Here is a 72,089-nt window from a genome sequence, read left to right as displayed (position 1 = left end):
ATCATTGGTTTTGACTAAATTAGTTATGATGCATCTTTGTGTGGTTTTCCTTATTTTTCTTGTTCTTGGAGTTTATTGAGCTTCTTGAAATGAATTAAGTTTAGGAAATTTTCACTCATTATTTCTTCAAATATTTTCCCTCCCTCACTCCTCTTCTCCTTTGGAGACTGCAATGACATGCAAGTTAGGTCACTTGAAGTTGTTCCATAGCTTCCTGATGTTATTTTCATTTTTATAAGTAGTTTTTTCTCTGTGTGTTTCATTTTTGACAGTTTCTTTTAACGTATTTACAAGTTTGCCAACGTTATCTTCAGCAATATCTAATTTACTGTTAATCCCATTCAGTGTATTTTTCATCTCAGTCATTATAGTTTTCATCTCCAGAAGTTTGATATGGGTGTTTTCGGATTCTCCATGTCTCAACGTTTTTAACATCTTGGATACTGTTATGATAACTATTTTAATGTCCTTATCTGCTAATTTCAATAACTGAGTCACTTCCAGGTTGATTTTGATTAATTATTCTACTTTTTATGGATCATAATTTCCTACTTCTTTGAACTCCTGTTAATCTTTTATTTGATGCCAGACATTGCAAACTGTACCAGATATCCCTGTATTTCTGTAAGTATTCTTGAACTTTGTTCTAGGATGCAGTTAAATCACTTGGGAAAAGCTTGATCATTTTAAGTTTTGTTTTTAAAGTGAGACCAATGCAGCATTTAGTCTAGGGACAATTATTTCCCCCAAACTGAGGCAAGACCTTCTGAATACTGCACCCAATATCCCATGATTGGGTGGTAGGAATAGGCAATAATCCCAGCCCTGAGTTAGTGCCAACCACTGTTCTCTCTGTTCCACTTAGATGGTCATTTCCCCACATGTATGTGCCAATCAGTTTTCTGCTGCCTACATGAGGGGTTCTATCCACAGATATCCAGGGACACTCTCTCCTCTCCAGTATTTTGTCATGTGAGTTATAACCACCATATTCTCCCAGGACTTAAAACTGCATTTCACCTCATAATGTCCACTAGATTCCATCTTGATCCCACCTCCCTGAACCATGGCCTGGAAATTCTCTTAAGATAATAAGCTGTGGCAATCACAGGACCATTTCATTTGTTTCCCATCTCCTAGGGATCACTCTCTTTCATTGCTTGATGTCCAAGGCCTTGAAAACCATTGCTTTATATGTTTTGTCTGATTCTTTATTTGTTTCCAGAAAGAAGGTAAACCCCATCCCTGAGACTTATTATTGGCCTAAAATCCATTATCAGGCACGACTACTCCAAACGGTCATCCCAGCCTCAGAGTCCCCCATAGACTTGGCTGAAGCATTTATTGCAATTGCATAAGAGTTCAAATGCTCATTCTGCCTGCTCCTACTTCCCTCTCCCCTCTCCTGTTATACTCAAGAGTACTCCCCAATAAACCATCTGTATACAGACTTCCAAGTCTTAAAGTTTGTTTCCCAGGAACCAGACCTATGACAGACATTCAGATAGTAAATTGGGAGACCAGGGTCCATCAGCTCCAGACCTCTTGTTTTATTTATTATACAACACTAGATTCATAGTTTTTGAGCTGGCAAGGAGTTCAGCAATAACCTAATTCAACTCCCTTCTTTTACACTGAGTAATTTGAGAGCTTAGAGACTAAATGACTATTGCAAGGGCAGGTAATTCTATTCTCTTGAGAAATTCACTTGTCCTGACCTCATAAAATCTAATTCCCTAAGCCAATTTTTTAAAGGGTTATTTATAAATGATCCGTATATGTGTAATAATCTCCTACTTCCCCATCTGATGAAGCTATTTTTAATGTAGTTTCTGCCTCAGTCAGAATTTTATCTACCTTCTCAGTCCTATCTTTTTTGAAATATTCTGTTTGTCTAGAGCTAAGACACATGAAGTGATAGGTCACAGGTCTTATTTTTTTTTCCCCATTAATGATCTTGGTAAGGCCTTTCATGGAGTAGTATGTCCTGGGAACCAAAGAGTGTTTAAACACAGCCAGGATGCTCTGCTCCTTTCCCATAGAAGCAATTTAGGATTTTGGCATAGCATTTGAGAATAAGGACTTTGACAGTAGGCCTCCCAGCTCTACCACTTTGAACTGTGAAATTCTTGGTTAAGTTAATTAACCTTGCTGGGCTTCAGTTTCCTTATCTGTAAAAAAGATAATTCTAGTTCCTACCTTAGAGTTGTAAACATTAAATAAATGATTATATATAAAGTGCACAGAACACTGTCTAGCATATGGTAAGTGCTTAATAAGTGTTAGCTATTTCTACTGTTATTTTCTATGGTACTATTACTATTATTGTAATGCACTATACTCTGGATATTAAGAAATAACAAGACAGTCCCTCTTGAAGGCAGCCAGCAGGACTTATAACCAAAAACTACTGATAGCACTGGGCTGTTTGTACTCACTCCATTCTTCCTCTCTTCTACCTATGCTGACAGAGCATGCAGTTTCAGAAGATTAGGCCAGGGGAGTTCATTCTGATTTAAGGAAAATCATGATCTTAGCTTTCATGCTCAACTGGGTTTGGAATTCTTACACCAATACTTTTATGTAATAATAAAATATCCACATTAGAATGCAGTTAGAGTCATATGCTTATATAGCAGTAGTTGTAGTATGTTCAAGCACTATTTTCATCTATACATCTACCTTTTTAATAATAGAAATCTGCAAGTAATCTGATGTTCTACACCCAAGTTCTTGAGTATCTTGATTATCCATCATTAGTAGACTTTCCTTCAGTTTCTCAATCCTACTTCTTCTGGCCTCGTTCCTTGTCATAATGCAGAACTCTAATGAGAGTAAATTCTATCCTAAACTCATTTTGATTTGGAACCCTGAAACTTTGCCTAGATTGCCTCTGGTTTTTTATTTGTGAATTAGGGTTCTATTTCATCCTAGATGGTCCTTCTCTGGAACCCAGACATTGTTACCTCTCTATCACCAGATAAACCTGCTTCCATGACCCCTCCCCCAGTAAGAATCCCTGGCAACTGAAGTTAATTCAGACCAGAACATATTAATCTACTCTGCTTTCCCTAAAAGAATGGGGCACCTTTATGCAGGATGTGTTATACACCTTAAACTACCAAGCATTATATAGTGGTATGTTTCCAACAGGAAGAATACATGGGTCTGAGAACTAAGGTATGAAAGCAGGAGTGGCTCTATGTATCATATTTTGTAACTCACATGAGGAATTTATATTTTCTATCCTTAAAATTCTAATATCTGTGGGCCTGGAAATCCTGGTTCATACAGAGAGAACAGTTTCACCAGGGACATTGGAAGAGTCCCATTTAAGTTCTAGCTGCTCCCTGGTCACTTCAGGCTTTTCATGATAAAAGACCAGTTAGCAAGTAAAGGAGTCATCTTTCCTAAAGTGGATGGTTGAGCATATTCTTCAGGAGAAGACAGGGCTTCTGAATCTAAGAAGGGAAAAACACATTTGCTATCCAGGTAAGCCATTGTAATATATCTTGATATTCCTCTGCCCATTCGTAACAGTAAATGGACAAGTATATCAGCCATGGTCTGAGAAGGGCATGGTGATCACCTCACACTCTCAGGAATGAGGGTCTATTTCACTTACCAACTTAGACACCTAGACCACCAGATGTGCTAACTAAGAGTGAGGGAATCTAGAATGGGTCGTTAAAGAGGAATACAACGAGTATTAGTAGTGGTCTTGTGACCAACTGCAGGAGCAGGGGCTGTAGCCTTCACGACACTAACCTTCACAAGTATACTAACTTGCTCCAGGAGCGAATTATACTTCAAACATGTGAATATACCAGAGGAGAAATTACAAAGCTAGGAAAGAGGAGATAGCTGTTACACTAAAACTGGGGAAACACATTTCTATAGAACAGCCATAGTATCCAGGAAAGTGTGACTAGAATCTATCTATTGTAAGTTTTTCCTGGAAAAGGGACCAACCAAAATCCTGGAGAAGCTGTTCCTAGAACATATTGCATGAAGCAAGTGGATGTAACAGTGCAAGTGTGGACCGTAACTGTTGCTGCAGTGCTTCCCCCAGATCCCTTCTTCAGGGCTGAGGCACTCATTCTCTCAGATGCTGGCAGCTGACGGCTTGCAGGTAGCTGAGTCTCTGTCCTAAAATTGCCCTGAGCTGAAAAGAGCAGCTGGCCCCAGTCCACATTCAAAACTGGTCAATGCAAGGGCATAAAGGCCTTAGCCCCTCTCCCCTGACGCTGACATTTTTCAGTCTTGTGACTACTTTCTTATCTTCCCTTCTCCTGCTACCTCACTGTTAAAGTCAGAATGTGTCATGGCTCAATTGCTCAGTCTATGAATATGCACGCACACACACACACACACACACACACACACACATAAAGCAGAGGGAGGATATGGAAACCTCTTGGCGGGCTTTAAATTCATCCTAGGATTGAAATTGGCCCCAATTTTTCTGATTTTAAAATGTAGCTCCCCACTGCCCACCCCTTATGTGACTGCATTATGAGATTTATCTGTTAATTTCTTTAGAGAAATGAACTGGGTGACCTGTGGGGAGGTTTTCCCTCTCTCATTTCTGTGAATTCAAACATGGAAAGCTAACCAACAAACAAGAAAGCCAGAAACATAAGTCATCTGGGGTTGTTAAAACATGAGGTTAAGCTTTGAAAATACTGTTAAAGAAATGTTCCTTTTTCTCAGTTCGTACAGGAGATTTTTATGGTGTTTACCTAGAAACACTCTGATTCCTATACTTTGGAGAAAGCAGTATACAAGATTTGTCTCTACCTCTTTCACCTAGTGATGATAACCACTCTTTTGACAACAAACCTGTAATAAAGTAGGAAAGTAATCTGCACGTATTTGGGTGCATGTGTTTAAACATCCCAAGAGAGAATTTTCCTTCTTATAAGGAGTCTTGGAAAGGTTTCTAAAGAGTAATCATTTTGTATTACAAAAGTACTCAGAGAAAATCTCAAGTGCTGTGACTTACTCATATGAGTGAATTAGTCCTCAAACATGAGATTATACCAAAGAAGACATTTTAGAGCTGAGAAAGAGGAGATAAATTTTTCACTAAACTGATAAGTACACTTAATCTAAAATGGAATTAAGAGTTGGAAGAAAAATGAAGCAAATTTAGACCAGTTTCCCAAACGTGTGTTCTAAAGAACAATGTTCCCGTCCGCATCCTGCCAAAAGTTGTTTTATGCTCAAATAAGTTCTATAGACTTTATATATCCCATTTTGGGGATATATATATATCTGGAGAGTGAAAGAGAGAGAGATGATTTAATATATGAAGCCCTCACATATGATGCGTGGTCCATCAATAAAGGAATCTGAGTCTATTTAACACAGGGGTTCACGAGATAATTTGACAACAGAATATTATTTTCAGAAGGCATTGATCAACATCTTGCACAACCTAGTTTAGAATTTAGTCAAGCCCAACCTCTCACTCTTTCCTTCTGTAGCATGGCTAGTATGAATTTAACATTTAACAAACAGTTAACATGTACCTGCTCTATGTCATACAATATGGCCATACAGTAACATGATGATGCAGTTTGCACTTAAAACCCTAGTGTTACAAAATTCTCTAGGTCACATGATGTACTCGTTCATTTTTGGATAACTAAATGTTAGGATAGAAACTTTTCTTATATTGAATCACTTTAAACATTTTGGCCTTAATTCTTCTCTTTATTTCACTTACCAAGCAAAATGTTACCAATGACCCAATGCTACACATTCCATTTGCCCTAATTCTAAGACAGCAAAGCTATACAATTTCTTTTATATTACTTTATTATTGCGGTAAGCAATTTAATATCAGATGCACCATCTCAACTATTTTAAGTGTTTAATACATTATTATTGTTGACTAAGGTACAATGTTGTACAGCAGATCTGTAGAGCTTATTTATCTTGCTTAACTGAAACTTTATGTCCCTTGATGTGTAACTCTTCATCCCTCCACCCATCTCCTGACAATCACCATCACTCTTCAATTCTACAAATTCGACTATCTCAGGTACTGCATATAAGTGGAATAATGCAGTATTTTTCTTTCTGTGACTGGCCTATTTCACCAAGCATAATGTTGATTCATTCATGCTGCTGCACATTGTAGAATTCCTTCTTTTTTAAAGTTGAATACTATTCCATTGTGTACCACATTTTCTTTATCCATTCATCTGTCAGTGGACGTTTTGCTTGTTTCCACATCTTGGCTATTGTGAGTAGCACTGCAATGAACATGAGAGTACAATTATCTCTTTGATATCCTGATTTCATTCTTTTGGATCTAGAGGCAGGGTTGCTAGATCATATGACAGTTCTGTATGTAATTTTTTGAGGAGCTGCCATACTGTTTTTTATAACAGCTGCACTATTTTGCATTCCACCAACAGTGTGCAAGAATTTCAATTTCTGCACAATTTCACCAACACTTATTTCTTGTCTTTCTGATAATTACCATCCTGACAGTTATGAGGTGATAGCTCTGTGTGCTTTTGATTTGTATTTCCCTGATGATTAGTATCAGTATCTTTTCCTTTATCTGTTGGCCATTTCTATGTCTTATTTTGAGAAATATCTATTCAAGACCTTTGCCCATTTTTAAAAAATCAGGTATTTATTTATTTATTTGCCACTGAGTTCTAGGTGTTCCTTATATATTTTGGAGACTGACCTCTTATCAGAAATATGATTTGTGAGCAGTTTCTCCCATTCCCTAGGTAGCCTTTTCACTCTGTTGAGTTTTCCTTTATTGTACAGAAACTTTTTAGTTTCATGTAGTCACAATTGCCTATATTTGTTTTGGGTACCTCTGTTTTAGTGTCATATCCACGAAATCATTACCAAGAGCAATGTCATAAAGACTTTTCTCTATGTTTTCTTCTAGGAGTTTTATAATTTTAAGTCATAAATTTAAGTCTTTAACCCATTTTGAGTTGATTTTTGTGTATAGTGTAATATAAGGGTCCAATTTCATTCTTTTGTGTGTGGATATCTAGTTTCCCAAACATCACTTTTTGAAGAGACAATCCTTTTCCCATTGTGCATTCCCATTGAGATTTTGATAAGGATTGCATTGATCTGTAGATTGCTTTGGGTACTACGGACTTTTTAACAATATTAATCTTTCCTCACGAACACGAGATGACTTTCCATTTGTGTCTTCTTAATTTCTCTCATCAATGTTTTATAGTTTTCAGTGTATGAGTCTTTTACTTCAGGTTTATTCCTAAATATTTTATTCTTTTTGGTGCTATTGTAAGTAGAAATGCTTTCCTATTTTCCTTTTCAGATAGTTTGTTGTTAGTGTGTAGAAACAACTGATTTTCATATGTTGACTTCGTATCCTGCAAACTTACTGAAATTGTTTATTAGCGGTAACAGGTGTTTTAAGGAGTCTTTGTTTCCTAATATAAGACCATGTTCTCTACAAACTAGAAGCATTTTACTTCTTCCTTCCTGATTCGTATGCCTTTTATTTCTTTGTTCAACATAATTGCTCTGGTTAGGACTTCCAGTATTATGTTGAATAGAAGCGGTGAGAGTGGGCATTCTTGCCTTGTTTCTGATCTCAGAGGAAAATATTTCAGGTTTTCACCATTGAGTATAATATTCGTTTGGGGATTGTCATATATGGTCTTTATTATGTTGAGGTATATTCCTTCTATTCCTAGTTTGTTCAAAGTTTTTATCATGAAAAGGTGCTGAATTTTGCAAAATGCTTTTTCTACATCTACTGAGATGATTATGTGATTTTTTGAAGTATAGTTGATTTACAATATTATGTTAGTTTCAGGTGTACAGCATAGTGATTCAATATTTTTATAAATTATACTCCATTAAAAATTATTACAGGGCTTCCCTGGTGGCGCAGTGGTTGAGAGTCCGCCTGCCGATGCAGGGGACACGGGTTCGTGCCCCGGTCTGGGAAGATCCCACATGCCGCGGAGCGGCTGGGCTCGTGAGCCATGGCCGCTGAGCCTGCGCGTCCAGAGCCTGTGCTCCGCAGCGGGAGAGGCCACAATAGTGAGAGGCCCACATACCGCAAAAAAAAAAAAAAAAGTTAAAAGAAAAAAATGTCATCTTGTTGGATTCAATAGCAGAGGTAATTTTGTCATTTATTTTGTTAGCTCTTTCTTCGAGATTTGACATGCCTGAATATTTAATGAGTATGTCTTCATCTATGCCTTTGAATAAAATGTGTTCACCAATGGGAATTAGCAACAGATTGGTCAGGAAGAAAGAGCCAAAGTGGGAAGGGTGAGGGAACGTCTGGGAAGGCAACACAAGGAAAGAGTGCTGGGCATTAAAATTCACTTCAAAGTTAATTGTATCACCCACTGTGACACATGTATCCCCATTGGTTTAGCCTGCAGTATTGGAGGCCCCAATGCAGATTTAGGGAGCCAATACGTTAATTACATGTGCTCATTTGGTCCAGTCTGCTTTATTCCCTTATCATTCAAAATGCCTAACTGAGTCATCAGGTGCTACATAATGATTAGCTAATATATAACCCAGTCTAAACCCAGCTAACTGGGCCAAGAGGACAGAAGACAAAGAAATTTCATTAAAAGTTTACAATGAGTCAGATGAAGTCTCCTGGATGAAGGGCAATTTCGAGGATTTCCCAGGCTAGGCCTTACTCACTCCTCCCACCCCAGAGTTTTAAGTCCATATTAGGTATTTACTAACGTGCTTTGCATTGGATGACCTGAGACCAGGTCAGTCTGAGATAGAACTGTGACAAAGAAGGAAAATATTGTCTCAAGCATCCATACCTTTCCTTTCCAGTTTTTCTTTTTCTGTCTACTCCCTCCCACTACTGGCCCAAACAAGTTTACCTTTGTCTTTCCAAAGAGATGTCTGCATGTTAAAAATAGAATTTGGAGAGGACTATGTTGAGTCCCAAAACAGTTAGTCTCAAATAGTGTCCTTAAAGGCAGCAAGACAAGCTCCTGAACAAGGTGCTTTGGGTTATTACCCCCAGAGTACCTCTTAAATCATATTATCGAGTAATAACCTGGTCTATTGACAAGTAAAAGCCCTTCTTTGCCAGCTGAAGGGCTAAGCAGGTTTCTCAAGCTATAAACTAAGAGTATAAGGAAAAAGAGGGCCAGACCAACTTGGTCCCTGAGGGATTCTCTATATAAAGGGGAACCTGAAGATTATCTGGACGCCTAGGAATTACTAGTTTCTGGAGCCCCTGCCTTTTCCCAGTATCTATAAATTAGTCAGGATTGGTTTGAAGGAGAAGCATGCAAGTCCTAACCTCTAGAATGTCAGCTATGAATGCAGACTTATAATAGAAACTGTATTTGCACACATGTCCCTCTGTGTGTGTGTGTGTGTGTGTGTGTGTGTGTGTGTGTGTGTGTGTGTAATGAAAGAAAAAGGAGAAGCAATCTCAGTGCAAACCCAGTTGAAGGTCTTCTCCATACAGGCTCTGCCCTTACTTCTGCCCTAGGAGCCCTGGATGTGTGGTACTAATTTCCCATTTTTATAAACGGATTTATCTTAAATGCTTTCACATACATACATTATCTCTACTGGTACTAACAGCATCTGTGGGTTGTAGGCAAAACAGGAATTATAACCCATAATCAAGAGGTGTTAAAACTAAAAATTTGATAGGTTAAAGTCATCTTTGGGATAAAAGCAAAACCAGCACTGGAACTCAATTTTCAGTGCTGGATACCCCCTTATTCATTACAGGCAAGAAACTTTGGGAGTCTTTTTGCAAAGGCAAAACTAGGGTTGGACAATGTTTGCAAACTGACTAAACTTTCAACAGCATAAAGAGAAGGCCCAGCCCTAATGCTAGAAAAAGTGTTGAGAAGGAAAAGCTCCTTTGCTTCTGATAAGCTCCTTGATAATCACAGTCACATGTTTGAAATCAGTCTAGAAAGCATTTTCCACGATCGTCAGTCTCCTGTCATAGAACAAACTAGGTCCCTTGGACAAAATCAAATAATTCGATTTCAGCTTTGCAAGAGGAGAAAATGAACCTGTGCTTCAAAAATACGTACAGTGTTGGGTTTTTTTTCCTTTGCACTCAGTGACCTGGAAGATGTAAAGAAGGCTTCAAGCCAAACCAAAATATTTCCATGGTTTTCCACAAGCTGAACTGTGGTTCTAAATGCTGCCACTTGCAGGTTTCAAAGTCACAATTCAGGTTTGTGCACGCCTGGTATACACATACCTTAGAATTTTGAGCAATGACATGATTTATCACTTTCATATTAAAGACAAACAGATAGTTCTTGCAGAGGCTAAGTAAGATCCTAATGGATAAACTAGGGATTTAGATACTCAAGCTCTAGAATTAGCCCTGCATGTAGTACAGTTTTTCCAGTAAGCATATTTTTAAGCCTCTAGGTTTCCAAGAACTTCGTACTTCTCTGTACCTCTCTAAGCTTAATTGGGATTTCTTTTCAGTATACCTCTTCACGTCCTCTTCCATCCCAGTCACTAGAACCAAAGAATGCCTAAATTAGAAGAGTAGACTCCCTCCTTTGCTTGACTTTTCCTCCCACCATAATCTCAAGGGACCCGCCCCTCCCCTTTAGAAAACTCAGATATATATGTCCCTTAAATCCAAATGGCTGTCTTTATCCTGGCTCTTTTTTTTTTTTTTGCGGTACGCGGTCCTCTCACTGTTGTGGCCTCTCCCGCTGCAGAGCCCAGGCTCCGGACGCGCAGGCTCAGCGGCCATGGCTCACGGGCCCAGCCGCTCTACGGCATGTGGGATCTTCCCGGACCGGGGCACGAACCCGTGTCCTCTGCATCGGCAGCCGGACTCTCAACCACTGCGCCACCAGGGAAGCCCATATCCTGGCTCATTTTATAGCTCTATTTTACAGCCCAGAGATGAGCTCTGGAAATCAAGAGCACTATGTCTAGAGGAGAATAAACAAACAAACAAACAAAAGAGACTTTAAGCTATATGACCAACGCTTGAAGAAGTGACTGCTGTTTGGTTTGGAGCAGAGAAGGTATGTATTACATCTAAGTACAAAGGTGAAGATACAGCATGTGGGAACAGAAAAGACTTATACGTTATCCTAAGGATAGGACTATGAACAAAGGGGAAAAGAAGACAGGGAGAAAATTTTTGTTCAAAGAATGCAAAATCTAAGGGAAAAGTTCAAATTTGAAAACGGCTGTGGAGTGAGCTTCTCATCATGGGACATATTTAAACATGGAAATAATATCACTTGACAGGGACAACGATAAGGAGACTCCTGAAGTGGATTGTCACTTAGACCAGATGAACCTTCAAACCTTAATATTTTATGATTTTTACCTGTTCTCAAAAAGGAGAGATACATGAAGTCAATACTTATCTCCATAAAACCAGCTGTTAGTCTTCATTTTGTTCAGAAAAGGGAGAGGATTATACAGTAGAAGATACAAAAAAAAACAGGCCGAAGGAAAGAAAGTACTCTAGGACAGATATTGAGCACATGAAGTTGGTCAAATAAGGAAATGATTATAGTTGACCTATTAGATTGGTGAATAATCAGAGAAATAAAATTAAGTAACTATTTGCCATTGTATCTTGATTTCTATCAGGACTCTTCGTTAATATGCACAGATAACATGTCTGTGAGGTAGGCATATTTGGAGCTTGTATTTTATTTTTCAGATGACTGATTTAATTCTTTAGGTCTCCTTATAACCTCACCATGGGTTGTGAATTAAATGTAGTCAGGGGCTTCCCCGGTGGCGCAGTGGTTGAGAGTCTGCCTGCCGATGCAGGGGACACGGGTTCGTGCCCCGGTCCAGGAGGATCCCACGTGCCGCGGAGCGGCTGAGCCCGTGAGCCATGGCCGCTGAACCTGCGCGTCGGGAGCCTGTGCTCCGCAACGGGAGAGGCCACAACAGTGAGAGGCCTGCGTACGGAAAAAAAAAAAAAATGTGGTCAAATGCAGGAGGTGACAGTTAAGAGTTTGACAAGGAAGGAAAGAATGTCTATTATTCTCTAAGCATCTCGTGTCTCATAATCTTAAACGTAATTAAACTAATAAAAACATGTATAGCACATTTTATTTTGCTATGGTCCATGCATTGTAGTAGAAATGAATCTGGGCTTAAAAACAGTAAACAGTAGATGTGGGTCTTATGTCTAGTCCTCACATATATAGTTATGTGTAACTTAACAAGGTCACCTAGCCTATTTGACTCACACCTGGAAAAAAAAGGCTAATAATGTCTATTCTACCTACTTTATGTCCTATTATTAGAATCAAATTGGATAATGAAAATTTTTAAACTGCTGAGTGCAAATTTAGTATATGAGTGGGAAAAACATTCATAAAAAAAATTCTTGACCCAGGTTAGATATTTTTATAGACACTATTGCATACTTCTCTATATAGAACTTGTAAAAATATATACTCGTCAACCACTTTTTAGCAGATCATAAAGCAGTTTCTTTTTTTTTTTTTTTTTTTTTTCTTTCGGTACGCGGGCCTCTCACTGTTGTGGCCTCTCCCGCTGCGGAGCACAGGATCCAGACGCGCAGGCCCAGCGGCCATGGCTCACGGGCCCAGCCGCTCCGCGGCACGTGGGATCCTCCCGGACCGGGGCACGAACCCGTGTCCCCCGCATCGGCAGGCGGACTCTCAACCACTGCGCCACCAGGGAAACCCCAGCAGTTCCCTTTTTAAAAAAATGTCTAACTCCAGTCTTTAAAATGGGAGTTTTCTCTACACTATACACAAAGATATGAAAATGTACTAATTCATATATCTCTGTGTTTTCTAATAATTTCAATACTTCTAAATCTGAGAGTGAAAGACTCTTCAGCACACAAAGGACCAACTCTAGGTAAAATCCTAAAATAGTTTGGTTTTCGTTAGTGTCTCTCAATTCCCTTTTGTTTGCACTTCCTTACACACACACCCCCTTACTTCTAGGTAGAGGGTGACCCTGTGTCAGCCCCTTTAACTGCACCCCAATCAAAAATCTCCTGTCAGGAAATAATCTGTGGTCAGTCGTATGTACCTTGACACATGAAAGTCAATGTATCATTCTCTCCATAGATCATTGCTTTTTGAGATGTATCCCTATAGTCTGAAATCCTAGCTCTATTAATTTAGGAACTATCAGGCACACGTGAGCTGGTAGAGAAGATCATGGCTTAGTTGCCCAAATCTTCTTCCCCATCTGGCTCCGAAACCTCACAATTCAAATCACTGAGAGAATTATATTAAGTTGTCTCACTAGGCCAGTAAGTGAACAACGCCAACCCTGAACTTTTGGTGTGAGTAGCTGTTTTCCCGGCCATTAGTCACCTAATGTCAATGTTTATGTAACTACAGTCAAAATCCAGAGGCACCAGCTTGACCAAAACTTTCCTTCTCAATATTACAGTACAGTTCTGCTTTTGTACACAACTTACATGAATGTCGAACAGTGTATGGTTATATGAAGTTGGCCGGAAAATTATGTCTTCCTTGACAGTAATTAGGGTTTTACCCATAGATCTTCCCTCCTGAAACAACATTTAGAGGCATATTTTTTAAATGAAGGGGAAAAAACTATTAATTAGGCAATGAAGCTGTATGCCAGGTACAGAAAACCTATGTTATATCTCAGTTGAAATATTCTTATTGCACCCTACGTGGGAACAATGATACGGTGTCTATCAATTAGCAATTTTACAATTAAATATACTAAATATTTATGCTATTTACTGAAACTACAAAGTATCTATTTGCAAAATGTACATATTTCTTCTATAAGAAAAAAAATAATAGTCCCTGAAACATTCATGGTTACTTAAGAAAAGAAAAGAGAACAATAATAAAATGTTGAGCAGTTGCAACTTAAAGGAATTATATAATTTAAAATTTAAGAGAACACTGAAGTCCCCTCTTCTGATACTTAAATTTCTTTTGCCTCCACCCATCTCCCCAAGGTCTTTGCTGAGCAGTCAACTGATTAAATACAGCTGAAAACATGGGTATGTGAAAACTGAGGTCCATTTGTCAGAAAATTATTGGGCAGATAGATGATTTTGACTGGCTTGATCTGATGATGAGTCTATAGTGTTAAGAACAATAAAGATATCAATTTGTATCTAGACAACCTCCCTCTAAACAATAATAATTGTAGTAATACAAGCTGTAGTAGTAATTGCCATTCACTGAGCTCTCTAATAGACACTGTAATAGACACTGTCTGTTATGTGTATAATAGACACTGTCCCAAACACTTTACACACTTCGTTCATTCTGTCCTAATAGTGACCATTTCAGGTGGATAGGAGTAACTCCATTTTCCAAAAGCGTAAGCTAAGACGCAGAGAGGATAAGTAATTTGCTCAGTGTCATCAGATCAGAAAAAGTAGAATCAGTGTTGAAGCCCACACGTGCCTGTCTCTTAAACACTGTGTCCTTTGATCAGATGGGACTTGAATGAGATGATGAACTTAAACATCAAGACTACAGGGCTGGCCAAGAGGTGTTAAAACTGTGTCCGGAATTCATCAGAACTAGGTCAGAGAATCCCAAACTCTGCCCATCAGGGTCTGTGAACTTGACAAACCGTGTGATGTTCAGAGAAGTAAGCTGAGTCAGAAAGGAGACTCTGGGTACCATATTTCATATGGACAAGAATCAAACAGAAAAATATGCTAGTTAGGGAAAAAAAACAGGCTTGTATCACCACTTCAGGAAAATAAGATTCAGAATGCAAAGGGTCATAAACTCACGTCGGGAGAGTAAGGACAAAACACCTCTCCACTGCCGTCACCCCGACCAAGGATCTGGAGATAAGACATAACAGAAACTAGGAAGAAGGCTAAAAGTTCCTTTGATTACTTCAAACCTCAGATCCTTAGTAAACTTGAAATAATGATAATACTATTACCAAAAAGGGCAACTGAGGGAATTAAGTGAGATCAAACATATACAGAACTTGGCACAATATCTGGTTTATAGAAAGTATTCAGTAAATGTAGGTGGTGGTGGTGTTGTTTTAGAGGGCCACGTTCAGCTTTCTCATTTAGTGCGTTTAGTGTAAATACTCATTGACTGACAGTCAGAAGACCTGATTTGAATCTTGTTTGCTTTGCTCTAGCTAAGCAATGTTGGGCAAGTTACAATACCTCTCTGAGTCTCAACGCGTTCATCTGTAAAAAAGGGACTAAAATACCTACTCACAAAATCATGGGGAGGATTAAGTAAGAATATATTAGAAAATGGTTGGCATGGTATTTGGCAAGCAGAGTATGCTTCATTCACACATACAAAAAAAAAATGTACTCAACAAAAATAATTCATTGAGGGCCTATTCAGGTGACAGGCACTATTACAAGCTTAAGTGATAGAGCGGTGAGCAAAAGATATGGTTTGCCCTCATGAAGCTTACACTCTGAAAATGCTGCTTGAGTATTTGTTTGATCTGAACTGCATATTAAATTAGGGTGGTAATATGATTTTCTAAGGATGATAGACCCACAGGCCTTTACTTATTAGTAGAAACTAGTGGGTGGACCAGGCTAAAAATAGCACTAAAGAGGAGGAAAAAACAAAAATTTTTAGCACTGTTCAGGACAGAGAAGGGTCAGCACAGAGTCGTCCAAGCCATTAAAAACACAAGGCACACAACTTTTTTTTTTTTAGAAAAAAAAAAGCCTTTAAGAACAACAATAACAACATACCAAATAGAAATCTATTATTCAGAAAAGAAGACAAAGCAAACCCTTAAAACACTGTCCATTTCCTCCAAAGCATATACAGTTAAGCAAAGGTATACTTAGCTCCCAACACATTTAGCTGTTAAATATACGGGAAACTTGGGGACCACTTGGGTTCACTTGGAAATTTCAAAGGCTCATCTAAAACAAAAGTTCCTCTCTCTACTCAGCTTCATGGAACCTGTAAAATAATTTGACAATAAAATGATGTCAAATTCTAGAACAAATTAAATATATTAAAACGAATGAACTATAATTGTTATAGTGATGTGATCCATAGTAATAGCTACGAAATACATAAGAAAAAATAACAGGAATGGGAGGGAAATTATAGCAAAACTTAAAAGGCTAGAAACGTCTCAGGAGGACCCAAGAGAGAATTCAGCAAACCTGTGGCATAAGCTAAAAAATAGGGAAACCATGAGACATCCAGTATGTCAAGTGATTTGGGAGACAAAGAGAAGAAAAGGCAGAAGTGATGACAATCAGATCAAATCAATACATTTTTTAAAGTTATATAGAGAATATTGGATGAGTACCTGAACCAAGTGGAGAGGGAAATTAGAGAATTAAGCCAGACAAACAAGATGATTAGCATGAAGAAATCTGCTTTAATAAACTTCACAGACCAGGTTCTAACGAAGTAGGTTTCAAGAGGTTCAGGGAAAAACGGACCCAAATATAGAGAGAGACTTCTAAGATGGCAGCTGAACTAAGAGGGTTGAGATATGTTATATTTAGATTTCAAGAGAGCATTTGACGAACGTTTAGCGTGTCTTAAACCTCTTAATCATAGTTACATTCTTGTCCTTATCTAATAGCTCCACCGTCTGGATCATCTCTAAGTTTGTTTCTGTGGATTGCTTTGTCTCTTGACATTGGATTGTTTTTCTTGGTTTTATGTGTGTGTGTGTCATAATTTTGGGTTGAATGCTAGACGCTAGGTGTAGAAAAAACAATGAAGACAGAGGTCAGTTGTATTTGTGCCCTGAATAGACACACATCCATCAGGCTTTAACATTGGGAATATGTCACCGTAGTCAGTAGTTGAGCTGCATTTGAGTTTTGTTTTGCTCTAGTTGCCTTCAGTGTACCGTAGACTTTGCATCCTCCAGGGGTGAGCTGCTGTTAGCCTGTGCTTCCTCTGGGGTCTGAGGTGCCTGAGGGGTTTCCTCAGTGTTTCTGTTCTGCTCTCACTTTTGAGCAGGCCCTGTGAGCCTGCACTCCCGGGACCTGGGGCTTGTCTCTCTCCATGCAGTGACCAGCTGTGGTTTGCTACTTGCTGCTAGGCTCCTGGTGAGGTAGGGGAAGGGGTTCTCAGTTCCGGTACAGCCTCACACTCAGAAGGACTCTTACACCTGACCTCTGGGATGGGACTATCTCAGCACTCATACCCACTCATCCCCTCACCAGGGCAGACCAGCTCTGCCTGATATCTATGAGGGTGTTCCGGCATGGAGAGAGTTTCCAGCCCTTCCCAATGCTTGTAGACCTCTCTTTGTATCACCACAGGCTCCTGAGACAGACAGGTTTCCTTGCCTGTCCACTAGAGGCAGATGGCTTTGCTTCAAATAAGAGAAGTTTTGTACCTGTTTTCATCACCAAGGGGGGCAATTTCTCTGTTCTCTTGTCCTGCCCCCAATCTTTTTCATGAACACCCAGTGGAGGCTTAGAAAAGAGCTCGAGAACGGTGCCTCTTCTGTCTTGTGACCCTGGCTGTTTCATGGATTCCAGAAATTTTATGATTTTGTAGATGTCTGGGTTTTTCTTTTTCTCATTTTTAGCATGGTGATGACATTCTTTTAAGGTTTCTTTACCCTGAGTGGAATGATTCAGATAGGGCTACAAACGTCTGAAGAGTCTAGGTAAATAGGTAACATATATTATTAAGCTAGTCTAAGACTGAAAGGTACGAATTATGGCTAAATGAAGAATGCATGACCCGCCCGAATTATTTAAGTCAAAAACATCTTTTGAACTCAACTGACAAGTTGCGATCCCTGGTTAAGACATGGGCAGAATTAGGTGCGTTCAAACCTGGTTGAACAACTGGGTGATGCATCACTAAAAAGAACCTTAAATTGTATCATTTTTAACCTAAAAGGAAATTCCTATTGTTATGCCCAGGAATCTCTACTTAACCCTGTGCTATTTTTAATATTTTAATTAATGTTTTAATGAAGGTATGAAAAGAATGGCATTCCAGTTTTTGCATGAAACTAAACCAAGAGTTATTGCTGTAATACTTTGTCTTAGAATCAGGATTTGTGACGGCATTGACAAGCTAAAATAAAGGGGCTAAAGATGCATACATGTACGGTCCTAAAAGTGAGCTTGCACTCATAATGAATAGTGGCTTGCGGAAGACCGTCTGCTCCATAAATGTTTTTTATCAGCTAGCATCATTAAATAAATAAATAAAAGTGAGCTTGCTAAATCTACTTCAAATGTACAGTTGCATAGGATCAGTGATATCTGACTTAATAATAGAAATTCATGTCCGAATGACTCTATGATTTCTAATATGTACAAATTCAGCAAGTGAAAAAAGTTGACATAGTTACACAGAAAAGCTGCTTCACCTTATGTTGCATCAGTGAAAGAAAGCATTCAGAACAAAAGAAGCCTTTAGTCCCATTGATTAGATACATGTGTGGTGTCCTATTGCCATATTTACAGGAGTCATTGACTTACTGGAATTTAGAAAGAGGAAGATGGCCAGGATTATAGTCTGAGGAACAGTCGAGTCAGAATGTTAAGTCTGGAAAGGGAAACCTGAAAGAACAGACAGCATCTTCAAATACTAGAAAAGAACAGAGGCAGTGGAGGGTGTGTGTGTGGGATTTGGCCCCCAGAGATGAGAAGTTATTTAAAACAATAGTGAATGGATTGGAATTAGATGAAACTGATGTAATAATATGTGTTATTTGATATGTTATTACATTTGGGGTAAGGTAGACAAACATTTTCCCCTCTAGTCAAACAAAACACTAATGATTGAGAAATGTGATGTATGTTTGTACCCTTCATTGTTAATGTAAGAAGATTTGTAACATGTCTTAGAGCAGGGGGAGAGCAAATTTCTGTTAGCGTAAGGATGGAGTTATGAATTTTATAGAATAAGATTAATATTATGATTATGATATTAACTTTTCAAGTAGAAGATTGGAGTTTTTCAAAGAAAATTCATCTTTAAATTGGTGAAATAGATTTGACTTTAAATATTCATAGAACCTAGGAGGAAAATGGCTGTAGCACAAAATAGCTTACTCTTCCCACCTCTCAAAGACCAGCAATGGACAGGAAACCCAGATTTCACCTCTCTGAGAAGGGATACCTGGGTGGAGGAGAAAGGCCATCGATTTTTAGTAGAGGACAAAAGCCTCAAATTTTTCCAGATGCTGTCAGGACTGAGAGTACTGGAAGTTAATTATATTTCTAAGGAATGGTTTGTGATCCCAGAGTAATAGGAGACTGGATAAGAGCCTTTATCTTTGGTGGGGTTATAGGTTAAAAGAAAACTTCAGGAGGCAGACTTCTGAGCCACTGGAAGCATTTACTCACTGTGACCATCAGGGAAGAGTAAAGTTCATCCTCCCTGAATTACACCCTTCTGCCTTGAGTAGTAGGGACATGTCATACAGGAAATAAAAGGAAGGGGCCGACCACACAGGAAACAGATGTAAACTTGGTAAAAGCCCTCTGATTCATTGCACCTTAATGAACAGGTGGAAAGAAAAAATTATTGAATATAAAACTGCTATACCAAAAGAGAAGTATCTTAATTTCTAAGGAGTCTGGGAGCTAACGTGAGTGTGGAACTAAATTTACCACTACTAATCCATGGAATGCAGAGAGCTGCTATTGTAGGTCAGAAACCTCAGTCTACTTAGCAAATTTGATGTACATGAGAAACAAGCAGTACTTCCATCAAAACGCGTGCTAGGGTTTCCCTGGTGGCGCAGTGGTTGAGAGTCCGCCTGCTGATGCAGGGGACACGGGTTTGTGCCCCGGTCCAGGAGGATCCCACGTGCCGCGGAGCGGCTGGGCCCATGAGCCATGGCCGCTGAGCCTACGCATCTGGAGCTGTGCTCCACAACGGGAGAGGCCGTGGCGGTGAGAGGCCCGTGTACCGCAAAAACAAACAAACAAACAAACAAACAAAACGCGTGCTGAAGTGGGGAACGTGCAGAAAATGAAGGAACACAGCTCAAGAGAAAACTTTATATCATGGAAAATACTTGCCCAAAATATCATGTTATCACACACATACATGCACACACACACACACACACACACACACACTTTTTAAACCCCTGTAGACAAAGAATGTCCTGCCATATCAGTAAACAAGGCATGTTGACGCCATCAAGCGGTCAGCCTCTGCAGCAACCCCAGACGGTGCACCCTGAGGGGATTCAGGATGGAGAAAACAGGATTCTGGCCCTAGATCATTAAGGTGCATATCAAAGGAACAATTTCAGTAAACCCAGACTCTTGCACCTTCCCACACATAGAAAAGCACTAAATTCATTAACTTGAGATATCTGGTTTTCTTTAATTAGCAGTAATCTTTTGATGATCCGACTACCTGGTGGTTTTTTTTTTGGCAAAGGCTCCTATATATCCTGGCTCTGCCCTTAACTCTTTGGAGTGGTCCCTCAGAGCAATCTGAGGAGACGGTCTCCTAGGCTTAAGTCCTCTGTAAGTCCGCCAAATAAAACATCATTCTCAACTCTTAGGTTGTGCGTGTGTTTTTCAGTTAACACCCCAAATAGAAATGTCTGAAACCTCACTGAAATGAAACTGCTTAGCTGCTCATGTCTCAGTGCTGCCCTTTCCTGCTCTTTCTCCAGGTTCTGCCCTCCTCAGCTTCCCACAGATGAACTCCTTCATTCCACCTCTGAAAAGCCCAGAACTGCCCTTTTCCCTACTGCCACACATGCTGCCTCATATGGGCCCCTTGGAGGGACCCAGGGCCCAGGGTCCTGGTGTTGGTTGCAGGTCCTCTCTGTTGCTACTCTGTCCATCCAGGAACTTCTCTCAAGAGTTATCTGGGGGCTTCCCTGGTGGTGCAGTGGTTAAGAGTCCGCCTGCCGATGCAGGAGACACGGGTTCGTGCCCCAGTCCGGGAAGATCCCACATGCCGCGGAGAGGCTTGGGCCTGTGAGCCATGGCCACAGAGCCTGCGCGTCCGGAGCCTGTGCTCTGCAACGGGAGAGGCCACAACAGTGAGAGGCCCCCCCCCCCAAAAAAAAAGAGTTATCTGGGATCATGGACCCTCCCTAGAAATAGAACTAACTTTCAATACCTTCAATCCCAACTAGGTCTTCAAAATTTTGTATAAAATAAATACACTACAAGAATATGTTGTACAACACAGTATTTTATAACTATAAGTAGAATATAACCTTTAAAAATTATGAATCTCTATGTTGTACACCCAAAATATATAATATTGTACATAAACTATATCTCAATTTAAAAAGACACCCATTTCACCTTTACGGCTCTGGAGCTATTTCAGGAACTGGAAACAAAAGATGCTTCATCACTTAGGAAATTCCAAAGGTTTTAAGAGCCGTGTGCCAGTAACCATGGACCAGACCAAATATATATTTATTATAAATCACAGTATCACAGGAACGTACATGGCAGAAGTTACTCTGTCAAGAATGTTGAGAAGGAGATTCATACTGGGTGAAAGACGATTACAAAATTCTGTCCCAACACTAAGGTACTATGCTTTAAAAAAAAAAAAAAGTGGAAATGAGAAAGGTTAGATAACTTGCTTCATAATGGAGCAATTGAACAATTGTTATAAAATATATTGAAACAATGGATGCTAGTGTCTCCTGAGAACAGTACACCTCTTCTGTGATTTCCCTGCCAAAACCGCATAACCTGAATCTAATCATCAGGAAATAACAGACAAACCTCAATTGAGAGACATTCTACAAAAAAACAAAATACAAAATAACCATTTCGAAAATGTCAAGGTCAAAAAGCAAAATAAATACTGAGTAAATGTTCCAGTTTATAGGACCAAAAACACTTGACAACTAAGTGCAAATTGTGATCCTGGAAAACATCTATAAAAAGCATTATAGGAACAGTTGATGAAACTTGTATATGGACTCTGGATTACAGAATAGTGTTGCACAAATCTTAAGTTTCTTGCCATTGGTAACTGTACTGTGGTTGTGTAAGTGAATGTCCTTGTCATTGGGAAATAAATTCTGAGGTATTTAAGGGTAAAGTGTGCAAAATAGTTCTCCCCAAAATGTGTCACTTTGGCATGTGGGTTATTTTGAACTGAAGGCAACCGCGACCGGCAGACTCGAGGAAACCTTTTATCTCTCTTCACTGCCTGAAAGGATTTAAATAGGGCCCTGACAGAAAGAGAGCTATCACCAGAGATAACTTTTTATCTCTTTGGCAGGGCAAACATCTAAGTACCAAACATCTGCGCTTCTCATCTTCCTGTGATTTGCCCTCCTCCCCTTTGAAGCCCCAGGGCCGTAGCCCATTCCTTAGCCAGAATGGCATACAAGCCTCAATTACCTGAGTGCCATTGGATTTCATATTTTTTATGGGAATCCCACACATACACAATTAAATTTGTTTTTCTCCTGCTACTTTGTCTTACTTACAGCAGTTTAATTTTCAGATGACCAGCCAAAGACCCTATAAGGGAGGAAGGGAAAAATTTCTGCCCCTACAGGTGTTAAATTAATTAAACAAAGAGGCCATGAGACTGAGATGGTGCTAGTACCTTGGCAGCCTGTGCAAACAAGCCAAAACCTAAGTCTGTACCGGCCTCAAGGTGGAGAACTCAAAACCCAAGGACTACTCATCACAAACAGCCAATGAGGCTTTTCCAAATATGGCCGACGCTAAGCTACAGCCAATCAAACAATTTCCTTGCCTTGCTTTCGTCTTTTCTCTGTCTCCCCCCAGCTCCTCTCAGTGGAGCGTCCCTAACCACTTCTGTTTGGCAACTGCCCAATCTGAGTTGATTCTTGCTCCAACTCCTAAAATGTTTTAATATGCCTCAGTTTATCGATTAACGAAGGGCATGATGTCTGCAAATTATTCTCAAGTGGTTTAGAAAAAAAGAGAGAATGATAGAGCAAGTGGAGCAAAATATAATATCAGCCATCGATGAATGTGGAGAGTATGAACGCAGGTCGTGTGTCTGACCCACAGAGCCCAGACAAACCAAAACGTTAGAGTTTGGAGCAGAGAAAGGTTTAGGGCAGGGCCTTGCAAGGAGAACGGCTCATGTCCTAAAAAAACCCCAAACTCCTTGAAGAGTTTCAGCAAAGCCTTTTTTTTTTTTTAACATCTTTATTGGGGTATAATTGCTTTACAACGGTGTGTTAGTTTCTGCTTTATAACAAAGTGTATCAGTTATACATATACATATGTTCCCATATCTCTTCCCTCTTGCGTCTTCCTCCCTCCTTCCCTCCCTATCCCGCCCCTCCAGGCGGCCACAAAGCACCGAGCTGATATCCCTGTGCTATGCGGCTGCTTCCCACTAGGTATCTACCTTACGTTTGGTAGTGTATATATGTCCATGCCTCTCTCTCGCTTTGTCACAGCTCAGCAAAGCCTTTTTAAAGGCCGGGTGAAGGAGGGGTGTCCCAGAGTATGTGATCAGCTCATGTACCGTTCTCTGATCGGTTGATGGTGAGGTAACAGGGCAGTTAACCTTATCAATCCTTAGGCGTCAGTAGGTCTGGGGGCTACATTCTCATGATCATCAAGTAGTTAATTTTTTCCATTTGGTGGTGGTTTTTAGCATCTGAAAAACTCAGGAAATATGCATGAGATACTATTATCTGGCTACTTTAAAGAGGAGCTACAGCAGAAAATATGGGGCAGGGGTCTGTACCAGGAAAGCCCCAGTAGGGTCCTGCTCAGTTACAATAGGGCATGTGAGTTCCTTGGATATACATATGTTCCTTGCACAGAAACTTGCCATGTTTCTCTAAGTTGAAAATTTTATCTAAATAAAAAGTTATAAAAAATATGAAATAATTGAAGGAGTTTTGCTCACTTCGATAGGAGTTTGAGGGTAAAAGAGAACAGATAAGTTAAAATGTTAAAACCATCCTGACTACCTAATTTTGAGACCACTATCAAACTACTTTCCTTTGGATAACAAGGACTTCTGGCAGTGCCCCCATTAAATTAACTCAGGTCCAAAGGCGTTCAGTAAGACCCAAACAAGGAATACCAAGAGCCATTTCCAAACCTTGAGGCCAGTGACTCCTTCAACCCATGCTCCGAAAGTAGCTTTAGAAAACTAGTCTAGAATGTTCAGAATGTATTCTAGAGAATCAGCAGAACATTTTCTTAAACGGCTGTTTATAAAAAATGTAATAGAAATTAACTTTCACTTTGTTAAACACCCTATGAGTTGTTGGTCTTCAAATATCTGAGTAGCCAACATGCTTTGAGCACCTGCTAAGTGTCAGTGGCATCAGGAAACTGAGGAAACTGCAGAGCAGAAAGGTAAAATACTTGCCCGGGTCAAACGTTAAGGAAGTGATAGAACACGGGATTGAGCCGAAGTATCTTTCTCAGGGACTCATGTTCTATCATTCATCAGTCAATCTGCTTCTGAGACAGTATAGTTCATGGATCCATTCCATGATATTTTACAGAGTATCTCAATTTCATTGCCAACACGACCCTGCAAGAGTGGTGTTGTCATCTCGGCTTTTATATATAAAGAAGCTGAGACGGAGAACTGACATTACTTATTTAGATTCACAAAAGCTGGGAAATCATGGAAGCAAAATACCAACACAGTTCTGTACAACTTCAAGACGCATATCCCTTTTACCCATCAAGACAGCAGATTTTGAAGAACTGGGCATCATTAAGAAAATGGTAACTGGGTGAACATCAAGCTCTAAATTAACTGATATTAAATTTTCTCATGGGAACTTTAATAAAATAGCCCGCAGGACAAAAGATGATTTTTTCTATGATTAACCATTGTCAGAAAACTTTATTTTAATCAAAAATATACACACACTCACACACCAGACCTGTGGCCTTTCCCTACCCCAGATATTATTGTTGGTGTTCTCTTGCTTCCCTCCCTCTTTCCCTTCTTCTGTCTCAGTCTCTTTTCTCTGTTTCTGTCTCTGTGTCTCGCTCTTCCTCCCTCACCCCCCATCTTTAAATTCCAGCTGTACAAAAAGGTTACAAAGGTTCCTGCTGCCCCCTAGTGGTCTTATTTTGGAAGCGGCAGTCACATTAGGAAAATCAACAAAACCCTTACAGACAATAATAATAAAATGACAGTTAACAGGGAAGTTCCCTGGCCGTCCAGTGGTTAGGACTGGGCGCTTTCACTGCCGAGGGCCCGCGTTCAATCCCTGGTTGGGGAACTAAGATCCGGCAAGACACGCGGGACGGCCAAAAAAAAAAAAAAAAATGACACTTACAGTCCTTTAGAACTTTTGGAGACAGTGGGCCATGGAGGTAAGAGGAAACCGCCTGCGATCACTGACAAGTTATTTGCCCTCACAGAGTTTCAGCAAATACACCCATAAAGTGGAGGTTAAAATATCTCTTCCTTATAGTTGTGTTGTGGGTTAAGATAACATACCAAAAGGTCTTGAAGCACAGTACACTCTCCAGAAAAGGTAATTATTATCACATTATTTATTTTTGACAACTCTACAAGGTTAAGGAAACTGAAGCTCAGCACAGCTTGCAGGGATTTTTTTTAAGTAAACTCAGCTACCAACCTGTAGAATGAGACCCATAATCCAAGTTTTTGTATTCTAATTTTATTTCTCTTCATGAAACCTCAGTATCCCAAATTAACCGTTGATACAAGGAATCTTAAGAATTATTAAAATCTTAAAGGGATATTTTCATACACTACTCATGTTTTCAATGACGTCCAAAACTATATACATTTCATTGGTAAGTGATCGCATCTCTAAATTGTGTCTTAAAATTGCAAGAAGAAAAGCACACAAAGATTTGTGTCCAAAACATGTTCATAAGTCATTGTTTATAATAGTACAAAGTTGAAAACAGGCTAAATGTAATACATTTATTCAATAAACTTTGGTACAAATAATAATGTTTTTATTTATTAAAAAATTTCTCAGTGCCAGGTGCTGTTAAAGGGTTATAAATGTATCAAAGCATTCAGAGAGGTAAGTACTATTATTATCTCCCCTTAACAAATGAGGAGGGACTTCCCTGGTGGTTCAGTAGTTAAGACTCCGGGCTTCCACTGCAGGGGGCCCGGGTTCGATCCCTGGTCAGGGAACTAAGGTCCTGCATGCTGCACGGTGAGACCGAAAAAACAAAACAAAACAAAAAACCAAATGAGGAAACTGAGGAACAGAGAAGCTTAGTACCTTGCATGAGGTCAAACATCAAGTAGGAGAGCCAGGAATTGAACTGACGTGTCTTTTTCAAGAGTCCGTGTCCTATTCACCAATCTGTTTTTGTGACAGTATAGTCCATGGATCCACCCCATATTTCACTGATCGTAGAATATTGTACAGCCATAAAAAAACATGTTTTCAGTAAGTATTAAGTTACATGCGGACATGCTTACATTAAAACATTAAGAGAAATCAACTATACCTCAATTTTTTAAAAAAGGAAACATAAGATGTAGAAGAAAAAAATCAGGGAAAAAAACAGCATGCAAAATTGCACACATTATTTCAGTCCTAGAACGTGTGTGTGTGTGTGTGTGTGTGTGTGTGTGTGTGTGCGCGCAAAACCAAAATCTAAATCTAAATAGTACCTTTCCCCAGATGATGGGTTATGGGTAATTTGGTTTCCTCCTTTATACTTTTCTAGATACTCTGAACTTTTGTTATGAGACATAACTGCTGTGATTATCAGGATATTTAGTTTAAAAATATTTACTGCTGCTGAAAAAAATACCAGAATTTCCGAGAACAAGATTTCATTTCCCTTCACAGTTAAATAATTAAAGTGTTAAGTGGGAAAGATTTGCAAGAAAAACAATTACCCCAAGGACTGGGAACAGAGGAAGGATGTTCAGACTAGAAAGGGAAGTGTCTAAGAGAGAGGGTTTCATAGGACATTTATGCTAAATGAACTCAACACCCTGGAACCTGTTCTTGATCGATGTCACCTACTTTTGAGTGCTGTCAGCTGCTCAGAGGCTGTCTTCTGACAGTAGTCATTTGGATTCGCCCCAGACTGAAATAGTGTGGATTGAGAATCTGATGCCTTTAGAAGAGAAAACATAGAAGATCTGTCATCTGAACAGGTATAATTTCTAGAGTGGACAATTTCAAACGTGCAGTGGAAAAGCAGCAAAGAGAGCTTTCTTTTTGGCAGTAACCCTACTGTTTTGCTTTGTGGCAGTCCCTTCTGGGCAGGGCCTATCAGCAGTACCAGATGAGCCTAGCATAGGCCAACCTTGAGGTGGTATCTTCCCAGGGACCTGCACGAGCCAATCATATCACTCAAAGGCTGCAGCTCAAGATAAAACCACTTGGCCCCAAACACCATACAGTGCATGTCTTTGCCTGCTGCCTTTTCTTTTCTTTTATTTATTTACTTATTCATTTTTGGCTGCCTGGGGTCTTCGTTGCTGCATGTGGGTTTTCTCCAGTTGCGGAGAGCGGGGGCTACTCGTTGTTGCGGTGCGCACGGGCTCTAGGCGTGGGGCTTCAGTAGTGGCGCAGGAGATTTGGTGCTCCGCGGCACGTGGGATCTTCCCTGACCAGGTCTCGAACCCGTGTCCCCTGCATTGGCAGGCGGATTCTTAACCACTGTGCCACCTAGGAAGCCCCTTCCTGCCTTCTTAAGAAAGTTAAGGCTAAGCTGGTGAGCCAGACCTGTAACAAGACTTTGGAATTTCCCTGCATAGAGACTAGATCAGGATTTTTTTAAGTCGGAAACTAATTTGAGTTCACTTCAGAATTCCTTATTTGGTGCACAAGTCTGGCTATTCAACAGAGATTTTAGCTTTGCAAGTGAGTTCGAGTTGATTTCTTCCCTTGGAAACTGCTAGTTGGTGGTGGTCAGCAGACGTCTCAACATAGACATAGGTGAGGAAGGTTCTTGCTGAGACTCAACCCCAAGAAAACCCCAAAGGAGCACCCTGGGAACTGATTTCAGGATGAAGCTGCAGGGGCGAAGAAGTGCTTTTAACACCAACAAATGCTGCCCTTTGACCAACAGATGCAGGAGGAGTCTTCTTCCAAATACTGCAGCCCCTGAGGTGAGAATCTGGCTCCTAAGAGGGCAACTTCCCCTCCTGCTGCTGTGCTCAAGTCTGCAGAGACCCACGGTGAGTTACACGGAGGAGGTGATCTCTTTATGATCAGGGCTCCAGTGGTGCAACCTTTAGATGACCTTTAGTCCCTTGGGATGTAATTTCACTTAGACATTTTAACTAACAGGTAATGCTGGCAAAGAGGGTTGAAAACGATTATTTAAAATTATGGAGTTCTTTACAGTTTACAGATTTGGCATCACAGAAGCTAGAGGCATAGCATTTTTTTCTTGACTCTCCATAAAATTTAAGTAAAACATTGCTTCCGTAGGACAAATAATGCAAAATCAACCAAGTCTATTTGGCTTTATCCTGTATCATACGGATCAACTCAAAAGACGTATTATAAAGTTCTCTATAATGAAAAATAACCTAATGTTAAGAGAAAACAGTTTCAGTGAGCCCAGACGCTTGCATCTTCCCATACATAGAAAAGCACTAAATTCCTTAATTTTAATGTCTGGTTTTCTTTAATTAACAGTAATCTTTTGATGTTCTGAGTACTTGCCCTTTGTTACAAAACTCCTATGTATCCGAGCTCCCCCCTCACTTCCTCAGAGTAGTTCTCTTGGGGTTACGTGAGATGCCATCTCCCGGGCTTGAAGTCCTAAAAATTCCCACTGAATAAAACATAGCTCTAAAAAAAAAAAAGAAAGAAAGAAGACAGAATACCCATTTGATATCTAGTAATAGATTAAAGTTTTGGAGTTCACAAGGTTTGATAGAAGATATTTTTTATTTTGTTTTGGCTTAAATAGATTCTGTAGAACTATTTGCAAATCAGCTCTAAAGAATTATCGGTTAAAATCATTTAAGCAGTCTTAAAATTTTGTTCCAGTTTACACACAACTAGATGACTTCTCACCATAAATAGCATAGTAAAAATACCAAATGGTATGCATTTGAGTTCCAGCTACAACACTGTTGACATTCACTGGATGGAATTTTATCTCTTAATATGTTCCTTAGTAAGTACTGTTTATTAGGAAAGTATCATTTCTTTGCCCAGAAGGAAACACCTTGAAATTAAGATAACTGAAAAATATGGCTCTCAATTATAGATGGATGATACTTAAAGAACTTGTCTTCAAATCTCTAACTTTAATTTAATATGCACTGGGTATCAATAAGTAATATTCCATTGGCTACCCATGAGAAAATGTCTTTTTCCTACTCCTGATTTCTAAGAAGAAGGACATTACCAGGAACCCCACTGACCTCTGTCCAACCCTCTCCTCACATCGCTCCCCTGGAGGTGGACAGACGTTACTTGACTGGTAACGTCAGGAAGAATAACTGGATATGCTGTGTTTGCTCTTCTTCCTCCTGGGAATTAACCCAATGGCAAAAGGCATGAGTTCTGTGTTCCTCCCATGGCAAGAATCTCACCTGGACAGGTTGCAATCCAATACTGCCTGCAGCTAAGTGGGCAAGTCAGCTCATTCTGGGGTTTACCCTTAACAAGCCCACCAGCCATCAGACCTAAAGATGGGTGCTCCAACATGTTCTCATTCAGTAGTAAAAATTATATTTTAGCCTTCATATTTCAAGTCCTGAGCAGAGGAGAGGGTTGTCATTTACTGGGGGCCCCCTTGGAGAACCCGACTCATCACTTAAGTCTTTTCTTAAATCAAAGCCAAAGGCTTAATATAGGTTTTAGGTATTCATAAAAGAGGTATTACTTATAACACCTGTGTGAGAATGTGAAGGGGTTAGGAGAGGAAACAGATAGTATAATTAAACTTTGATTATTAATTTTTCTCTTCAAAATACTCAATATGCAAAAAGACTTTTCACTGATACAAAAAGGGTCACTTCCTCCATGGGGAGATGAGGTTTTTTTGTGCTTTCAGTAATATTTGTCAAACCAAATTCAACATCTAGCATGGGTCACAGATACAGGAAGGACTGGATCAGTGTAATGGTTATGAGTGAAACTTACTTCAGCAAATACTGATTTTGAGCAGACAACTCGGTCTTATACAGTGTAGCAAATCTGCTACCACACCGTAAAAATTTAAAAAAACAGAAACCTCCATTAAATAGAGTCGAGAGACCAGAAAGGGGAGCTCTCATGCCCTGCGGCATAGCAGAGTCTAACAGGAAGAAGAAAAACACCTCTTCTTTCCTGGCAAGGACTGGGCGAATGTAAAGCCATGAACTCTCTGTTTACTATACCCTCCCATCTTCCTTTTCTTCTCTATGAAAGCATTCTTCTTCCCTTGCCCTGTCGGGACTTGTACATGGCGCATCGCAGTTGCAGAACCTGAATTGCAACTCTCTGCTGATCCTGAATAGACCTATCTTTGCTGGAGAAATACCTGGCACGCTATTTACTTCAGGTCAACAAGATTCACCATCGAATTTGAAAAATTAAAATCAAGATTTTTCTTTCCTTATAGGTCGCAGTTAAAATTGACTTTGACTTGGCACCCGGTTCCTTTGATGATCAGTACCAAGGCTGCAGCCAACAAGTCATGGAGGACCTGATTCAAGGGGATTATTTTACGAAAGAACTAGAATCTCGTAGGAATTACCACAGGGTCTGGCAACGTGCACACTTAGACTGGTTGACACAAGGAAAAGCTCTCCCTGAGAACATGACTGTTACACATGCTGTGGCCATCTTGGTTTATTCGTCGAACGACAGTGTTCGTTCAGACTTCTCCAGAGCCATGGCCAGTGCTGCTGGGTCTCCCCAGCAATATAAACATTCATTCCATTTCAAATATCTACACTACTACCTGACCACGGCAATCCAGCTGCTGAGGAAAGAGATTGTCACAAGGAATGACTCTCTGTGTTATGAGGTGCACCATGAGGTGAAGGGCGTTTACTTGGAAGCCCCCATGGGTGCCACCATTCGCTTTGGCCAATTCCTCTCCACCTCTTTCCTGAGAGAAGAGGCACAGAAGTTTGGGGACCAAACTCTATTTACCATATTGACCTGCCTGGGGGCACCTGTACAAGACTTCTCTCTCAAAAAGGAGGTCCTGGTCCCTCCGTATGAGCTGTTTGAAGTTGTAAATACGAGCTACCACCCAAGAGGAAATTGGTTGCAATTGCAGTCAACTGGGACCCAGAGTGCGTATAACTGTCAGCTGCTAAAAGGTATTGTTATTGATCCAAATTGAATCCACTCTTACCAGGATTGCAGGCCACCATTCAGTTTTTAATCTTTTCAAAGAAATATTTATTTATTTATTTTAATTTTTTTTCTTTTTTTAATTTTTATTGGAGTATAGTTGATTTACAATGTTGTGTTAGTTTCAGGTGTACAGCAAAGTGAATCAGTTATACATATATCCACTCTTTTTTAGATTCTTTTCCTATATACGTCACTAGAGAGTATTAAGTAGAGTTCCCTGTGCTATACAGTAGGTCCTTATTAGTTATCTATTTTATATATAGTAGGGTGTATACATCAATCCCAATCTCCCAATTTATCCCTCCCCCCATTTTCCCTCCTGGTAACCATAAATTTGTTTTCTACATCCCTATTCTTTTATAAAAGTTGTTTTTCTGAGTGAGCTTGGGGGAAAAAGGCCAAAAACATGGATATTGGCCTTCAGTAATGGTGGAATTGGCAGATTAGAGAAAACTCACCTTGTTTCTTGGTTTCTCCTTTCTTCTTTCTCCTCAACTACCTGTAGGAAAATGTGCTTTGCAGTGGCCCAGATAGACAGGGCATTCTGGACAGAGAGCGTAAGTATCTCTACTGGAAAAGGTAGTGCATAAAACATAGCATTTTACCTCTCCCTCAAGCTCATTTTTTGTCACGGTCATTTCATGAACAAGAAGTGTTAAAAATAAAGCAGGAGGTGTGATTTATTCATCCACTCCTATCTTTTCATCGTCTTCTCTGTTCCAGGAACTGGGATAGGAGGACCCAGGCGATACAAAATGAATAAAGCAAAATTACTATCCTAAGGAGGATTTTTAGTCTAATGAGAAGTGGAAATATGAACAAGTGTCTACACACAAAAGCACTAAGTATACACCAGACATTTAAGCAATGGTTATGGTTGCTCGGTGAAGGAAGACGCTCGTTCTCTCTGGGGAAAGTGAGAAGCCTTCACAATAGGAGACCACGTGGGACTTGAAGTAGGAATGGGGGTTTTCAGTGAAAAAAGAGAGAAAAAGTCATTTCAAGCAGGAAAAGCATATACTGAATCACAGAGATTTCAAACAGCCTGGTATCTTCAGGGAAATTTTGAAATTCTGGATGGCTGGAATGGAGGGTGTGTAGGACAGAGGAAGAGGCCAAGAGTAGAAAGGAAGTAGGACACTGATAGGGGCTGGAGAGTTCTGATGGGGCCAGATTGCTTTAAAAAAAACTCTTGTATTCCATGCCAAGGACTTTCAAACTTCATGCTGTAAGTAGTGAGAAACCATTAGAAGTCTGTAAGGAATGGAGTATCAATCAGATCAGTATTGTAGCAAGAGCCTTGATGATATTGTGAAAAATGAACCAAAGCAGGAGAAATTAGAGTTATCACAATAAAAATACGTGTTAGTCTGTTTTTAGAAAAACATGTGGCTGATTCCATTTTATCTTTGTATGTTGCCAGCCACAGTCGTTTGACGGAGCAAATGCTGTGCAAATTCGATAGCAAATGCCGTACCCTGTTTGATTCAGAAAGAGGAAGACTGTCCTTATCCACATGCACATTCGTTTACACTCAAAGTCAACTGCAACCCAGCTACAGGGTCTACCTTTGAAATATTCCCGAATCTTCCTCTACTCCATCATCACTGCTGCTGTTAATAATTCAGCCTGTCCGCGTTCCTCAACACATCAGGGCTGCAGTGCTGCAAACGTCCTCAAACTGGCATCCACACTGAGGTCAAGGTCCTGCTCACTCTGGCCTATCTGTAAGGCCAGAGACAGTCATTTCCATTAACTGATAAGTAACACTCTGCTTATTCCAACATCCTGGAGCGGTATTAGACTGATGCAAACATGAACAATGGGAAAAGGGAGGTGGCATGTTTTTCTTATCTGAGAATCCTTCCCTGGGAGGGAGTGAGGTCAGTGGTCTCCCCAGCCCTGTTTTTCCAGATGGCTGCTGCTGCCCACTTGACTTCTGACCAATCACCTGGACTAACCATTAACCTCAGCCTGGGGAATTCACAGAATCTAATTTCTCATGAAACTGGAATCCTCTCAGGAAACTGTTTCTTCTCCTTTCGATTTTTTCACCAGCAGAAGCCACAAACTATTCTATGTCCCCAAAAGTCCCTATGAGCCAGTGACTTACGTTTCCTCTCCGGTTCCCTTTTAATCTGACAGACGCAATATGTGAAAAACAACGTGAAGCCGTTTAAAATGGGTCAGCCAGGGACACTGCAGTTCTCCCGATGAAGAGACAGTAGATTAAAGAGCAGAGCTTCCCCAGTCCTTCAATGTACTTCAAAATTGCTTCCATTAAGTTGTAACTGAAGTTCTCAAGTTCAAAGAGTTCCTAGGAATCTGTGGCCTTCAAAGAGTCAAAAGGTCAAATTGGTAGCATAACTCATTGATGGGAGTGAGTTCGCAAAAGAAAAATTGTTTAAGACATTCTAAACTAATAGCTTTTTCTTCTAATTCTTCTCTCACCCCTCACATGACCTATACTTGTTACCATAGAAACATGTTTTCAGGCCCAGTGGAAGACTTAAAATATGTTATGTTAGTTATTTGTCCTTAACTGTTGCTTCTTTCAGCAAAATAATCTGTGCCAAAAATCTGTAGACACACAAATACACGCTCTGTTCTGTATCATTGGATTCACAAAGAAGAGGGGTTTATTTGCGAAAATGTTTCACATAATTAAAATTCTTAAGCATGCTTCTAGAAAAAAATGTAGCCAATTGTTTGTAGTCAGTGTGGTTTTACATGTTAATCTTGCCAGTTACTAGCAGTGGGAATACAGGCAAATGGCTTAGTCTCTCTGTGCCTCAGTTTCTTTATATGTAAATGGGAATAATTTTTAAAAATAAAACTTACCTTGTAAGATTCCAGTGAAGAGAAAATGAAGGAACGCATGCAAAAGCTCTTAGAACCATATGTGACACATGTAAGTAAGTAATCAAAACTCTTTGGCTACTATTAGTATTACTATTATAAGTCTTTATTTTATTAACTTACTGTTTCCTATTTTCTTTTACTCTGGGTTTCAGTTATCCCAAAGTAATTTTTCCAATTTGTGGCATCACACTTACCTTGAGGTAGCATGTCTGTCTCAGACGAATGGATGAAAGAATGAGTAATTGGATGAATCTGGAGACCACAGGGCATGATGGGTAGAGCAGAGATGGTGGAACCAGTGAGAGCTGGGCATATGTTAGTAGCTCTGTGGCCTTGTGCAAATGACAACTCTGAGCCTGTTTCTTCATTTATAATAGGGGGGCAATACGTGCCTGGAGGGAATGTTGTGATAGCACTTGTTACCCACCCTCTCAAACACAATTGAAAAATTCTGGGAAAGTACTTTGCACATGGAGCTGGGAAAACAGTTTAATGGCACAAATGTCTACTTCAGTAATATTGACAGTTAGAATAGAAAGAAAGGAAGAGACAGAAGAAATACATGTTTTTTTGGCCATGCCATGCGGCTTGCGGGATCTTAGTTCCCCCACCAGGAATCGGACCCAGGACCCCTTCAGTGGAAGCACGGAGTCTTAACCACTGGACCGCCAGGGAAGTCCCATAGACAATATTCTAAAAGAATAACACTCATCACTCTAAATTTTGACAGAAAGAGGTTATAGATAACATTTACCACCAAATAAGATTAACTAGATATACTGCATGTCACTTTTACCTTTTTTTTTTTTGCTTTTTTTCAAGAGATTGAATACGTATTTCTGAACAATCTAACTCACAGATTCAGACTTCATGAGATAAAAGGCATAATATTATGCATTTCTCCCCAGACTGTATACCTAAGGCAGAGGTGACCAAATTCAGGTTATAATACATCAATAAAATGGTATTTGTATAGAAATTTAGTTTACAAAAGGCTTTCACACGCATTATCTGTTTAATTCTTACAACCACCTGTACTTTGGGCTATTGACCCCCCCTATAATGATGTGAACACTGAGGATTAGAAAGGTTAAATGGTTTTTGTAAGATTATTCAAGCAGGTTATAAATAACAAAAGTGAGACCGTTTCCCATTTTTTCTGACAAAAAGTCCAGGACAATTTTCTCTGTAGGTCACTTTCAGGAGATTTATTTTGTCATTCAAAAATGTTATTGAGAACCTAAAATTGACTTCAATCTTCTGTGCTCTGACTATTGACATTATAAACACACTTCACATTCATATAAATATACAAATATGTTCACATAAATGTATATATAACAAGATAATAGTTGATCTTTTCACATGCATTTAACTAGTGTTTTTCATCTTAACCTATTTTATTACATTATTAAAGATTGATGGCCATGACCTACTGAACTGATGTCACAAACCATTAATGGAATCACAACCTCCAATTTGAAAAGTACTGTCCTAGGGACAGAGGGAATAAAAAGCATTGAATAGTCTAGAAGAAAAGTAAAGAAAATACAAAAGTAAAGTTAATGTGAGTTGTTCTGAAATGAGAAATTTTATAGACTGTAATTAATTTAATTCACAGATTTTTTTCATTTATTCTCCTAAATATATTGTCTGCCTGTGTGAAAATAATAATAATAATGTGAGGTAGAAATGATAATGACCATATGAGAGGTAGAGAAAAAGTATCAAGAGAGTTAGGAAAGAAAAGTTACTTTAACCTGAGAAAATAAAATTAAAATAAGCTATTTTTAATATCCTAGTTATTATGAAGGGTGCTTAAGAGGTGATTTTGAAGGATGAGTATGATTACCACATAGTAATATCTCTGTTTTTCTCTTACTTGAACATTAGCATAATCACAATGAAGCAAAGTGAAGAGTAGTAGTGGTGATCATAGTATTTCCAAAAACCTGGAGGTGCTCTCATTTTACAGATGAGAAAACTGAGGCCTAGTGAAAGTAACAAAAATGATCACAGTCAAGCATCTAGGGGTAGAGCTTCAATACCAAAGCCAATCACACCCTCAAATCATAATCTTTCTCTGTTATATTGTTTCCTTGTCAATCAGTTGCTGACAACTCTTCAGTAGAATCTTATCCCACGAAAAAGTGAGAAAGGGTGGGGTTAGAGGTCCTTGTGATCTCTAGCCTCAATGAAGAGAAAATAAAACAGAAAATGCTTAAGAATCATTCTAAGGAGGGACCTGCTAAAGTGGTATTGATTGTTCCTAGGTCCCTGTGAGAATTCAGATAATACAATTTTAACACAAACTTTGACAAAAGCTTAGAAATAAGTATGCATTATTAATTTTTCTTATATAAGAAAAGTGGGGTTTTGCAAATTACTGTTGGTAATTTTCCAAATAGAAATTCCAGGAAACTCAAGGGATCCTATATATTATGTGGAAGCAATGGAAAAGTATTTCCCCATCATCTGATCATCCTATCAAACAATATGGTCATCAAACAATTGAGGCAATCATAGAGTTGAATGATTTTCTACCTCAAATGTCTTTTATATGCTAAATAATCAACAAAGGCTGGTTGAAAAGGAGATTCCACTCTTTAGAGCATTTTTAAAATTTTACTGATTTATTTTATTTATTTATTTTTTGGCTGCATTCGGTCTTCGTTGCTGCACATGGGCCCTCTCTAGTTGTGGCGAGCGGGGGCTACTCCTCACCGCGGTGCACAGGCTTCTCATTGCAGTGGCTTCTCTTGTGGCGGAGCACAGGCTCTAGGCACGCGGGCTCAGTAGTTGTGGCTCGCAGGCTCTAGAGCGCAGGCTCAGCAGCCGTGGCACACAGGCTTTGCTGCTCCGCGGCACATGGGATCCTCCTGGACCAGGGCTTGAACCCGTGTCCCCTGCATTGGCAGGCAGTCTCCTAACCACTGCACCACCAGGGAAGCCCTAGACCATTTTTTTTAAAGGTTTACATCTTCCATCTCGTTCTATATCCTTATCCCATTGTACTCCCAGTTAGTAGTTACACCTGACAATAATTTTTTATATTTCAGTGTTTCTTCCATCAGCCACATCTTAGTGGCTGCTAACCTTTCCCATGAAGAGTGTGTACGTGTAGGCAGTATACACACACACACACACACACACACACACACACACACCAAACAGGACTGTGTGAATTGTTTTTGCTCACCTTGTAATAAAAAATTTGATGAATGTACATGCAATATATGGAGAGATAATACAGTGGTTAAAAATACAGCATTGAGCCAGACTGCCTAAGTCTGATGGCTGCCTACACTACTTACTAGATGCGTGATGTTTGACAAGTTTCTTCACATCTCTGTGTCATAGTTTTGTCAACTAAAAAATGAGGATAAATGCCTCATAGTTTTTGTGTGGATTAAATGAGTTAATTTATAGCAAGTGCTTAAAATGACCCCAGCACAGAATAAGCCTTTAATCAATGTTCACTTTCATAATGGTGATAAAGATGGTGATAATTAAGATGGGGATGATGGTAACGGAAATAATTCTGCTGCGGATGACGATAAAGATGGGAAATCCGGAGATCTCTACCCCCAACTTCCTTGGTACCCTGAGGTACACCTCTTAACCTCTTGGTACCTGTTTTATCATCTGCAAAATAAGCAAGCTGTCAGTTAGAGAACTCTAAGAGAGAATATTTTTTTTAAGTGGCTAGCTTCACACTATTTACACTAGCCAGGACATGGAAGCAACCTAAATGCCCATCGACAGAGGAATGGATAAAGAGGATGTGGCACATATATAAAATGGAATATTACTCAGCCATAAAAAGGAACGAAATTGGGTCATTTGTAGAGACGTGGATGGACCTAGAGACTGTCAAACAGAGTGAAGTAAGTCAGAAAAAGAAAAACAAATATCATATATTAAAGCATATATGTGGAATCTAGAAAAGTGGTACAGATGAACGGGTTTGCAAGGCAGAAATACAGACACAGATGTAGAGAACAAACATATGGACACCAAGAGGGGAAAGTGGCGGGATGGGTGGGATGAACTGGGAGACTGGGATTGACATGTATACACTAATATGTATAAAATAGATAACTAATAAGAGCCTGCTGTATAAAAAATACATTAATTAATTTTTTTAAAAGTGCTACCTTCAACTATTTTTGTTAGGAATTTTCTAAGTTTAAAAAGTGAACCAAAGGAGAAATGAGGTGGTTTTTTAAAACAATCTCTGCTACCTAAAACATTTCTAACTCTTTTTATGTTTTTTTTGTTTTCACAGCTTCCAGCAAAAAGTGCATCCCTATTTCTGTAGTTATTGCTTCTCTCTCATTTTTGATCTGTGTCATCATCTCTTCCAAAAGTAGAGCATAAAAAAAGGTTGTGGTTTTTGCCTTCCCTGTACCCTTTTGCTTTATTCCAGTCAGGGCACCCTGAATCCCCGTAGAGAATCATTCCGCCCAGCTATCAACTGATTCAGAGCTGGCTCAGTCCACTGTCTATGGGTAGACCTGTAGGTATATTTCTTCTTCATGGATACAGAGATTCATGTTGGATAGAAATGACTCAGTCTGAGCCTGTGAGACATAATCAGGGTACTTTATTGGGATTGGGGCTGGGTGTGGGGTGGGGGCCACTTTTTATTTTGAGTGGAGAATAGTGAAAGCAGAATATGAGTCTAGAATCGCTAGCAGCTATCTTGCCACTGAGAAGAGAGCCCCTGTCTTCCTGAGAACGGAGGTAGCACAATGAAAGAAGAGCTGAGAAATGAAAAGAAAGTGAATCTTGGCGAGAGTCTATGTGCCCCTAAATCCAACTGTGCCTGAAACTGGATACCATGGGCTTTTTCATTACATAAATCAATAAATTATATTTTTGCTTCAATAATTTGAATTAAATTTTCTGTCTCAAACAATTGAAGGAGTGTTATGATGAATACAGTGATTTTCGCTTATTTTTTAATTTAATGATCCTAAATATTAGGAACAAATCAGAGACTCTTGAGTTAGAAAGCAAAGGACAAATTCATCAAATGAGAAAGTGTTGAGACCCAGAGGCATACTAAAGGTGTGAAATTTCTTTAGAGATTTTTTTTTCCCTGATGTTAAGCAGTTTTATTATTTTAAAAATTTTTTTAGAGATTTTTATCAGCATTCAAGACCAAACCAATGTAGAAACCCAAGAAACAAAAGGGAAAGTTAATGAAAGATGTTAGTGGAGTCTCATTCACTGCCAGTAATGGGGTGTTGCAGACAGGTTTCTTCTAAAATATTACAAAAGTTAGAATTTAAACTCATATGTTAATTCACAGAGGACTTTATGGCAAATTAGATTTTAAGCCTTCATCTCAAATTTAAGCACATTTGTTAGGAAAACAAGTGTATGTATGTGGAGATAAAGGAGAAAAAAAAATCTAATTACCAAGGAAATATCAAAGATATATTGAGTCCCCATTATGTGCAAACAGTTAAAAAGAAGTATAAATCATCGAACTTCACAGCTGGGGATGTTCTCCGACTCTTCTTTCAGGTAGTAGACAAGATAAGTGGGGTGATGGGGGATTGCTAGGTCTCTAAAGACCCTACTAATTGGGCTAAATGGGGTGAAGATGAGAGCTAGCTCCATACCTTTGAATTCTGAAAGTCCAGGCTACTTAGCTCCTCTGAGATTTAGATAAGAAGCAAGCATTTTTTTAAAGAGAAAATAGGATTTAAATTTTTAAACGAAAAAATGTTTAGGGCTTCCCTGGTGGTACAGTGGTTGAGAGTCCGCCTGCCGATGCAGTGGACACGGGTTCGTGCCCCGGTCCGGGAAGATCCTACATGCCACGGAGCGGCTGGGCCCGTGAGCCATGGCCACTGAGCCTGCGCGTCCGGAGCCTGTGCTCCGCAGCGGGAGAGGCCACAACAGTGAGAGGCCCGCGTACCGCAAAAAAAAAAAAAAAGGTTAAATGAGGAAAAATCTTAGGTATTCTCAGAAAGGAAGATTCCAATAGAGAACTAGAGTTAACTGCTTTTAAAGTAAGTAGTAAATTCCATACTTCTTAAAAAGAAAAAAATAAAACTAGAGTTATTGTCTTTCTTATTCTTAAGAAAGTTTCTATTAGGTATCATGTGAAATATGGCAATCTTTTTTTTAAACTGGAGTAAAATCACTTTACAATGTTGTGTTAGTTTCTGCTGTACACTGAAGTGAATCAGCTATATGTATACATATATCCCCTCCCTCTTGGACCTCCCTCCCCACCCCATCCCACCCATCTAGATCATCACAGAACACCGAGCTGAGCTCCCTGTGCTATACAGCAGGTTCCCACCAGCTATCTATTTTACACATGGTAGTGTATATACGTCAATCCTAATCTCCCAATTCATCCCACTCTTCCCTTCCCTCCTGTGTCCACCCATCTGTTCTCTACGTCTGTGTCTCTATTCCTGCCCTGCAAATAGGTTCATTTGTACCATTTTCTAGATTCCACATACAAGCGTTAATGATACGATACTTGTTTTTCTCTTACTTCACTCTATGACAGACTCTAGGTCCATCACATCTCTTCAAATGACCCAATTTCGTTCCTTTTGATGGCTGAGTAATATTCCATTGTATATATGTACCACATCTTCTTTATCCATTCATCTGTTGATGGACACTTAGGTTGTTTCCACATCCTGGCTATTGTAAGTAGTGCTGCAATGAACATTGTGTCTTTTTGAATTATGGTTTTCTCAGGGTATATGCCCTGTAGTGGGATTGCTGGGTCAGATGGTAGCTCTATTTTTAGTTTTTTAAGGAACCGCCATACTGTTCTGCCCAGTGGCTGTATCAATTTACATTCTCATCAACAGTGTAAGAGGGTTCTCTTTTCTCCACACCCTCTCCAGCATTTATTGTTTGTAGGTTTTTTAAGATGGCCATTCTGACCAGTGTGAGGTGATACCTCATTGTAGTTTTGATTTGCATTTCTCTAATGATTAGTGATGTTGAGCAACTTATCATGTACCTCTTGGCCATCTGTATATCTTCTTTGGAGAAATGTCTATTTAGGTCTTCCGCACATTTTTTGATTGGGTTGTTTGTTTTTGAAATATGGCAATCTTGAGAGCATACACTCATTTGCAGTTCATGAGAGCTCAAGACTTTTTGGTAGGCAAATGGATTTGTCTAACTTTTTTCCCCAATACAAGCACATCTCAGAAATCCTACTTCTATTACGGTCAAGTAACAAGCACTAGGTCTTTTTTTGTGTAAAATGTTAGAGCACTTCCATTTTTCAACCTCTATTATCTCCTAATCATAAGACTTCAGTAGGAGACAAAGAATAACTCATTTGCTCTGGTCTTATTCACATAGGCAAGAAAATGCTATTACTCCTCATCATTATTCTTATATACTTCTGGATAAATCATATCAAAAGTATTTAGTGATGGCTTATGATAGGCAAGCCACTGAAGTGTACAGAAATTGGTATATGAGTGACAAAAATGCGAAAGTTTTGTTTCCTAGGCCTGAACCAGATTATTTACTGATAGTGTATACATTTAGCTGGAACTCGCACTGTAGGAACTAGAAATAGAATTACTAAGAGTGGGAATTAGTTGAGGGTTATTTCAATTATGCTTTAAGATGAAATACGATGTTTAGAAACATCCTCAAATATAATACCATACTTGATTTTTTTGAACAATATATTCTTTTCAGTAACTGCCATTTCAAGCAGGGTTTCTTTGACTATTTATTTTTATTTGAATAAAGCAAAACTTGAGGAACATGGTTTGCCAGGTGACTATTCTTCAAACTCATGTCCCAACAGACCACATGTCTGGCATCCAAGGTCTTAGAAAGTACTATAAAAGCTCGCAGGATTTGAATTGGTTTTCTGACAGAAATGAGCACTACTGTTGCACTCCTACTAGTCCTTGGATTTCTTAAACACAGAAACCTTGGTTTCCATAGTTTTTATGGCTTTTTGGAGGATCTCTAAGATTGGTCTCATGGTTTTGACAATTTGCTCCATCTGATCTACAGCTGACTCGATGGTATCCTTGGCATTCCCAGTGTTTGGTGCATCCTGCAACTTTTTCAAGGTGTCTATTGTAGTGGCTTTGGATGGACCAGGACTTGGGCTTTTCTCAGATGTGGTATCATCTGATTGCTCTTTGGTGTCTTTTCTATAGACGTCACTTTACTGAAGATTCATGATTGGATATTTCATCAAGAGTGAAAGAGAAGGTTCCAAACTCTCAGGGATGTTACCATTATTCAGCACAGAGGCAATGACCGGTGTATGGACATTTTTGAACATTCCTTTGGCTGACTGTTGCAACTCCTTTACACTGCTACTCTTCTCAAGCATAGAGCACATAGCTGTTGCAATCTTGGAACATAAAGGTTCACTTTGCATTCTGTCCTGCTTTGCCACCACTGCAGATTGCATCTCCTTAAAAGTTTTGAGCATCTGTTCAAAGACATCCTTAACATTACCATCTTCTTTCACAGCCATCAAGAAGATCTGAGTGTTCATACTGCTGTTAAACAATTCGGTGAGTGCATTTGTGAAGGAAGCAAGATCGTGCATGTGAAAGAAGAACGTTTTGGCAGCTTGAACAAGCCTCTCTTTATCCTTTTCTGACCCTGAAGACATTTCTTCAGAAGAAATGTTTCAGCACTGTAAAACAAGTAGTAATCCAAATGAAAACTAAAAGTATATTTGTCAACCATAAAGAGACTGAAAGTATAATCTGAACGTGAGAATAACTCGTATCAAAGGTTGGAAAGCTATACAAGCTTCAAAACAGAAATGATCTTGTGCTTTAATAAAAAATAATTTAAACAGAGTAGAATCAGGGGGTTTCATTAAATTTAAACCACATATCAAATATTGCATGCTAGATCCTGAATTGGATATGCTGACATATGGAATGACAGTATTCACAGGTATTACCCTCAATACCCATCCAATCTAGTGAAAAAGATTGGATAAAACATTAAAAATTACATAGAGGGGCTCTGGTTTCAGTTAAGATAGAGCAAGCACACTCCATCCAATCTTTCCTACTGATGACAACAAAAAATTCTGGACAGAATATATAAACTATCAAGTATCTCTGAAAGGTGGATAACAGCAGACTGAGGAGGTAGAGAATGCAATATTCCAAAGAAGATCAAGGCCATCTAATACAAACTCCCAATGTCTGTCCTGTCCTTTCTGTACTTTCATTACAACTTGTCTTCTTCTGCAATAGAGAAAAATGTTAATGTCTCTAACCAATGTTCACAATCCTCTTTTGGTATTTCTGCTAGAATTCTGCTCTATCAATCATCTCCCCTTTTCTCTTGTGCTGTGAACTGAAGTCCTCCCAAAATTCATGTGTTGACACCCTGATTTCCAGTATGACTGTAATTGGAGACAGGTCCTTTAGGAGGTAATTAAGGTTAATGAAGTAATAAGGGCAGGGCTCTGGTACGATAGGATTAGTGTCCTTGTAAGAGGAGACACCAGAGAGCTCCCTCCCTCACTCTCTCCACCTTGTGAGGATGCAGCAAGAAGGTGACTGCCTGCAAATCAGGAAGAGAGCCCTCACCAAAACCTGAATGGGCTGGTACTTTGATCTTATATTTCCCAGACTCCAGAGCTGTGAGAAAATAAAACTTCTGTTGTCCAAGCCCCCAGTCTATGGTATTTTGTTATGGCAGCCCAAGCTGACCAATACATCTTGCATCCTCCATCACTCCCTCTTTATTTTTCCTTCTCCTTTAATTATGTACATACTCAGTTCCCTATTCAGTTGCTTAGGATTCCAGGCTTTCACTGCTGTGGCCTGTGTTCAATCCCTGGTCAGGGAATTGAGATCCTGCAAGCCACATGGCACAGCAAAAAAACAAAAACAAAAACAACTGCCCTATTTAGTTTTAAAAAAAGTTTGACTCTGATTTCTCTTCAAGTAATGATTCCATCTCACTCCTTCCTTTAATTCTCAAATTTCTCAAGAGAGAGATTCTTTACGTCACTGTAATTTATTCTATCCCTCACTATTTTCCTGTAGGGCATCAATAAGTTCTAATTATCAAATCTCTTGGCCTATTTCCAGGCCTTAACCATCTTGAGTTCTCTGCATTATTAAAATTGCTGAATACCTCTTCCTACTTCAAGACTTTTTCCTCTTGAGGGCTCCATGATGCTGTATAACTCTGGTCCTTCTATATCCTCTCTAAGCATATATTTATTTTATAGGTTTCTCTTCCTTATACCACCAATGCCTTTCCAGTCTCCTAAGCACCGCAAGGCTGTGTTTTTGGCCCCCATTATATTGTACACTTTCTCCCTTCAAGATCCCATAACTACAAATGCCATCTGTGTGCAGATGACTCCTAAACTTCATGGCGTAGGTTCAGCAATTCTCCCGATCTCCAGATCTACATTTCCAACTACCTACTGGTCATCTCCACATAGTGACTGCACCAGTATATGGCATACAATTATCCAAAACTGCTCTCACCTCCTCAGAAAACACTTTCTCCTCTTAATCTTTGCCTCATTATTGAGGCTCAAATCCCTTTTCCTTTTCTCTTCCCCATATTAAATCAGTCCCTAAAATTTGTTAACTCCCTTTGAACTTATTTCAATCCATCCCCTCCCTTCCATTCCCATAACTACTATTCCAGTTAACTCTCATCTAGACAACTTTAATGGTCTCACATTTTATCTCAATATTTTTGTCAAGGGGTCACAAACTGGCAATCCACAGGCGAAATCTAACCAGCAGATATGCTTTGTTTGACCTACCACAGTGTATTCTCAAAATTTTTATCAGTTGCAAATTTAAAAATTGAAACATAGAAATCTGAATTTCTACTGATTATTGAAAAAATGAAATTAACTGGCAGCATTAAGTCCTTTTTCTAAGCTGGAGAAATTTCCTAGAGCTGAGGTTGTCCCCTTTAGACTAGACATTCACCTCTATACCCTACTGTCTTACATTAAGTGTTTCAATTACTTACATATCTTGTCCAGTTACTATAGGCATTGGAGTTGGTAACCCATGTTTTATTGTCCATACCCACTAATCCAGTTTGTATAAACTGACTTTCCTGAAATCCAAACCTCCTAATATTATCCCATAACCAAAAACCTTCGATGGTTCAGTATTGTCTAGAGTATAAAATACAATTTCCTAGCATGGCATCTAAGGCCATCAACAAACTGCTCTCAGTCTTCCACTACTTGCCTTCCCTTCACTGCTCCCACATATACTCTGTGCCACCAGCATAGTGGGTTAATTTTGTTCCCTGAAAATGCTCCACAGTTTTTTGTTCACAGTTTTCCCTTCACCTGCATCATCTCCTTCATACCCCACCTCCTTACACATCTATTGAAATCCTACTTATCCATACATACATACTTCGGCTACACTGGCCACAATACTTTTTTCCCTTTTTTCCCATGTTCCTACGTGGTGGGTCCCTAGGCTATGTCAAATGCAAAATGACCCAGAGGGACGAAAGCAATCTACTGCACCCCACTTGGTCCTTCTTTAGAACCATAGGGCAGCACCTTTAGATTGTACAATCCAAGTCTCCTGGCTGGCATCTTGGTTCGCAATCCTCTGCCCACTCAATAACAACAGGAATTTTTCTTGTTAACATAAGAATAGCTATCATTTAGTAAGTTTTTGCTATAAAACAGGCACTGTGCCAAGTATTTTACATTTATTATCTCATAGTCCTTTTATGCCAATCCATAAATTACAAACTAGTAAATTACAAATCACTAGAGGCTGAGTGATTTTCTTGCTTCTGATGTGTCTTTGCTGTAGAGGAATCAGTGGGGATTAGGACAGAATCTAGAGAAAGAAGCATGGGAGACTCTGATCTAAGCTTTAAGGGAAAGGAGTCAAATTGATCTTTAAGGTTTTTATATTGTCAAGACAATTAACCAAGATGACAAGAGAGACAGTGGTAAAGAGCAGAACTTCCAGCCAGGAAAGAAGAGCACACACCAAAAAAACACATTTGGCTGAAAATATCTGTATCTATATCTCTTGAGAACTTAGATCAATCAGCAACTGGTACAAAATGCAACAGAAGCTAAAGGAAGTTTAATATCTGGAAAAGTTGACATGATGGGAACCCAAAATCTGAGAGCTTCAATCAAAGAGGCATCTTGTCTACTGAATTGAATTAGCTCAGTTGGACAGCACTTTTCAACAACAAAAAAGTCCATTAAAGAACAAAAATTTTAATGTTTTACCATTGCACTATTAATTACTTATAATTATTATAATAATTATTATAATTATCACTTATAATTAATATTACTTAATATATATCAATTTTATATTAATATAGAAAATAAAAGAATTCTGAGAACTAAACCATGCAGAAACAGTCGATGAACCAGACAGGCAGAGGGACCCAGCAGAGACTAGCAAAGCCTGTAAGTCATCACATTCCATTAGAAACATCCAGTTGAAACCAGATGAAAAAGCACTGCAGCAATACTCCCCAACAACTGCTGGGACCACTGAACTCAGAAACACAGCAAGGTAAGCAATATGGGTATTTCTATCAGTATTGATATAATACTCTGTTTCTCCATATTAAAGGGTGTTTGCAGTAACAGGTCAGGCTTGAATCCTAGTCATAACTATAATAAATTAACAAAACAACTTTTTTTAAGCGGATCCCGTGACATGTTCCTGGTGATCATTTATGTCTCTGAAGACACCAAGAAAGAAGAAAAATAACAGCTTATATAATTAACTCAGAGGGGATGATATAGTAGTAAAGACATCAATTTTAGAAAAGAATAAGGATGAAATGACCCCTGTGTGAATGTGTGTTGTTTACATGGAATGTAACATTTCCTTTTATGTCTTTAACATTAATTTAAGCATTCAGTATCTGCGAAAATATGAATGTGTGATCTAATTCTAGTTAATGTATAGCACTTATGCTCCTTCATAAGTTATATTACATTTAAATATCACTGGGCCTTTGCTGTGTGTCTCCAAATAGACTGTTATCTTCTTGAGGGCAAGGAACATTGTCTACTCAAGGCATATGGCAGAGGTTTCTCAAGTGAACATTTGATAAATGCTGGTGAATGATCTAGATATTCTGCTTTCTGGTCAGAAATATTCTTTTAAAGACTTTATATCAGAGTGTCATCACACCATGATCAACCTTGTTTTTTTTAATGAAAGGCCATGGTTTTGATTTAAATTAAAGAAGGAAGCTCAGGACTAGTTAGTAGCTGTTATTTTCTCCTGAAAAGATTCTGACTTTACCCATACCCTATACCCACACTCCCAGATAAGTGAACCTTGCAGGATAGCTGGACCCAATATGGGTAGTGAGGATAAGAGACACATTGGAGAAAGGTAAAACCTTAGAGAGCACTAATGACCAAACATCAGAAGCTTGGACAGGGTCATGGTTTTTCTTTTTTTCTTTCTTTCTTTCTGTTTTTAATTGTTATTATGGGAAAAGTTCAAACATACACAGAAGTAAAGACAATAATATAATAAACTCCCACACCCCCATAACCCAGCTTCAAAAATTATCAAAACAAGTTTGATCTTATTACCTCTATGAAGCTACTCCAATCTGCCTTCTAGATTATTTGGAAGCAAACCTCAGTATCATTTCATCATTAACTTTTTCAGGATGGATTTCCACAATGGCAAGAGCTCTTCAGTTTGACCTTATGCTCCTCAAACCAATAATATTTAACAGAATTGTCTTTGACTTTGAAACACACCCAGTATCCTGCTGTAAAAATTTATTTTTGATGTCAGTGTAAAAGTTTTTGGAATGCATTTGCAATACATATCAAAAGTAATATAAATTTTTATTCCTATTGATTACATAAATTGTATATTTATATAATCTGAATTTCCTCTGGAAATTTATCCTGAGGAAATAATCCAGATAATTGAAGAGGGAAAAAAGAACTATGTGTATTAAAATACTTGTATTAAGACAGTGAAACAATTAAGAATTTGTTAAATTATGGTAAAGATATATGAAATACTTTATAAAATACAAATATATTTTATATAACCAATAAAATAATTATAAAACTAGAAATAGGGGAAGTGTTTAAGTAAGTTAATATAAGATGAAATTTTATTTCTTATTATTACAACTTGGTAAAAATACTTATGCATTTAAATAAACTTTGGAAAGGAATAATAAAAGAAAAACAAGATGGTAGGTTTATAGGTGTTTTTCCTCCTACATATTAAAGTGTTTATATATCATTGCTATAAACTTTTTATTTTAAAATACTTTGTTTTATCAAATCTTTTAATTTCATCATGTTATAATTCTACCGTCTATCAATGCACAATCACCTGTCACTTCCTCCATGAATCTTCCTCTAATGACCTCCATATTAAATTTTCTCTTTAAATTCCTATAGCACTTGAGAGTCGATGCAGTACTGTTATTCACAAAAGTATCCTGAGAAATTTTTATTTACATATGTGATGATCAATACATTTTTATTTTGCAAGGTGGTTCCTTTCCTGAAAAACTAAAAGAACTGTATAGTATCATTAAATAAACTTTAACTTTCAGATACAATCGTCAGTATATTTCCCCCATTTCTTATATGCTCTTTAATCATGAGTGTTTACTTCTTATTTCAACAATGTTGATGAGTTAGGTCCAATAAGAATCCATCTGAAGCTAGTCTTTGTTTTCATTCCAAGTTCCTAAGATGAGCAGATCAAGTATCAGTGCTTCCAGATTTGTTTACTTCCTTTTTTTAAATAAAATAACAAGTCAAAATACATGTGATATCCTAACTTTATTTTAGCAAAAGAACTCGCTTATCACACAAACTTTTTCCACCCACAGCCCAGATAGAGCAGCAAAGAAAGCATAGCTGCTTCAGCAAAGGCTGGGGTGAAACTGGCGTGCCAGAGACCAAGCACTCCACCTGCTGGCTAGCAATTCCCCATCAGGCTGCCCCAGGGCTCTTTAAAACTTATTTCATGAACCACTACAATAAAATGCTCAAATAGCCACACAAATTCGGCAGTACAGAAGTGGATGGTAACTGCCCATCACTAACAGGGAGCACTATCGTGTTATAACAAATAGTGTAAAAGTTCACAACTGCCATACAAAAGATGCAGGTGATCAGAGCTGGATTAAGTACACCACTTAGCTACCTGCTGATGCCCATCTTAAAAGTCATTTTTTAAAATGACTTTAAAATGATTTTAAAAGATTGAACTTTCAAGTTAATATTTAAAAGATCTGCCCTGAAAATGCAGTAAGATAGAGAACAGTGTATAGCCCAGAACTCCTCTCAGCTACAGTACTGTATATCACTGGTAAGACATCACTTGAGGCATGCCTAAGTAACAACTGTGATCTTTAAGAAGGGTGACTCCAACTAATTGCAGACCTTTTTTGTTTTGCTGAGACAAGTAAGCAATTCGAGCATCAGAACTAAATTGTCATGGGCAATAGCTGAAATGCTGCACATTGCCAACTAAGATTTTTCATGCGGTGTATAACCTCTCCTCTAAGTATCAAGTACATATTTAAGAGTGTCAATTGGAAAGGTACAAATTGTTAACCCTCCCTAGATGACAGACTGTCTCCACATGGCCCCAGTGTAAATATTATTAAAGTATGAGTTCTTTTGTTTTGTTTTTAGTTTTCTTAATTTTTATTGGAGTCCTGTTGATTTACAATGTTGTGTTAGTTTCTGCTGTACAGCAAAGTGAATTGGTTATATGTATACATATATCCAGTCTTTTTTAGATTCTTTATCCATACAGGTTATTACAGAGTATTGAGCAGAGTTCCCTGTACTATACAGTAGATGCTTATTAGTTATCTATTTTATATATAGTAGTGTATATATGTCCATCCCAATCTCCCAGTTTATCCCTCCCCCCATCCCCCACTTTCCTCTGGTAACCATAAGATTGTTTTCTACATCTGTGACTCTACTTCTGTTTTGTAACTAAGTTCATTTGTACCATTTTTTTAGATTCCACATATAAGTGATATCACACGATATTTGTCTTTCTCTGTCTTACTTCAAAGTGAGTTCTTTAAAATTTGAATTTGCACAAGGCAAGTACCACCTCTATCTATAATTTTGTATGACATAGTGCTTTCAACTTGATGTTGTAGTTTTAAATCTGTCTTAACTTCCTAACTAGATTAGAAATTTCACGAAAGCAGGGACCACGTCTCTTTCATTTCTGTATGCTCTACAGAGCCTAGCATACTACCTTATAATAAATAGTAAAGTACTACTCTCCATTAGGCAAATTGCTACTGAATTATTAAATTACTTCCTTCATCGGGCTCTTCAAATTTCACTTGTCCCAAACATAATTAATTGGTTTCACCTTCAAACCCCACCTCTCTTCCACCTAATTCTCTAGCATTTATCTCACTGTTGAGATGGAAGTAATTTTAAACTGTATTCAGTACTGGGGCAGGTATGGTGGCAGGGCTGCTGAAGATCTCTTTGCGTAAGGAACCCTCAGTCCCCTTCCCCAGGGAAGAAAAAAAAGGAGGTAAGCCTGACTCAGAAAAATAAGTCTTTTTTTGTTAGATGTGAAAAATAATTCTGAGCACATCATGATATCTCTTACTCAGACTTGTTATTGGCACAAAATTATGGATATCTGCAACCTAGGAAGAAGGGTATAAAAGAGCATGTGCAAGGGCTTGAGTATGTAAAGGAAAGAAAATACTACTTTTGTAGCTGAAAAAGTACTGTATCTGATTTCTGGTAAGACTGAAACTTTTCATCAATAAATTAATACTATTTCTTCTTTTACTGTCTGTTCAGAGTTGTTTGCATGTTTACCTGACTGTTTTCTGTATTAATAACAAGACTAGTTAGAAACCAATACTTTTTAATATTTCCTGTATTTTAACCAGTTTGCTTTCAGTCCTTCTTACGTGGTCATCTTTGTTAGTCAAATTTTTGTGTGACTTTTTCCCATTGGTTTTAAGCTTATAAAGCCCTCCATATACATTTGAAAATTATCTGTTTTCTTCTAGCTATTTTATCATTTGATCTTTTTTACATATGTTACACTGATATTTTTAAATTAATGTTTAATCCCCCACAAGCTAGCCCATTATGCCAGGATCATTTATGGAATACTAATTGCTATTGATTTGAGATTCTACATTTATTATATGTTAAGTCAAATGTACAGAAGGGTCTTCTCTGGGGACTATTTTGTTCCATGACTCCACCTACTCTTGCACCTATACAATACTTGTTAATATTGTGTTTTTATACTGTTTTAATGTTTGAGGAGGAAAAAGTCCCAACATTACTTATCCTGAAAAAAGTAAGTAGTCTCACCTATTTAGTCTTTCAGATGTATTTTATGATTAATTTGTCAAGTTGTGTTAAAACAATGAATTAATTAGGAAGGAAGTGACCACTTGGAAACATTCAACCTCCCATCAAGGAGGAAGGTTCATCTCTCCATGTGTTTATCCTGAGGTAAATAGAACCACACATCTTTTCTAAAAGCCATGCCTTCAGATAACAGCATATGACAGCTTTTAGAGAAATTTCCCACTTTTTCAGGGTAAGAAAGACTCCTCTCACCTAAATATCTGGATGGGGATGTAGTTGGTGATCTTCTAAATTCAAAGTCAGAAACTGGAGTTTTCACTTCATGATAAGATCTGAAAACCAGGAACCAAAAAAGAAAACAGTTTAACGTAAAATTTCTAGGAGAAAAAAGCGAAAATCAAAGTCCCAATTTGTGGTTATCAAATTGCAGTTTGCAACCCAATGGTGAGTTTGTGGAATATTTAATAGTCCTTTAACAAACAATTTCTTTAAATGGAATTGAGATATATTCTAATTTGTGGACATTTGTATCTGTCACGTGTGTGTGTGTGTGTGTGTGTGTGTGTGTGTACTGTATCTAAATCAAAGATAAAAATGAATTTCTGACCATTGATACAATTTATTCCACCAGGGGTACTAGTGCATTTTCCTAAAATTAAGAGCAAAAATTATTATGTTCCTAATCCATTTCCAAAATTTTTCCCCTTTCCATTTCCAAACTGTATCTTTATAACTTGGAGGATAGGTTATGTTCATGTTTACTTTCTTGAGAGAAAACATCTTCATTCCTTCCCCCCATGCTTCTGAGATTCCCAATATCTAGGCTAAGAACAGTGGTCCTAGAAAGATAGGGCCCAGATTAATTAGCATGTTGTTTACACAAAGAGAGGAGGAGCCAGATCCCACACAGGTATAAAGGACTCCATTTTCTCCTTCTTTTCTCCCAAGAATTCAAATGAAATATTCAAGTGTCAGGCACATAGTAAGCCTATTCCAGGTGTGCATACTGAGGAACATTGTTCTCACTAGCTTCAAACTCTCACCCAAATTCACTCAGAAGGGTGTTGCTTATTCCTTCTTTCTCTGAGCCCGAAGTACAGACACAAGCAGGTTACAAACACTAGGTTTATTTTATTCATTCTGATGTACTCTTGCTACTTATTCCCTAATACCTTTGTGAAATGACATTATCTTCTTTCTGAGATTAACTCTAGCATATCTGAATAATGGTCAAGTGTAATATAGACAATTCTAAATAATTTAATTTATAAGCTTTGCCAATGGAGAACCAGAGAGATAGTCAGAACTGCCCTGTCCCTTCCATGATGCCCACTGTCTCTCCAAGTGAGATTTTAATCTAAGGAACCTTGAAAATAAACTGTTATCATGAGGATTTTTTGGTAAACATTCTGTTATATGTGTTGCCTTTGGATGCCTCTTAGGTTTGGAGAGCAAATAATTGACCTGTAAAGAGTGTTTTGAATATTGTAAATTAAGATAACAGAGTATACAAACAAAATTAGCAATTATTGCCCTGTAAACTCAGAGATCTTAATATTCTTCTGATGCTACTAATTTAATTCCAAATATTAGAAAAATCAGTCTGGTTGGGGTATTCAACGTGGTGACTAGAGTTTGAGGAAATTAAGGGTCACTGGTAATCAAGAGCTAACCATTTCAAATATGTTATTAAATATTACTTGGAAATAATCACATTTATTAATAATCAGATGCTAGATAAACACAAATCTTTCCTATCTAGGATCTCCCCCCCTCCACAAGATCTAATGCCATAATTAATGCATCAACAAGTTGCATTATGTCACCCATATATTCATACACTGACTCCAAGTTTCAAAAACTTGTTTTGAAAAACTTGTTTTCTGAGAAATTCCTTAGATAGCATACTACTTTGCTATTCATAAAGTAAAAGATTTCCTGGTCAAATCTATACATCCAGCAGACATTTTTCAAGATTTCTAGTAAAGATTTACTATTGTATTTTTCAGAGATCATATTTGAAATATGGCTCAAAGTGACTTCCTCTACCCAGAGAACCCAAAAAGGCGACAAGAAGTAAATCGTCTTCACCAGGAGCTCCTTGACTGCTTATCTGACAGCTTCCATGCCACCAATAAGCTGATTGGGGTTTTAAATACGCACTTAGGGTGCAGGCTGGCCTCCATTGAAATGAAAAGAGATGCGACCATCAAAGAAAACTGTGATATCATCATCCAAGCCATGATGAAAATCCAAAAAGAATTGCAAAAGGTTGATGAAGCACTAAAAGATAAACTAGAGCCAACCCTTTATAGAAAACTTCAGGATATTAAGGAAAAAGAAACCGAGAAAATTGCAATAGTACAAAAGGTTATTTCAGTCATCCTGGGAGAAGCTACTTCTGCTGCCAGTGCAGTGGCTGTTAAACTCGTGGGCTCAAACATCACAACTGGCATAATTAACAAGTTGGTCACTGTGTTAGCTCAAATTGGTGCTTCTCTCCTTGGTAGCATAGGAGTTGCTGTTCTTGGCCTTGGCATAGATATGATCTTCCGTGCCATCCTGGGAGCAGTGGAGAAAACACAGCTTCAAGAAGCCATCAAAAGTTATGAGAAGCATCTGGTGGAATTCAAGTCAGCCTCAGAAAAATATCATCATGCCATTATTGAGGTCACCAACACTGTGAAACAACAAATGAAATAAACAGTTACTTTATTTGCCACTGGAATATTTTTCTGCTTCTTTCTCAATAATAGTGTTTTGCTTCTTCGATTAGGCTCATTTTCCATAAGCTTCCAAATAGACATAAATACCATAAACAACTCAGAAAGAGGACTCAAAGATGCTAAAACTAGATGACTCTAGAGAGTCTTCTATCAACGATGAATGTCTGGATCAGCTGGCGCTAGACCCTGTGAGTAAAAGATTACATCCTGGTATGTCTTCTCACTGTGCTCTACAGATCAACATTAGGGTGAATGCTATTGTAGAGCAGCAGGTGTAGGGGTTACCTTTTCCTTTTCTAATTCCCAGTCAAAATCCTTCAAATTTGCATTGAATGCACAGACTTTCACTTCTACCACCAGCTCAGACATCATTTAGTTCTAAGGGACATACTTAGTAACTTCTGCCCACATGCAAACACTGAGCCTTCCAATGGAATAGAAATACTACTGTAATTTTGACCATCAGTTTAAATCCAATTTTCTGTAAGTTGGAAGAGACTGAAATATGGTTTGTAGCAATTTATGTCAACGATGAAAGGAGGCAATCGTTCTGTAAACTTCTACTAATTACACACTGTAATCTGGATGGAACTTTAAGAGGGAAAAGTTAAAACTATAAAAGATAAAAGTTGCTTCTATAATTGCAATCAACCCTGACCAACTGTGGTATGATGATTAAATATCCCTCAAGTGAATGTCTGAACACTTTGGAACATTTTCAAAACAAGCAAACAAGCAAATCCCAGGTATATAAATGAATTTAGTATGCAGGAGAAGAAACTGCTACTTACTGTTTTAAGAATTGTCATTTAAAGGAAAGTTGTAATTTATTACTTTATGAGTTTTAAAAAAAGCGAAATTTTATTTTCAATACTAGCAGAAAGCTTCCCTTGCTATATAAAACTTTAGGTGATCCATTTCATTAATTATCTAATTTCAGGAAAATCCCAAGGCTACAGAGGTCTAATGGTTCAGTTGAATTTCTGAAGATGCCAAGTGTTTGTTTTCTAAATACTTCACCAACCAATTACTCCCCATTGAGACTCCTAGGTTCTACTTACAAATTTATTTTAAAAGTCATTCATGTTGACAAAGTGAGAGAATGGCATGGCATGGACATATATACACTACCAAACGTAAAACAGATAGCTAGTGGGAAGCAGCCGCATGGCACAGGGAGATCAGCTCAGTGATTTGTGACCACCTGGGGTGGTGGGGGTGGGATGGGGAGGGTGGGAGGGAGGGAGACGCAAGAGGGAGGATATGGGAACATATGTATATGTATAACTGATTCACTTTGTTGTAAAGCAGAAACTAACACACCATTGTAAAGCAGTTTTACTCCAATAAAGATGTAAAAAAAAAAAAGCCATTCATGCAAAAATGTTCGTTACAGTTGATTCTTGCATCCAAGTACAAGAAATGTCTTTAAATTTTAAAAGCTCAACATATCTTAAAACTTAAAAAGCTACATGAAATACTGTAGTTTTTCAAATGTAGTCTTTTCTTTACCTTGTCATTGCTTTTATAAATTAGTGGCAAAATGTCACAATTTAGTTCATCTTCAAAATTAAATTTTATTTTGTTTTTATTACCTGATTCATAAACTTATATCTTGTTACTGCTCTTGTGGACTCAGAATTCAGTCTAAAACCAAATCAAGAATTTTCTCAAACAAAGGTTAATTCAGGTAAGGGATCAATCTTATCAGTTAAGCCCACATTTAACTATTTTCTAAACATTAATACATACCTCCGTCAAGATTTTGGAATATTTATAACTGATAGTAAGAATTGGCCTATATCTAACATTTTCCTATAAGTGATAGTACTGATATTTTTTTAATATTTAAACTCACCTTTAGGGGGAAAAGAGTCTTAAAGAGCAGATAAAAGATAAGGAAAGGACGAAGATTAGAGCTAAGGGAATAATCCCCTTTGTATGGTGACATCATAAAGGATTTTTGGTGGGTGAAAAGACCAGAAACTAAAAGAGCCAATATAAACCAACCTCCACACTCGTAAATTTAAAACTGATTGTACAAATATCCCCATATTTCCTCTTCAAAAACACGAATCCTGTAGATTAGCACTCTGGGATTCTAACACGAGCACTGAATTGCTTAGGTCTACAAATATTCTTTGTGTAAAAACAACTACTGAACCTCCAGGCGCACGGCACGCTAGCGAAGCGCATCTTCCGGGGATTCGTTTTCTAACGGAAACTCCCGAAAGATCGCACGCGCTTACGTCATGAGGGAAACAAAAAACCTACAATACACAATTCAAGGTGACAGGCACAGCGCTAAACATTTCCCTATCGGTTATCCGCAGGCCTCTGGCGTCTCAATAAATGGAGCTCCCGGAAATTAGGTCAGGATGCCCGCGGCGAGGTAGGACAGTGGTCCCATCAGCCAATCATATATCCCCCCCACGGGCTTCATTTTCATATTCTTATTGGGCTAGGTAAGTGTCAATCAACATGAAGCTCTTGTACTGCGTAGTGAAGGCGGGCTTTTAGTCTATAACCAACCAATTCGGTACTGTATTGTAGCGGAACACACTCTGGTCCTGGAGTTCTTGGTTACTCTCTATGGTTCCAGGGCGAAGAAACGCTGAGATCTTCGGCCCGTAGGGACAGGAAGTGACGTAAGGATGGCGGAGGGGCGCGAGGTTTCAAGATGGCGGGGGCTGGTGGGCTGATTGAGAGGCAGAGGTGAAGGGCCCTACGAAGTCAAAGAGGCCGAGAATCGTCCCCTCCCCGCTTCTCATAGCCCCAGGAGCCCAGCAGAAGTGTGAGTGTGCGGGATCGTTCCGCTCCGTTTTTTCATCTTGCCCGTCTCTTCCCGGGGCCCGCGCGGTTGCCTCGGGGACACCAGGTCCTTCCGCCCTGCTCTTCTTCTCAGCAGTTGGGGTCTCCGCGATCGCGGACTAGGGGATCCCCTGGGGCGGCGCGGCGTCCAGCGGTCAAGCGGCTGACTTCGCCCGGGTCGGTCAGCGCCGCCTCCTGACGTTGCCCGGTTGGTTGCCTTAGGCTTGATGTCCTGCACCTCGAGGCAGCGTCAACTGTCGCTGTGGTTTTGGCAGTTGCTAATGCTGTTGGCTCCTATGGTGGACCTGGGCTCCGTCCCTTTGTAGCCTCTTTGACTGTTGAGAGTTCCCCTGAACAGCCCCGTGACCCGATTTCCCTATCACCTCTGCTTTGAGATAGAAAAGTAGTCTGTGCATGCAAACCAAGACTCCAGTGTCTTCTGTAAAAATTTTCTGTACTTCGTATCTATTCTAGGTTTCAGGTGTGGGAGAGGAGGGTTAAAAACACGGGCCTGAGGGTAATTGAAAGAGGGAGGCAGAAAAGATCCAGGCCATCAAAGATGTAAGAGCTTCTGTTTCTGCTAATTTTGCTTGTTTCCGCTTCCTTCTCCCTCGCTCCCGGTTTTTCTGAGAAGGAAACCCTTGACAGGGCAAATCGGTTGCCACTGGAACAGCTTGGAAGCTTTTAGCAGAAAGCAAGGCAGTTGAACAGTTGCTGAAAGACGCATTCACCAATAAACTTGCCTGACAGAATCTTCATGAAGGGAAGGTGTAATTCTGTGGTCTGCTAAAAATTCTACCTCATGAGCTTACCTTTCCCACGCTTGAAAAGTGTCTGCTTTCAAAAGGAAGGAAATTTATCAGCCTTTATTATTGGAAAGAGCAAGTATCAAAAAGCTAAACCTCATTCATTTGGAATGACAGGAAGAAGGGATATAATAGGGTTTCGGTTAATTAAAATGTTGATTTATAAAATAGGTTCCCTCAAACACAGTTATCCCTTTTGGTTACCTTAAAAAATACAAATCAGGAGTCAAGTAGGCATTATTAATAAAATATCTTAATGTTGATGTTTTTAGAAGATCTCTCATATAATATCAATACTTTATTTTGAATATTTGTGCTTTTAGTTATGGTTTAAGCTTCTGCTTGAGCGTCAGGAATTACATCTGAATTAGAACTAAATCTGAATTAAATAGGCTTAAATTAATGAGTTCTTACTGTCTTAGAGATGATGGGAATACATGCCAAGAAACCGTGGAGAGAGGTAAGGCTGAGCTGTTTGTCGTTGAGCCCAGATCATTACCCTGTTCCCTTTTTATTCCTTTTTCACCCTACATGTAAATAAAGGGAGGATATAGGAAAATAACTAATGGCTTCTCATCTGCATGGTTTATGTCATATTGTTGAGGCATTTTTTGATTGATTTTTTTCAATTGACGAGTCAGTGCTGTGATCCAGAAAAGAAAGTTAATTGACGACTTAATGATATTCATAGTGGTCTTCAGACCCATTACCATTATGTTATAAATAATAATAGGAATCTAATTTTTTGTGGTTAGAGAAGTTGAGGCTGTCTTTCCTGCACACTAAAGTCAAAACTAGGGAAAGAACAAGGTCTTAATAATAAAAGTTTCTTTTCAGAGATTGGTAGGAAGAAAATTTTATAAATATAAAAAGGAAGAAATTTTGTAAATCTAGGAAAAATAAGCTATTTTTTTGTCTTTGCAGGTTTTTAGGTTTTGTTTTTGTTTTGTTTTTTAAACAAGCAAGTAAACCACACAAATTGGCAACATGGGACGGAGATCTACATCATCCACCAAGAGTGGAAAATTTATGAACCCCACAGACCAAGCCAGTAAGTGTCCATTAATGTGGAATGATGAAGAAGAGGGGTGGTAAAAACTGCAAGCTTTAGGGAGTGTACTTTATTATTTCTTAATTATAAGATCAGCAGTGTTAGGAGGTGTCAGTTGTATAAAGTTATCTAGTGTTCTAGTGGGCACATGATTAAAACTTTTAAGCATGAAAAAAAATTAGTACCCGTGTTTCTAATTTGATTGACTTGCAAAGTAGAATTGGCAATTCTCTTTGTATTTGAACAAATTGTTTTGCAAGTTCTTATTTAGTATTTTATGACATCTTTGCAGATTCATAGTTATTTTTTAAGGAACTTAAAAATGTCTTGAGACATTTTTGGTTGACATGATTGGAAGGGTGCTATTGGCATCTAGTGGGTAGAGGCAAGAATGCTGCTAAATATCCTACAGTGCACGGGGCAACCTCGGACAGTAATCTGTATTAAATTGGAGAAAATGCTAATGTTCAGGATTTTAAAGTTTTATATTCTTCCTCTCTCCCTCTCTTAAGGGAAAGAAGCTCGGAAGAGAGAATTAAAGAAGGTACGATTTCAGAAGCATCCTGTTAGATATAAATGTAGTTTGGCACATCTTGTTATTTGAGATGAGTGGATTTAGAAAACATTTCCAGTTATTTTCCAGAAAAGATATTTTATGCTTCTCATAACAAACCGTAAGATTTACTAAGCCAAAATACTATACTTAGAAACTGAACTGAAATAATTTTGTAGATGAGCTCATGATGGGTTACTGTAACATGGTTTATTTGATTACCCTTCCCAGTGACTTAAATAAATACTTAAAGAAATAATTCTCTTTTGCTATTTATTATAACATACTGCTTTGTTAGAAGCCACTGAGTTAGTGAATGGAAGTAAATGTGATGATAAATAGCTTTGTACATCCATTTTCTTGACTATGTAGTTGTTGAGTTTGTGGCAAAAAGCTTCCCCAGAATAAGGAAGGGTTTACTTTTTAGTATCATACCTTAACACATTGAGAGAACCTAGTTTTTTAATAGCTTTCAACTGTTTATTCTTGTTTCATTGCTGACATTAAATTTCTGCAAAATTTTTCTCTAATGTATAATTTTAGAATTTAGCTGCAAACTTTGTTTTAAGGAAAAAAACCCTTAAAATACTTAAGTAACTGCTAAGTCTCACAAGGTTAAAAAGAAATACTTGCCTAAGAAAACACTTCTAATAAATAACATTTATCTTTTTGTCTGAAGTTGAAACATTTTGGGGAGTAAGAAATTAATTACATAACTCTGTTTCTGGTGGTTGAAACAAGTGATCAGAAACCAAGGAGATGTTCAACTTCAGTTTACATGGATTGTTGAAACAAATTGAAACGAAAACTCAGGAGTGTTCAGCTTCTTTAAATTCTGCTCTTTTTTCATTTTTCTAAGAACAAAAAACAGCGCATGATGGTACGAGCTGCAGTTTTAAAGATGAAGGATCCCAAACAAATTATCCGGGACATGGAAAAATTGGATGAAATGGGTAAGAATTTATAAAGGGCTGGATTTTACAACAGGGATAATAGTCTGATACATAGAGGCAGGCAGGTAATGAGTGAAACAGCACAGACACAAGAAATATAGAAAAGCTTTTGGCATGTGATGCTTAGATTTAGTTTTAGAGTTAGAAGAACAGTGGGGTGAGGGGCTATTACAAACTGGAAAGCTCATCTAGAATAAGAGGGAAGCCATTCTTTAGCTTTAGCTAATTGTTTTTTATAAGTTAACAAAAGCCCAGTTTGGCTTGCTCATTTTTTTAAGAGAATACTAAGTCTGGATTTTGAAATCACCTTGGGGTTTTTTTGTTTTGTATTTTAATATTGGCAACTACCATTTAAATCTAAATATTGGACCACCGTGAATATAAGTCAATTTCCCATCTTTTCCAATGAGAAGATGCAAAGATAATTGACCACTTAGTAAGGATATAGAAGAAATCAAATACTTAAAATCAAATTTTAAAACTATCGTATTAGGATTTCTTCCTTTTTCACACTTAACAGAATAATTTTATCCAGTCTCATCATGTGCATCTTCAATATCACTGCTTTGTCATAACTGGAATCACATGAAATAATTGCATGTTGTCTTTTCTTGTATCTGAGTTGCTTGAGAATCATCTGTGATGCTGCCATTGGAAGTTTTATCCTAACTCACAAAAAAGTTTCTTTAGTTTAACCAAAACCTCTTCAAAATAGAATGCAGTTTTACCAAGTTCCAAAGATCCTATAACATATTTAATTAACCTTTACTTCCCTTATTTATATACTTTATACTTGCAGGTATGTGAGGGAAAAAATCCTAGAAAGTATTTTTAACAGAACATTATACAATTAAGTAAAAGTAGGAGTCAGAATGGTACAGTGGCTTTAGGTAGTTATAATTAATACAGAGGACGAGTCACAAAATGGATTCCATATTCAGCCCATTCTCTTAACTTTAGAACATGGAGTTTTTCATTTTCCTTTTTTTTTAGTAGCTTTCAAACATCCAAAAATAAAATAGTCTAGCTAACTCCATGCTTTTCAGTTGTCAAATTTTTGCCAATTCTGTCTTCTGCCCCCTGCCGTTTTTTTTTTTAATTGCATGTTAAAGTGATCTTTACAAGCTTTGTTTACAAAGGTTTCCAAACAAGTTTGGTGGTTTGCCTAAAAAACAGAGATAGTGAGTAAAAGAGATACAGTGGAACTTCTCAATGATGCATTAAATGGGGTTCAAAAAAATCCAGTTATGTGGGGTTATGGTATTACAAGCTTTCTGAAATAATGTGGCAGAGCCTCTGCAGCCAGCCTGGGCAAGAGTTCTGGGTCAGGCTGTATCATCTCGCGTCTTTCCCAGTTCAGCTATAACTGATTCCACTTGTTGCCTGTTCTAAATATTGGTAGGGACAATTCCTAGCCCTAGGATGTCAGGATTTTACCTACTGAATGACCCCAAATTGTATAGTAATAACTGAGGTTTATTGAGCTCTTACCTTGCTACATACCAGGTTTTTTCCTCACGTTTTCATTTACTCTTCATGACAACTGTTTTGGGTAGGTGTATTGCCCCTATTTTACAGATGAGGAAACTCAGGCACAGAGACGTTATGTACCTTTCTCAAGGTTATACTGTTAGGAAGTGGCAGAGCTGGGATTTAAAGTCAAGCGTTTAGCACTTTCATTAATCACACTAGGAATAGTGTGGTTTGAGGCCATACTTCTAGTTTTGAGTAAGTCATCAAGGTTAATAGTTAATAGGATTTAAGAAAGATGACAATTAAGCTTGTGATTCTTTTAAGAAAAAGGAAGGAACACTATTCATCAGAGCTCTAATTACAATTTATAAAACTCAATACAAACTAAGCAGAAAAAAGTATGCCTTGACTCCCATAATTGGGAAATTCTGGAGGGAAGCTTGTCTCAAAAACCCAGATATCATTAGCAAGACTGTCCATCTGTCTGACCACTCTCTGTCAGCATACTGCTAGTGAATTTCTTGGTATAGAAGGTGGAATATGTGTGTGGAATTAGTGGTGGTTGAGAGATGAGGCCATAGACTGCTCTAGTTTTATTTCATTCCTGCTTGTGAGAGCTTCTCTCTCCCATATTTAAAATCTCAGAGGAGGATCTGGTCCCAATTTGGATCGTATGCCGATTAATCTCTGAGTCAGTTACTGGCAAGGGGGATGGAGGGAGGCAGGTATGGTTGACTAGGCAGGCCTGGGAGACCTGTGCTAATCTCTCTTGGTCCCTTTTAGGGACCTGAAATTAAGCCCCAGGTTGAACACATGGGAGAGAAAGGCTTATATGGTAGCTAAACAAGGAATACTAACCCATATAAAAGTAATAGTTGAGTGGTAAGCCAGACACCACTGGATATTTTATTTGTGTTCTCATTTGATCATCAGAGCTTGATTGTGAAGTAGTTGATGTCTCCATTTTCCAGATGAAGAAGCTGAAGATCAGAGAATTCAAGTAAAATGCCAGAGATCTCAGAATTAAATGACAGAGCCAGTGTAGCATGTAAACCCAGGTTTGTCTGACTGAAGCTTCACTATATCAGGTTGTTAGCATAGAGGAGTGAAAATTGATTATTATTACAATGATGATAAAGTCAATTAGGTGACATTTCTTAGAAAAGGAAGTAAAATTAATGGGCTTCGTAAAGGGGTGGAATTTTAATAAATAGTGCATTTCTTTTGACAAGAATATATCTGGTGTCTGGATCCTTTTGAAAAGTTTTAACATATAAGGAGATTTTTATTAAATGATATAGCCTATTGATACCTAGACAAAGTGACTTTTTTGTATTTAATTTCATAATCTGCTCTTTTCTCTCAGAGTTTAACCCAGTGCAACAGCCACAGTTAAATGAGAAAGTGCTGAAAGACAAGCGTAAAAAGCTACGTGAAACCTTTGAACGTATTTTACGACTCTATGAGAAAGAGAATCCAGATATTTACAAAGAATTGAGAAAGCTAGAAGTAGAATATGAACAGAAGAGGGCTCAACTTAGCCAATATTTTGATGCTGTCAAGGTAATCAAGTTTCTTTTCAGAGCTAAACTAAAACTTTATGTTTAGATCTGCTCTTAAAGTTGTTCATGGGAGACCTGATCGTGTTGAACCACCTCCTCTTGGCAGTTTCTTGTCAACTAAACATACACCTCCCCCATGAGCCAGCAAATATAAATCTGTGTATTTATACAAGAGAAATTGATCTACCTGCCAATACAGTAATAGCTGAAGAGTGGAAACAGCCCAGCTGTCCATTAAGAAGATAATGGATCAACTGTTATATTTGCATAAAATGGAATACTACTCAATGATAAAAAGGAATGGTCAACTGATACTCAAAACAACATGAGATTTAAACAAATTTTTTTAATGGATAAATCTCAAAAACATGCGATCCTTTCTTCATGGTTATGATTCCACTGAACACCAGGCAAAACTAATTTATGGAGGAAAGATTTTGTATCAGTGGTTGCCTTGGGACAGTGTTAGGGATAGATTGGGAGGGAGTATGAGGTATATGCATTTGTCAAAACTCATTGGATTTGTACATTTCATTGTAAATTTTGCCTCAAAATAAAAATGTAAAAAAAAACCAAATGGTATAATTTTGGTAAAGTAGGTAGTATGGGTCCCATTTTACAGATAAGGAAGCTAAGGTAACTTGCTTAAGTCATACAGCTCATATGTGACAGAAATTCAGCAAAGGCAGACTAATTTTAGAGCCCACGCTCTACCACCGAATATATATTATTCCGAAGTTTCAGTTGATTGGCAGTCTTTAGCAGTGTTGACTTGCAGCTTTGTATTCTTGTTTTTCATGATATTTGTGTTAGGTGGAAAGCAAATCCAGGTTCTGAAACAGCTGACGTTGAATTTTTAGTGTTGAGTTTGGGGATTACTCTTATCTATTGAAAGATTCTCCCTGTTTCAGAATGCGCAGCATGTGGAGGTGGAGAGCATTCCTTTGCCAGATATGCCGCATGCTCCTTCCAACATCCTGATCCAGGACATTCCACTTCCTGGCGCCCAGCCGCCCTCCATCCTTAAGAAGACTTCAGCCTATGGGTAAGGAAGTGGTAACAGAGTCAAACAGCGTGTAGTAGAAGCGTCTCTTGACTGTCCTGTGCCAAAATTAATGCAGTGGGAAATAAAGGACAGTGGGGATGTAAGCAGTTCCTCATTTGATTAGATATGAAATGAGAAATCCTTTGAAAATTGTTCAGAAGAGGAAATAGATACCTCATTAATGTGATTACTGTACATTTTCTTTACAGACCTCCAACTCGGGCAGTTTCTATACTTCCTCTTCTTGGACATGGTGTTCCACGTTTGCCCCCTGGCAGGAAGCCTCCTGGTCCTCCCCCTGGTCCACCTCCTCCTCAAGTGTTGCAAATGTATGGCCGTAAAGTGGGCTTTGCCCTAGATCTTCCCCCTCGTAGGCGAGATGAAGACATGTTATATAGTCCCGAACTTGGTAAGGAGTTCCTTTTGCTCTTAGAGCCTTTCCACTATCATTTTTTATGTTGGCTGTTGAACCATCTTGTTCACCACCCTCAGAGCTTGGGAAATAAATGAGGATAGCATGTACATACCAACAGATGGATAAATCATAGAATCTACCCAAGTAAAAGCAGCATGCATAAGGAAGTATGGAAATGTTTGTTGTGTTTTAAATTAGACTTCTTGAAGATGTCACTCTCTTACCATCAATTCCTTAAGACTTGGATAACTTGGATACCCGTTTCCCTTTTAGCTTTATCAGACTAGAGCATCCTTGTATACAGTCACAATGATTGTGTATGTGCATGTCTGTATATAACCTTCTAAGTAGAACTTGTTTTCAAATTTGAACCTTTTAGAAAAACATCTTACATTATCAAAAAGAATTTAAAACGATTGTCAAGTGAAAATATTGTCAGACTATATGAATAGCTGAGATCATACATAGAAATTTTTAAAACAAATTATTTTGAGTTAAATAGCCTGATTTTCTATTGGGGGTACCATGTAGTGGAGGATCCACATGTATAACTTGTTCCCGGCTTCCTCCTCCCTTTTCAGGTCAACGGGGTCATGATGATGATGTTTCCAGCACCAGTGAAGATGACGGCTATCCTGAAGACATGGATCAGGATAAGCATGACGACAGTACTGATGACAGTGACACTGACAGATCAGATGGAGAAAGTGAAGGGGATGAATTTGTGCACCGTGATGATAATGAGAGAGAAAACAATGAAGAAAAGAAGTCAGGTATGTGCAGATGAAAATTCCATGATATTGATCAATAAGAAGCACACAAGCCTAAGGTCCTGATTTACTAATGGATCTGTGAAGGTAATTGTGAGGTCCTTGAAAGGAGGGATCAATGCTTTATTCATCTTTATATTTCTAAAATCTCAAAGTTGTTGACACATAGTAAGTACTAGATGGATAATTATGAGGGGGAAAAAAAATCTAAGCAGTATATGTAATTAAAAAAAAAAGCCTATGTGGTAAAGTCCACTTTTGGGGAAAAAGATAGCTATTCTTAGCTATTCAACTGCATAAAGATGTTCTGTCATGGATAGGTATAGGAAAGAGAGAATAACCACATAATTGTATCAAGAAAACCACATGGTTGTTTTTAATGAGTCTGTTTAAATATCTACATTCAAAGCCCTTAAAATTTTCTGTGCTCGTGGTATCTTACATGAACGAGAACCATAGTTAACATAAAGGTACACCTGTGAGTGGAGTCACAATTTAATGGAAACATGTCATACTTATAATGTGTGTTATGTGTTTGTTTGATTATGATAAATTCAGACTGAGTTACATATACTTTTAGAAAGAAGCTATGGCATTCATCAAGAAAATTTACAAAATGTATAGTTTGTCACATGTCAGTAGTCTAGGAGCTTCTTTGGTAATTGTTTTTGCAGGCTGCAACACAGTATATATTAGTAATACTACTGATATTAGTATTAATAATGATAAATTTTTCTCCTGATATTTCTTAAGAATCATTATTGCAAACCAGAAAGCTAGTTTAAAGGGGTGGATAGAGCTGGTAATGAAAAATGATAGAGGACACTTAAGGTAGGACCTAGTACTTTAAAATATCAATAGAAAGTTGCTAGAGCCACAGCAGTTCTTTTTTTCTCTAGACTGCGATCATTTGCCTCATTTTCCTTTTATTCAGCCAACTAGTTTTTTTTGTTTGTTTTTACTAGTTAGTTTTTCTTATATATATTCATCAGTGCACATGTGCTGGAAATGGTTATCCTAACTATAATTTGACATTCAGCTAATAATTGAGTTTCTACTATATGCAAGGCATTTTTCTAGACACTAAGGATGCAGAGTAAATAATACTGAAGCCCTGCCCACGTGGAACTTCTATCCTCCTGTAAATGTTTACCGTCTAAGAATAAGAATGCTCCTAATACTGCACCATTTAGCATGTTTAGGTGTCTAGTGGAGAGCCCTTGTCAGGTTAAGAAGTTTCCTTCTAGTCTAAGTTTGCTAAGAGTTTTTATTATAAATACTTCATAAGTATCTGTTGGGATGTTATTATTTTTCTTTCAGTTGTTTATTGTAATGAATTATATTCATGGCTTTTCTAATGTTAAACCATTTTGCATTTCTGGGACCAATGCTGCATGTTTATGATGTATTTTTCTTTTAAAACACTATTGAATTCAATTTGCTTGTATTTTATGTTGGCCAGCAGGTTAGTTTTGGTATTAGGGTTATGCTAGCTTCAAGTTGTGGGTAGCATTCCGTCTTTTCGTGTGCCCTTTTACAGTAAATTTCTGTAACTTAACGTTTGGCTGAATTTTCTCGTAAAATTATTTGGGCCAGGTGCCTTTGAGGGGCTTGCTCTTTGACTACCATTTTAATTTTTTATGTTCTGATCTTATCACTTCTTTGACTAATTATAAGTAAGTTATATTTTTCTAGAAAATCATCTATTATTTTAATCTGGGTGTTTGATTTTATTGGCATAAAGATGTTAATAGTATTCTTTAAATTTTTTAAATTTGTAACTTTGAAATCACTGTAGCATATATTTACGATCAGTTGGCATTTGATTTACTATCTTTAATATGGCTATGTCTCTCTGCCAAGTAGTGGGAAGCAATTATATCTAGTACTTTATAGCGTTTGTCTTATAGTAAGCATATACTGAATTTTGTTGATCCCAATCCACTCCATTCTCCCTTCTCTGACCCTTTAGGTCTGAGTGTGCGATTTGCAGATATGCCTGGGAAATCAAGGAGGAAGAAGAAGAAGAACATGAAGGAGCTGACTCCTCTTCAAGCCATGATGCTTCGAATGGCAGGTAAGGCAGGGAAAGAACAGCGAATCACCTTTTGGTATTTCCTCCTGCCGGTTGCTTTACATATATTTTCCTATTTAATATGTCAGCAATCAAGTAATAAATCCTTGTTTTTCAAAAGTCAAGGTTTGGAGACCTAATCCTTGTTTTTCAAAAGTCAAGGTTCAGCTGCCCAAAGTTACATGACTAGTGAGTAGTTGGACTGGCATTTAAGTTCAGGTCTGTCTTGTTCTAAAACTTGGGCTCATTCCACTCTGCTACACTAGCATGGATAAGTAGAATACTATTTTATTCTTGCGTTATCTAAGTATTTTATTGAAGAAGACTTGATTTTTAATTTTAAGAAAGCATTTATTGAGCATGTGTTTCAGGCATCGCTGTTTTATAGGCTGTAAGAAATGAGTCAACTCCATGTGCCTAGTTTAAAATTTCTTTCAGGTCAGGAAATCCCTGAGGAGGGACGAGAAGTAGAGGAATTTTCAGAAGACGATGATGAAGATTCTGATGATTCTGAAGCAGAAAAGCAGTCACAGAAACAGCATAAGGAGGAATCTCTGTCTGATGGCACATCTGCTGCTGCTTCACAGCAGCAGGCTCCTCCACAGTCTGTTCCTCCTTCTCAGATACAAGCACCTCCCATGCCAGGACCACCTCCTCTTGGACCACCACCTGCTCCACCTTTACGGCCACCTGGACCTCCTACAGGCCTTCCTCCTGGACCACCTCCAGGTAAGTACTTACACGTTGTAAATAAATAAGTCTAAATGTGGTTAAAATGAAGTTATTTCAAAAAATATACATCATTAGTGTTGATGATTTCTTGTTTCCTCCTAGTGTAATTCCCTAAGAAATCAAGATTCTCAAAGGATAAGCACAACTTTCTCATTCCTACAACATTGTTTGCAAGTCATAGTGCTTCTGACAGCCATCTTTTTCTCCAAAGCTCTTCCTTTTTCAGGGTTAGTTCTGATTTTAGTTGGCAGAAACCTGGAGTATGTAACTGGGAGTTTCTGTAGTATTAGTTTTTTTTTTTTGGTTTGTTTTGCGGTACGCGGGCCTCTCACTGTCGTGGCCTCTCCCGTTGCGGAGCACAGGCTCCGGACGCGCAGGCTCAGTGGCCATGGCTCACGGGCCCAGCTGCTCCGCGGCACGTGGGATCTTCCCAGACCGGGGCACGAACCCATGTCCCCTGCATCCACAGGCAGACTCTCAACCACTGCGCCACCAGGGAAGCCCAGTATTACTTGTTAATATGACAAGTTGACCCAGTTCTGAGTTGGTAGCAAGCAGGACTAGAGCACAGTAAATACTGTTGTGTATCCTTCTTTGGTTGGGAGTTTTTGGATATCAGCGTAATCATTATAGTTAGAGACAGAGTCATCAGTGTTAATCAAGTCTTTGGCTTAAAAAAGTTTATTTACAATTTGAAACAACATGTAAAACTTGTTGGCTAATTATGATTTTAGTCCTTCATCCTGTAGTCAGCCAATTAAATCTTCAGTTGAGTTCATCATCTTCTGATTGGTGCAAAGCAAAATTACCTTTCTTATGACATTCTCAATGGTCTTTGTCTGTATATCTTAATGAGTTTCAGGGGATCCTTAAAGCACCCTGCTCTATATTCCATTTTCAGCTTATATTGGAACCATTTAAGAAGTCTCATCTTCATATATTTCCAGCCCAGCAGAGCTGTGATTTTGTCAGTGCTGGGAAATAAAGAGAAATGGTCCATAATAAATGTTGAAGTTACCTGATTTCAGGTTAAAGTGATAAGTTAAACTAAATCTCAGTCACCTTATACCACAGTTACTACTTCGAATATATTTGTTTGACATTAACTAATCACTTTTCTCTTTTTAGGAGCTCCTCCATTCCTGAGACCACCTGGAATGCCAGGGCTCCGAGGGCCTTTACCCCGACTTTTACCTCCAGGACCACCACCAGGTCGACCCCCTGGCCCTCCCCCTGGTCCACCTCCAGGTCTGCCTCCTGGCCCTCCTCCTCGGGGACCCCCACCCAGGCTACCTCCCCCTGCACCTCCAGGTGAGGCATTGATTTCTATGACAAAAACTTGTCTACTATATATCTCATTTGCTCTAAGACATTTTCACATTTCAATATCCTGAAATCAAGGGGTATCTTTAAAATGGTGGTTTTTATTTGCTTTTGGCGTAGATTGAAGTTGAGTTCTTCCAGATGGTATTTGCCTTTGACTCTACCTATCACATGAGGGACTTTTTCCAGCCAGAGAACACTTTGGATTAAATTCTTCATTTAAGACTTTTTTTTTAGGACTACACTTAGAATTGTGAAGTCATGCCATACATCTGCATGAGTATCAACTGAGTTTACAATCACAAGGGAGATGTTTTTTTCCATTCTCTTTACCCAGTATCAAGGTTAGATATGCAAATTTCCTTGTGGTCTTCTTAGATGTGACAGGTATGTATGGTTTACTACGCTGACTGTCTCAGTTTAATGTGAAGGTCTCCTTTTAAGCTCCTCAGCTTGGACTTGAACTTTTTTTTCCTCTCTCAGTGGTATTTGGAATAATTATGAGTCTGTATAAGCAATAGCATCTTAGGTTTGATGAAATTTGGTATTTTATAATCACGATCTTAAAAGAGGCATTTGGAGAAATTAAATCTGCACTTCCTGGTAAATGATGATGGTATGTCTGAGCCAACAATAAGACGTGAATTCTTTTCCAGTAATGGTGACATTTTGTGATTAGATTTTCTCATCCCAGGGTTAAAATTATATTTCCTATCCATTGAGTTACCTTTTGAGGGGGAGAAGTGTTGTGCAAATCAGTAAATAACGGATGGGAATCAAATCCCCAACCTTCGTTCTGATAGCATCTGCGATCTACAGGTAGAATAGAATCTTGGGCTGTCAAATTTCAGATTTGACAATTTGAGATCATATTTGAAACTAGTTGATATTGTTAATTTTACTTTATAAGTTTAAAGGAGTACATTATTGAGAGAGGAAAAAACATAAGTACAGGGATACAAACAGAAGGTGAATACTGTTTTATAAAAGATATTCTTTACTATCAGAATATATTCCTGAGTTTCAAATAGCAAACAACATAATTTATTTTCTATAAATTTTCCATTTAAAAAAATTGTCAACCTATGTTTTTAACATCCTTAATAGTAGTTAAATTTTATCCTTGTGGTATTCATCTGCCCGTTTTCTCCTTCATTTAGGTATCCCTCCACCTCGTCCTGGCATGATGCGCCCACCTTTGGTGCCTCCACTTGGACCTGCCCCACCTGGGCTTTTCCCACCAGCTCCTTTGCCGAACCCGGGGGTTTTAAGTGCTCCACCCAACTTGATTCAGCGACCCAAGGCGGATGATACAAGCGCAGCCACCATTGAGAAGAAAGCCACAGCAACCATCAGTGCCAAGCCACAGATCACTAATCCCAAGGCAGAGATTACTCGATTTGTGCCCACCGCACTGAGGGTACGTCGGGAGAATAAAGGGGCTACTGCTACTCCCCAGAGAAAGTCAGAGGATGATTCTGCTGTGCCTCTTGCCAAAGCAGCCCCCAAATCCGGTCCATCTGTTCCCGTCTCAGTACAAACTAAGGATGATGTTTATGAAGCATTCATGAAAGAGATGGAAGGGCTGCTGTGACAGCTTTTGATGCTAGAACAGGCTTCTGTTCACATCAGTGGTTCATGGAGAGAGAGGCCCTTATTCAACTTAGGTGAAAGAGCCACTTTCACTGTCAGGGTATTTTTAATTTCAGTTCAAGGAATATCCTAAAGTTTAGCCTTGTTCAGAATTTACTGCATATAAAAGAGGGTATTTCATTCAAAATAGATTGGTTATTGAAGCAGTGCTGCTAACATCCATCCCCTTTCATACCACCATTTTCCTCCCACTTCTTCCCCTACTCCAGTTCCTTGGAAACTTGTCATCAAGGGGATCTTTGTTACTTATTTGTTTTGATTCTCGTGTGCTGTGGGCACTGGAGTAGAGATTTCTAAAAAACCAGTTTATTTCACCCCATCTTGCCTTTCATGTTTGAGTTATTTTTAATGCTTTCTTGTAAATATTTTGTAATATTGTAGTGAAATGGGTCACAATGTCATTTCCTAATACAAAGCAAGATATGTGGGAAGAAAATGTACAATTCTTTGATTAAAATTATTTCCCACTGACCTAAACTTTAAGTGTTTCATGGAATAAATAAATAAATGTTCTACACCAAGACATCCTCTGTGTTACTGATAACGTATAAACATAATATCTGTTTTATGGGCAGAAAAGAAGCAAGTATTTAAAACTTGGGTTTAAGGAACTACCATTTCTGGTATGGAATGAGAATTTTATTGAAAACGTGGTTAACATGTTAAGTTTTAAATTTTAAAGGATGAAGAAGAGATAATTATTTTCCTTTAGGTTTATTAT

The 72,089-nt window shown here is 38.4% G+C and overlaps 4 protein-coding genes across 5 annotated transcripts; 3 read left to right on the top strand and 1 right to left on the bottom strand.

Moving 5' to 3' along the window:
• Nucleotides 1-27,893: 27,893 nt before the first annotated feature.
• On the top strand, nucleotides 27,894-38,439 carry ART4 (ADP-ribosyltransferase 4 (inactive) (Dombrock blood group); the record flags this gene model as incomplete). Of its 2 annotated transcripts, XM_082850281.1 has the most annotated exons (3): nucleotides 27,894-28,082; nucleotides 30,452-31,160; nucleotides 38,348-38,439. In XM_082850281.1, the coding sequence occupies 3 exons, from the start codon at nucleotides 27,894-27,896 to the stop codon at nucleotides 38,437-38,439; spliced, it is 990 nt and encodes a 329-aa protein (XP_082706407.1). The 2 variants fall into 2 exon arrangements, with proteins under 2 accessions (XP_082706407.1, XP_082706408.1); XM_082850282.1 differs by lacking the exon at nucleotides 38,348-38,439 and having other exon boundaries at nucleotides 27,894-28,064; nucleotides 30,452-31,391.
• A 3,535-nt stretch (nucleotides 38,440-41,974) lies between these two features.
• Nucleotides 41,975-42,706, bottom strand: LOC309968305 (uncharacterized protein C12orf60; the record flags this gene model as incomplete). Its single annotated transcript, XM_082849517.1, is given in 2 exon segments — nucleotides 41,975-42,247; nucleotides 42,251-42,706. Coding segments are annotated over 2 exon segments (729 nt in total).
• Nucleotides 42,707-53,446: 10,740 nt separating this feature from the next.
• Nucleotides 53,447-54,153, top strand: SMCO3 (single-pass membrane protein with coiled-coil domains 3; the record flags this gene model as incomplete). The annotated part of the gene is made up of 1 exon (XM_082849897.1): nucleotides 53,447-54,153. One exon carries the CDS (start codon nucleotides 53,447-53,449, stop codon nucleotides 54,122-54,124), a length of 678 nt encoding a protein of 225 aa, XP_082706023.1. The 3' UTR covers nucleotides 54,125-54,153.
• Nucleotides 54,154-56,811: 2,658 nt separating this feature from the next.
• WBP11 (WW domain binding protein 11) lies at nucleotides 56,812-71,884 on the top strand. Its single transcript, XM_082850750.1, is given in 15 exon segments — nucleotides 56,812-56,941; nucleotides 58,689-58,815; nucleotides 59,328-59,359; nucleotides 60,228-60,321; nucleotides 63,161-63,357; nucleotides 64,268-64,401; nucleotides 64,611-64,810; nucleotides 65,398-65,589; nucleotides 67,559-67,663; nucleotides 68,099-68,389; nucleotides 69,521-69,703; nucleotides 70,876-71,306; nucleotides 71,310-71,412; nucleotides 71,415-71,521; nucleotides 71,525-71,884. Coding segments are annotated over 14 exon segments (2,274 nt in total). The 5' UTR covers nucleotides 56,812-56,941; nucleotides 58,689-58,751; the 3' UTR covers nucleotides 71,666-71,884.
• Nucleotides 71,885-72,089: the final 205 nt, after the last annotated feature.

The sequence above is a fragment of the Leucopleurus acutus genome, assembly GCF_964270905.1.
Source record: "Leucopleurus acutus genome assembly, chromosome: 11".
NCBI lineage: Eukaryota > Metazoa > Chordata > Mammalia > Artiodactyla > Delphinidae > Leucopleurus > Leucopleurus acutus.
This window is presented reverse-complemented; position numbering and strand designations above follow the sequence as displayed.